Source organism: Polyodon spathula, chromosome 5, assembly GCF_017654505.1.
Source record: "Polyodon spathula isolate WHYD16114869_AA chromosome 5, ASM1765450v1, whole genome shotgun sequence".
NCBI lineage: Eukaryota > Metazoa > Chordata > Actinopteri > Acipenseriformes > Polyodontidae > Polyodon > Polyodon spathula.
The window spans coordinates 55,082,887-55,154,975 of NC_054538.1; the positions used below are offsets into that span (position 1 = coordinate 55,082,887).

The 72,089-nt window shown below is 36.6% G+C and overlaps 1 protein-coding gene across 1 annotated transcript; it reads right to left on the reverse strand.

Moving 5' to 3' along the window:
* Window positions 1-5,036: 5,036 nt before the first annotated feature.
* LOC121316060 (deubiquitinase DESI2-like) lies at window positions 5,037-52,865 on the reverse strand. The gene is made up of 5 exons (XM_041250785.1): window positions 52,471-52,865; window positions 34,068-34,140; window positions 27,803-27,896; window positions 13,992-14,133; window positions 5,037-8,529 (listed from the first exon to the last, which is right to left on the reverse strand). Exons 1-5 carry the CDS (start codon window positions 52,633-52,635, stop codon window positions 8,275-8,277), a joined length of 729 nt encoding a protein of 242 aa, XP_041106719.1. The 5' UTR covers window positions 52,636-52,865; the 3' UTR covers window positions 5,037-8,274.
* Window positions 52,866-72,089: the final 19,224 nt, after the last annotated feature.

Here is a 72,089-nt window from a genome sequence, read left to right on the forward strand (position 1 = left end):
ATACTTTTGTAAATATTGTAATTTGTTTGTTTGTCCCAGATAAAAAAAAAAAAAAAAAAAACATATAATACATTTACTTTCAACATGCTGTATTTTTTAAATTGCATACACAGGTTGGACAAAAACACCAACCCTATCACTTTCAGTAGGGTATTTTCCCACCTTGGTTAGAAGCCCCACATTTCTTCAGGGTAGAAATCCAGTCTGTAGCCAAGATGATCTACAGTCATCACTTTACAGAAGAATCAACTGAGTGCCTACAATCAACCCTCTTTGTATCTGCTGTCATATCAATTAAGACTAAAACTGATGCTTAATATATTATGCAAAACAAATTAAACATTAAAGGGTAAGTAACTTCAAATTCAATGTTCTTATTTTTTAACTGCTAGCTCAGCTTTTTATGAGGTTTGCAATTATTTTAAGTGGTTTGAATCACTTTTCTTCAAATTGCTTTTTTTTTTTTCATTTTCTGTTATGGTGCTTTGAATGGTCAGGACTTGCTCATTAGTTCTAGTTGCCTACCATAGATATATGTAACCTAAGCATATCACGAACAAAGGGGCAGATTACCACCACCATCCAGGAGTTTGCCACTTTGGAAACAATGTCCTTTAGATTGGCTGGAGCGTTCTAATATAAAGCACTTAGATCTGGCCTATATCACATATGCCATCAACTAGTTAAAGAGAAGTTACCTGACTTAGTTTAAACACCTAAATATAGACCTTTAATTTTTTTTTTTTTTTTTAATGAAAAACCACCAATAATGTAATTTAAAGATTCTTATTCAAAGTGTATGATTGCATGTATTTATTTTTGTTTAACCCATGTTCATTTCTCTAACGCGTGTCCAGTTTTTGACACGTCAGGATCAGTGTAGGTAACAGCAGTGTGCAGTTATTCACCAAGGCAATGTTTTATTTAATGCATGTGATTAAATGCTTTTTTGGTAGAAAAGAAAGTTTTGACCCAAGAGACATTTTTATAAACGTGTTTTATGTACACATTTTACAATGTCTTATATACAGTGACACTTATAATAATAATTTGAAAAATGTACCAACATGTAGGCTACTGCAGTTAAGTATTGAAACTATCACTCTAAGGCACACGATAATAGAGAATGCCAGTCTGAGTGGATCACAGCCTGCATATGTAGCTGCTGAAACAATAAGATTAAAAAGAAACAGGATTGACTTCTTGTGTACCTTGGGGTGTTCGTTAATACATAAGATATGAGGTTTTACTGTGCACTCTTACATTACTTATTGCAGTGCAGTTATTTTAACAGTTCGCCACACAAAGTTGATGGAGATGTTGACATTGTGAAAAGAGGGCAGCAATATTTTAGACCTTAAGGAGAACAGTTTTAATGTGTTTAATGCAGTTTAATCTTCCTACATTCGTAAAATTCTGACATAAGTAAAAAAAAAAAAAAAAAAAAAAAAAAGTATCAAACTGTGCTGTCACCTCTGGTTTAGAACCAATGTCCACTTTATAACAGGACCAGCAGCTAGGGTGTCCCAGTGATAGAGCAGGCATTGGAAAGTACCTTATAACAACACACAGGAAATCAGACAAAACTCTTAGAAATGAACAAATCCCAGAATCCCACCACATTTAACTACCATTATGTTCAGCTAGAAAAACAAAAAACAACAATTTAAACACATTAATTCTCAAAGTTTTATGAATTCCAAAAGGTTACAAATGGTCAGGCACCTGGTTCAATTCAAAATAATACCCCTGCAATAATATGTATTTTGTCTTACAAACATGTTAGCTACGGACGTTTCCAGAACAAATATGGTATGCAGTCCTTCCAGGTTTTCAGCTGCAATAACATCTTCACAAATTCACCTACTGCTGAATTATAAAATCAGATCTATGAAACTCTGCATAAAACATTAAGAACACTTCTCTCAAACCACTGTAGGTTTTTTCTCCTTGTATGTTTTCTTCTAATGTACTTGATTTATTAAAACTTGATACATTTTTGTTATTCGGTTTTCAGTATGGAAATATAGTTTTTAGGTATAGCAAGACCAATTTAGCCTGAATTTGAATTAGCAGAATTGGTAAACTGAGATGGTATATCTAATTTCAAAGACAGTGAACCATGTCTTTGTGGGCAATGCAATAATCTAGATGGGCTGAGTCACAAGCAAGGTAACATAACTTGTAACCACAGTCACACAAGAAGTCAGGTGGTTTATTCCTTGGTTTCAAACCAAGGATCTCTTGGATACAGCGATGACCATCAGGCAACATATTCCTACACGAACATTACAACCTGCTCATTAATTATTTTAAAGCAGGCATAAAAAGAAGTGAAAGACTGTGTCAATGAAAAAGCAGGGTTTCATCACTTAACTAATCTGATCCTTTTGACTGGACAAGGACATTGCACCTTTTGTTATACAGAAGAGGATACAATGCTTAGGCAATATAACCAATCAACTGAGACATATTATATATTCTAGGTTACCATGGTACCAGACCCCTAAAGTGGAAAAAATAAATCCTGGCATCAGTTCAGGTGTTTACAGGAAATTGGTAGGCCATGTAAAAAAATAGATATCGCCTATTCTGCACATGCGCAAATTTTTTAAATTAAAGGGACGGTTCGTTGGAAATTCAATTGAGATTACAGGACCAAAAAGTGAATTGTTATTTTTGAAATACAAAAACAAAGTTTTTTTTTTTTTTTTTTTTTTTTTTTTTTGTTTAAAATGTGACGTATGTCATCTTATCTATCAAGGTGTAAACGCATGTTTAATTTATTTACCATCTTCACGAGATCGATTGTACCGTTTTTTCCCCCATTCTTTATCAAATGTCTCTTAATATTTAATTCGATGTGTTTTAACAAAAAAAAAAAAAAATAAAAAATACATTTTAAAAACATTTTTAGTTATAGTTATAATTTATATTTGTGTGTGGCTGAAATCAGTCCTTGACAAAATGTTGTTCCAATCATACTTTAAAATATGCAAGTACTCAAGTGTTCATAGGTTCCCTTAAACTTAAGCTCCTTTCACACTGGACTCTTACATGGGACCAGATCCGGGTCACAATCCCACGTAGTGTGAAACCACGTACCTGGGTTGAACCCGGGTTAACCACCTCATGATGTGGGATGACACACTTTGACCCGGGTTGAACGAGACAAATGCTTGATGGCCGTTCGTGAGCCAATGCAATAACAAATAGCTACGCCTTCGTGAAGGTTTCACTTCCACAAGGAACATTTCTGTTTAGCCATATTTGTGTTGATTGAGACACACCATGAGCCAGATTGCAGCAGGGATGAGAAACATTTGCTCTAATCAACATCTGGGCCGACAGTTCAATGCAGAGAAGCTTGGCTGGTTGTTTTCAGGGCACTGATACGCTCATTGTTTACTTGCGTCTGTCACCCAGGTCAACCCTGCTTTATCAAAAGCAGTGTGAAATCGCGTACCCGACCCGTATGACACCGGGTCCTGACCCGGGAAGGTTCTTACCCAGGTAGAGCATGCCAGTGTGAAAGGGGCTTCAAAGTTACCACAGTGAAGTTGCACAGGGATTTTGCAGGTTTTCCAGTCATTAATACAGTTTCAATATTGACAGACTATATTATTACTTATAGATAGTTTCCACTAATCTGTATTGAGTTCCTGTTCAATTTTTTAAAAAAAGAACACATTTCAACAAATTGCACACAAATATATTGCATGATAAATGCATTATAAGTCTCATATACAAAATAACGCATTTATTAATTTTATTTTAATATTTGCACCATGAAAAATGATAATATACAGTTTCTGGCATTTAGAAATGTAACTTTACCATTCCACCCTTTGTAAACAGGGTAGTGAGGTAAAGTTAACCAATACAATTAAATGATAATAATAGATAACAAAAATACAGTCAATTATATTAATTTAACGGTATGTCATAATGAAGTGCTATTAAAACAATGCAATTTAAGTAGCAAAGTATTTGTTCCAAAATTGTAGCTATTAAAGATTCTTACATTTTAAAAGTTTAAAACAGTGCTATAATTTATAATTGTATGGTAATCAACTTAAAATAAACTGAGATATAAAGGGTGTTCAATGGTTAAAGTTCAGATAGAATATGCCAACTGGCTTTAATTTCAGAAACTGGCGCATGCGTAGTAAAGGCGATATCTTTTTTTTTTTTTGGGGGGTTTTTTTTTTTTTTTTTTTTTACCAATTTCCTTTGACAACATTCATATGTATGTACATGGCTAGTATCATTTTTTGTCAGACTCCTCCTGCTTACATCATCACTGCCTGCGCACTTAATGTCAACAGCCACCAAATTTATAACTAACAAGAAGCACTGTAGTATTTTACATTCAATAAAATAATAGTGAGATAATCTGAACAGCTACCTGAAAGACTTTGAACAAATTTCTCACCGAAGCATAGCAGCATAATCTGTGCTAACATAACTGAGTGCAGCATTTTCTACAGCAGCGCACCAGTTTACCCAAACAAAACTAGAATGTAATAATAATAATATGGGTCAGAATATATTACCACATAAAATATGTCTCTCATTAGTTTTGAGCAAGCAATACTGTGTGGTAATATATTCTGACCCATATATTATTTTCTATATACTGTACCGATATTGTAACTTTGACTGACACTTGCAGCCAGGGAATATTAGACCATCACAAGACTTACAATGTCTTGTGCAAATATTAACCATGCTCTAGCATTCAGGTGTCTAATGAAAGTAGCACTTTCAGAGTAATGTTCTCTTACTGCTGCAATAAAATAGTTTATTTGATCCTTTCAATTAACTATTACATCATAACACTTAATAAATGCAATCATGTGACCAGCGACCATGCACACACATACAATACTAACATATCTGTGAAGACTACTAGTCAGCACTCGGATATACTATACCAGATACACGTCAATCACTTTTTGCCATCCTTGTATTAAGAATAAAATCAATTCCCATTAAACATATGTACTATATTAATGCACTTACCTGTCAACACTTTTCTGATATAAAGCCCATCTCTTCAATGTTAAAATGTATTTGATTATCCGTCACAGCCCACTTTTTTTCTTTTTCGCATGCGCAAATCAGTTCACGCACATGGTTGTGTATCAGGACAGTGTGTCAGCTCCATGCTCCAGGGCTGTAGAGATACTCCGCTGGTTACACAGAGCTTCAGCGAGTTTTACCTGACGAAAATGCAGCAACAAATAAGCAAACGGGAAGAGCGATTCCAGAATGGCAATGTGAAACAGTCAATCATTAAACAGTATTAGATACTCCAACGTATTAAAAATGTTTATAATCTGTGATCTTGCTTTCATGCATTTTCATTTACAAGTGTCAAATTAGAGCCTTATTGAGCAGCACATGCAATTTTGAATACCGTTTCAAGTCTGGATAATGTGTGTTTTTTTTTTCTAAATCTTTTCATTAACTGCATTGACTTACGATATATGCAAATCTGTGCATGGGTAACATTTTGATTTAATTTTGCTATTGGGTCGTAACGTGGAATTTTACAAACTGCTACAAATTAATATGTACCAGATTTAAAAGAATGTACTCTACACTTTGAAACACAGTCCTTTCAGCTAACGGAGAAGGGTTGGAACAGGACAAAATGAAATAATCAGATCACTCGTTTAACCGTCTCTCAAGTCAAAATTGTATTGGGTCGGATATGTGAATGCTGATTGTAAAAAGCAAGGGCGTGGGAGTCAAAATCTTATCAAACTTGAATACAGCTGGTTAGCCACATTAAGTGTCAGACACCCACAGCAGCAATTGGTTGTTTCAGTTCCCACCATGTGAGCACTGTCTTGACAAGTTTGTTGGTAAAAGCCATTTCTTATATTGCTAAGTAAGTTAGTCTCTTTTTGAAATATCAGGTTTAAAAAAACCAGAAAAATATATTTAGTACCACAACTAAAACAAGGGTCCACTGCAGACCTCTGCTCAGTTTGAAATAAGCACCACTCCCACAATTGACAGAGATAGATGCAGGTTAGCAATGGTGGTACCAGACCATGTCCAGTCAAGGCTCATTAATGCCATCACTATGCTCATGCTGCGTCTTTTGTCACTGAGGTACTCTTTTTTTTAAATTTGAGGAGATACCTGCTGGGAGAAACAGGTTTTGAGAAGCTGCAGTCTCACAACCACTGCCTCCTCCTGATTCCTGACTTGTGTGGGTTCTCCAGGTTATCTGAGCTCAACAAGAATTCCCTCTGAAAGTTAGCTGCCATATCAAATCGCTTTTTGTTGAAACTCTGAATACAGTCTGGCCCACTCGTAGAAGTTCTACAGACAAGTTCATGGGAAATGTTTTCGCCATCAGTCATGTGTTGTCATGCCCAGTGCCTCCATATTAAAAAAACAGACATACTTAACTATACAAATCACCTTCCTGTTCAACTACCAGAGTGTTTTCAAATAAAGTCAGTAACATGCGCATTCCCTCCCCACTGGACAGTAAATAAAGAATCATGAAGAAAAAAAGCAAAAAAAAAAAAAACACAACACAACACCATGACCTATGCCCACAGTGTACACTTATATATCGAAGAATGACATTATCCACTAAAGTGAAAGAGGTATCTGGTAACCAGAACTCGGGAGGTATGCATAGTCTATTAAGAATCTGAATTCAAATATTAACACATTTCAGATCACATTGTGTAACCCACATTTGAACATTTCAGACTGTGAAAATGTCTATTGTCTAACATAAAAATAACTAAACAATAATAGCAAGACAATACAGAAAAAAATAAATAAAATAAAAAAATACTTGTGTACAATAACTGAACAGAGTACTAGGCCACAGCAGCTGTCAGGCCAAATTCTAGGTCTACTACTGCACCCCTTTTATGAGATTGTTCTCAACATACCTCAAGCACAAAGCTTGCTGGGATTTTATTATTGAATTAAACGGCTTAATTAGGTTGGAAAAATTGCTGCAGGTTCCAACATACCCACGCAGTGCTTTTGTTGAGCTGACAATGAAAACTCGTGTGAACACAAGAAACACGATTTCTATTCAGTATTAACATTGTTAATCCCCCTCCCCCAACTGCCAGTCAGGTCAAGACTGCATCCTGTTTGTGGCCAAACTATGCTATAGGGGCTCTAGCTAGGTAATCTGGAAGCAGAGATGGTATGGGGCTAAAAAACACAAATGCCCAAGCTGTTATCATCTAGCAAATAAGATAATGTATGAATACACTTGGTGAAAACAACAATATAAAGCTATTTCCCAAAGGCAGCCAAACAGCTAAAGCCTCTCTTTTGAACATATTTGCAGCAGCCTTGGGTTTTCTTCCCCCCACCACTAACTGCATATTGAGCTGTAGATTGGCATACAGAAAAAGAAATGATAAATTGGAAATAGGACGTTTACTTTAAATGTCAGTAAGATTAATAATACTGAAAATCACAGTCCCACATCATACTATCAGAAATTTTCCTGCATTTACATTAGGTGACATTCAAATGTGAAGAATATTGTATGAATTCTAGAACAGGCAAGTATGCCAGATAAAAAATGACATGAGTATTCAAAATGTTTAAGCATTGTATTGTCCATTAGACTGGTGCAACTGATGTAACTAAAAAAACACCTGGAATTTTTTTTTAAAAAGACTGAAACTTCCCAGAATTATTGCAAATGAAGCTTAAAAAGTTTTAAAATGATGGAGCAAAAAAGGAGGCTTAGGGACACTGCTGTGTTATTCACTTGCTTTTTGTTTTGGGAGGACCCAGTGGCAGGAGTTGATGGTCTGGACATTATTCTTCATTTAAAACCTATGTCTATATCCATCTCTGCTTTCACATTTTGTTTGGTATCACAACAAACATATTGCTTCATCCTAGACCCAGAAATTTGAGCAACAAGGGGAGGGAGGAGTGTCGCCAGCACAATAAAAAAAAAAAAAAAAAAAAAAAACACACAGTATACATAATCTCAACAGGCGATGAAACTCTGCCCCCGCCCAACTAAATAAAGACAGAACACTGATTATCAATGGACTACAAGTTTACAGTCCTGAGCAAGTAACTGGAACTAAAAAAAAAAAAAAAAACTGTTTTTGTTGTTTCCCTTTCTACTAAAAAGGAATGTATTTTCTCCCTTCCCATACAACCTGTACCCTCTAAAATGATATAGACCAACAAATTTAATTTTGAGTAAGAGTCAGTTATATTCTACATTTCAGTCACTGTTGCTATTCTCTGGGATTATCGCTTCGCATGGTGGCCCGGCCTGGGTATTGCATTAGTGGTGGTGGAAGAGGAGGAAGGTGAAGGTGATGAGGCAGAGGCGGCAGCGTCTTCTGCTTCTTCCAGCTCGCCCTGTAGCTCCTGGCTGACGCTGGACTGCAGTGCGGCCGGTGTGAGCCACTCCTTAGGAAGGCAGCTCTGAAGGAAAGGAATGCAGGAACTGAAGTAGGCCAGCCGGTTCACCCAGCGAGGGGTCTCTCTCCCACACAGAATCTGAAAATCCACAGCAATAAAAAGGTTTAGTTGGAAGTGTACTTGAATGTTAAATGCTTTAGACCAGTAAAGTTTTAGCAGCAGAAATAATGCAGTTTAAAAAAAGGATAAAACAAAGTGGAGACACTAGTCTCCACTCCCAAAATGGCCTGCAACAGGAACAGCGTTTTGTCACTGGCTTCTCAGATGCATGTGTGCATTTGCCCCCAACACACCTCCCTGCTGAGAGTCAGGACCAAACAGGTCTGTGCAACTGAGACAACAAAGATTCTTTGCGAAAACTTATTGCTGTAACCAAACTTAGGAAAGCAAGAGAGAGACAGAGAGAGAGACCTCCTGTTACAGACCATGCACGACACCACTGTGATCACAGTAAACTTATTTTTAGCTGCTTTTGTTTTAGTTTTATTTCGATTATTTTGTACACTTGTTGTGTATGCCCTCATGGTATATCATCGCTGATAGCATCACAAGGTTCTTCTGTTTTTTACAACATTTATAACTATCAAGAAACGAGTGGATATAAGCAGATTCTATTTCATGAACTATGACGTATTTTTTAGCAGAATATATAATATACTTACTTAAATAAATAAATAAATAGTGTGTTAAAAAAAAAGTTGGTATGGTTGCTGAAGTACTTTATAATGTTCCCAGATTGTTCTGGAAAAAAATGACACTATCTAAGATGCTACTGTAAAAAAAAAGATTTTTAGTGAATTTGTATAGGAAGAGAGTCAAAAGCCTGGTCCGGATGGAGAATCCCACTGAAAAACGTCTGGTCCTGAAAGGGTTAATACACAACTCAATAAACCAAATATTTTTTTTATCCCTGGGCCTGTAGAAATTGAACCAAAATCCAAACCTTATCATGCTTGTTAAATTAGGAAATTCATCAACTGAACATGGTGCATACTGCCATTTCAAACTGCAGTACAGCCTCATGGCCCACAAGAGGGTGAAGATTAATTGGTGGAGGAGTAGCACTGTCTGAAGGCCTGGTTCAACAACTTACTGAGAAATAGAGGCCAGGCTGACATTCGATTTCAACTGTCCACTTTCACGACATTATGCAGTTCTGAGTTGACATTTTCAGCATTTATTTTCCTTTCATTGTTTCAGTGAAGGACGGCCGCTCAATGTACCCAGAACAAAAATATAAACGCAACATGCAACAATTTCAAAGACTTTACGGAGTTACGGTTCATATAAGGAAATCAATCAATTGAAATAAATTAATTAGGCCCTAATCTATGGATTTCACATGACTGGGAATACGCATATGAATCTGTCAGTATCTGGTGTGACCACCATTTGCCTCATGCAGCGCGACACATCTCCTTCGCATAGAGTTGATCAGGCTGTTGATTGTGGCCTGTGGAATGTTGTCCCACTCCTCTTCAATGGCTGTGCGAAGTTGCTGGATATTGGCGGGAATTGGAACACACTGTCATACATGTCGATCCAGAGCATCCCAAATATGCTCAATGGGTGACATGTCTGGTGAGTATGCAGGCCATGGAAGAACTGGGTCATTTTCAGCTTCCAGGAATTGCGTACAGATCCTTGCGACATGGGGCTGTGCATTATCATGCCGAAACATGAGGTGATGGCGGCGGATGAATGGCACGACAATGGACCTCAGGATCTCGTCACGGTATCTCTGTGCATTCAAATTGCCATCGATAAAATGCAATTGTGCTTGTTGTCCGTAGCTTATGCCTGCCCATACCATAACCCCACCGCCAACATGGGGCACTCTGTGCACAATGTTGACATCAGCAAACCACTCGCTCACACAACGCCATATATGCTGTCCGCCACCTGCCCGGTACAGTTGAAACCGGGATTCATCCGTGACGAGCACACTTCTCCAGGGTGCCAGTGCACATCGAAAGTGAGCATTTGCCCACTGAAGTCAGTTATGACGTCGAACTGCAGTCAGGTCAAGACCCTGGTGAGGATGACAAGCACGCAGATAAGCTTCCCTGAGAATGCTTCGGTTGTGCACACCCACAGTTTCATCAGCTGTCCGAGTGGCTGGTCTCAGATGATCCCGCAGGTGAAGAAGCTGGATGTGGAAGTCCTGGGCTGGTGAAGTTACATATGGTCTGCGGTTGTGAGGCCAGTTGGACGTACTGCCAAATTTTCTAAAACGACATTGGAGGCGGCTTATGGTAGAGAAATGAACATTCAATTCTCTGGCAACAGCTCTGGTGGACATTCCTGTAGTCAGCATGCCAATTGTATGCTTCCTCAAAACTTGAGACATCTGTGGCATTGTGTTTTGTGACAGAACTGCACATTTTAGAGTGGCCTTTTATTGTCCCCACCAAGAGGTGCACCTGTGTAATGATCATGCTGTTTTATCAGCTTCTCGATATGCCTCACCTGTCAGGTGGATGGATTATCTTGGCTCACTAACAGGGATGTAAACAAATTTGTGCACAAAATGTGAGAGAAATAAGCTTTTTGTGCTTAATGAAAATTTCTGGGATCTTTTATTTCAGCTCATGAAACATAGGACCAACACTTTACATGTTGCATTTATATTTTTGTTCAGTATAATTTACTGTGGTTCAAATTCATGTCCAGTGAGTTCACACAAAGACTAGCTCAGTTTATCTGTACAGGGTTAGAAAGCTCCAAGTCTCCTACAATTTGGGAGGATGCTTAGAAAAAAGTTATAGGCATCATGTGCTCAACCAATTAGAGGTTCAAACAATAAACTAATGAAGTCACTAGTCAGAACTATTTGGTTAACAGGCTGATTTGATAAACCTGTACCCAGCTGGTTTATCTATGGTTATACCAGGTTTAGCAAACTGGCAATCTCGCACACCGCCAGTGAGCCCTAACCACTAAGCAGAGCCGAACATTCGGCATTCGTGGGTCTCTAGAGCTTTTAACCTCTCATCTCACCAAACTGAACAGAATCCATAACAGCAGTGCATCACAGAACCCCCAAAACAACTAGTAAATGATGCAATGCAGTCCTTTGTACTATATAATCCTTTCAAATCCAGTTGTGACATATTCTGGTATAGACTCACCAAATTAACCCCTTTGTTTCTTATAAAACATATACAAATTAGCTCATAATGCACCTATTCATATCAGTATGACATTTACATTTGTATTATTTTTTTATAAATGCAGATAATGTTAGGTTATTATCATAACCCTGGTTCTCTGAAATAGAAATGTAACCATTACCAAATGGGTATTTCTCTCCTAAAGACCCAGAACCTGAATAATATATCAAAGCTGCTCCTGTGACGCAGTCATGCAGCCCCCGAGGGCATACAAGGCCTCCACACACAGATCTTGTTATCATTTTTTCTTCTAGCCTGCTGCAACTATGGACGCAGCGACTGTGAAGATTAATGGTTACAATTCTCATTCAGGGAACCAGGGTTAGGATAATAACCTAACGTTCCATATCAAGTACGAAATGTAACCATTACCTAATGGGCATGAATACCAATGCCGTTGCAAGGCACTATTGCAGAATGACTGGAATGCTACAAGGCTAAGCCAAAGACTGCCTTGTGCGTTATCATTAGGAACCCCAGTAACAAGTAGCTAGTGCTAAAAAACTGAGGAAGAACTCACCTCTGTGTTTATCTTGTGAGGTTCAACCCTGAAGCTGCCCTCAACACTCTCGCTCCAAAGCCAGGGTTTTGTGGATCTATGACATTCAGTCTATAAAACCTGGTAAAAGTATGGGGAGTAACCCACACCATTGCATTGAAAATGTCCTTGACAGATGCATCCTGGAGTAAACTCCACAAAGTTTCCATGCCCTTGTTGGAATGGGAAGTGAGCTTTTCTGGAGGGGGCAAGTTGGCTCGCTCATAGGCAGTGCTGACTGTGTCTGTTATCCATTCAGATACCATCTGCTCAGACAGGCATTACCATGGGACTTCAACCCATAACAGACAAAAAACAGTTCAGACTGCTTCCAACTCTGTGTCTTGTCAACATAATATGCTAGTGCCCAAACAGGGCAAAGTGTATAGAGCTGTCACTCCCTGTCAGACTGGAAAGGAGGTGGAGAGAAAGCCTCCAATTCCACAGACTGGTTGACGTCGAATGCCGAGAAAAAATTGCCCTGCCAGGAAGTGAACTCCTGGGTTGACCAAATCAATTTTGACATGGCAAGCTGAGATAGCTGCAAGATAGACCATTAAATGTAAGTAGAGGGAGATTTTCACTTGTCAAACAGGTCCTGGAAAAATTGCTGTATAAAACTACCATGGGACAGGTCGTGCGGTCAAAACCTCGAGGCAGGCACCATGTCTGAAAGACGCCCCACTTGTATCCGTTCTGGGAATGTGTGGACACTGCTCTGCAGGGTGTCAAACACCCTATTTGGTAGACCCAGACGTCTTAAACGCAGCCGTTCAGGGACCAGACCCAGAGCTGTAAGCTTGATGGGTTGGGGTGCCACAATGTCCCCCACACCTGACTGAGCAGATTGTGCCATTTTGGCAAGCTCCATGGCTGGCCACTCAGTAGCTGTTAATGTTATTTAAATGTATTTTATTTGTGCAGTTGTTTTGGGTTGGTAGGGAAGGATTAATTGGCACCCCTGCCAAAGAAACACATGTAGAATGTGCCTGAGCTAGACTGAATGATTGACAAGCAAATCGAGCTCAGGCACAGCTGTATAAAAGGAGGCAGCAAACTCTTAGTCAGGAAAGTGATGGTGAGAAGTAATGTTGGTGAAGGTGAGGGTTTTGTGTGCTGTGGTGAAAATATATGAAGAAATATCATTGGGGTTTAGGGGAGTTTGTGTAGCCGTGTGTATGTGAAACTAACAGCTCTATCTAAAACTGTGCACGGTATTCTAAAAGTATATATTATTTTTGTTTAAACTGTTTGTTTGGCCTGTGTGTCTGTGTTTTGCCCATGTTATTTCTGTTTACTTTTGATTAAAACTCAAAATGGCCCTTCTGATTGAATCAACAGTTTTTATTTTATTTAAATAATTTTGCTCTCAGGTCTCAATATCACAGCACTCTGGGATTCTTAATTACCGGTAACTTAACTGGGAATGTTTTTTACAATTTGAGTAAAAAGCTTTGGGTAAAAATAAACTGGGTACTCTCATAATAGAGGAGGAAAGACCTTGCTTTAAAATACACCTGCAGCCTTAATTTGTTTAAATGTCTGATGAAAACACAATTGGACATTGTTTCAGCTAGTCAATACTGTTGTTTACAACTGCAAATGATGTTCTGAAATTGTCTTGTGGATGAAGTGATGGATGATCAATGTGAAATTAAACATCTGAATGAGCAGATACCTCCTGATTGCTACCCAGGTCACCCTTGTAAAGGAGCATCTAAGACACTTGTCCATTAAAGGTACTATATAAATAAAATTGGTATGGGATGGTACCTCCAATAGCAATCAGTGCTATACAGAAGGCACAAGCTGTGCTGAAACATTCTTACCTCAGACAGTGTTGACGAGAAGTGATTGCAGTTTTTGTGCATGAGGTGGTAGGCATTTCCCTTGTATTCCTTCCCGAGTTCTTCTACAATTCGTACAACATCCTCTTCTGTGAAGTCTGTGCTTCCCAGAACTATGGCTTCTCTGTAGATAGAAAGGTGCTGATCAGATACAGATTCTCAGTTCCTAAAAACAGTGCCACGTTCTTCTTGTTAAGAATCATCATGCAAGAACCAACCACAGTAAGGGTTGGAAATGGCTTCAATAGCCTCATCATGGGCAGCCATCATTTCTATACGTTCCGGATTGTTGTAAGTGTAAAAAGTTACAGGTACATTATTAAAACAGTTGTAGCAACACCTGGGGACATGTAATGCTATATTTTTGAAACCATGCTACTTACTCTTTAAAATGAACATTTGCTTTCAAGAAATTAAGAAGAACGAAAAACAAAACAAAAATAAAAATGTGCATGTGCCATTAACAAAACGCCCTGCAACCTTCAATAAAGAAAATAAATATCATGAAGGGCTGCAACTCAGCAAAAGGGTAAAAAACAAAAGCACAAGTGAAAAGGTTAACGTACCAAGTTCAAAAGTTTTCTTTATGAACACCAATAAAGCTTCTGAAAATGTGGCAAAAAGCTATGGTAGTAGCTATAACAAAGCCGGGTAAAGATTCATCTTTGGTGGTCAACTTTTGACCTATAGTGTGCCTCACTCTTGAGCTGTAGCTAAAAACTCCTGGAAAGGATGATCCTGTAAAGAATAAAGCCCTCAATTTAACACGTTTATGAGTAATGATCTGGCAGGTTTCCATCCAAACCGAAGCACCTGCACCTGCAAGTCTTGGCACTCACTACATACAGTATATAGAGAAAGACTATAATCTTGTTTTCACTTATATCATGCTCAACATCTTCCTAAACAGTCAAATGTTGGTACATGACCTGAAGCCAACTTACCTGGGAGTTTCCCTAGGTCACACACTTACCAACACCATCTAATTAAAGTAGCCCAGAAGACAAAAAGCACAAACTCCTAAATTGGTGGGGTCAACCTGGGAAGCAACTGTGCAAACTGTGCGTAATTCCAGAGCTGTATTAAACTATGAGGACAACTACAGTCGTTTATCACCAAACTCCTCAATAATGAGATCCTAGTCATTATTTTATTGCTATACATCTCAAAAGACTCTGCAAATGTGGAAGCAGCTACCTCCTTTGTTATGTGACCATGTTATCTCTGTGGTCCAGGGGCTATCTGTATCACCCCTTTTTTACTGCTTCATTCAGCTATCGGTCTCACTCAGTCATTGAAAGGTTTTCTCGGCTTTTTCTGGAGAAAAAACGACTAGAGACCTGTGCTTGACGTGATAGGACCGCAAAGGGTTAATTGTTCACCAAGATCCAGCAGATGCCACAGCTGCTGATTTTCAGGGATATTTGGGTTGCGCAACATCTTAAAAGTAAAAAACCTGCATGGACTATTCTGCACTTTTTCCATCCTGCCCACATGCTGGACTCCCAGGAGGTCTATCCACACTGAACACTGCAGATCCATCGACTAGCTCAATCTGTTTAACCACTCATCTTGTAACTGTAGCCTTATCTTCTTTGTCCAACCCACAGAGATGCAAATTGACACACACACACACACACAACTTGGTGTTTACCAAATGTGACTGACTGAGGCAGCAGCACCAGCTCCAGGGTCTAGTCAATGGGGTTCTCTCAGAGCATGTCGAGAATAGGCGCTCAACAGGACCACTATATTACTCGTAACAGAAAACATTAAAAGCACTGGTATTGCACATACTTCATGGCAATTCACACCATGGAAAAGATTTGACGGCTCTTTCAGTCAGCTGTCAAAGAAAAAAATGCTTTGTTAGAGAAGGATGCTTCTGGTTTATGTTACAAAATGCTTGGATAATGCCATGTGTTGCTAAGACACAGTAATGGATTGCAGTTTATTTATAGCTTTCTGTTTGAAGAGCTCTACTATAAATGCATTTACAATCCAATATTAAAAAACAGGATCCCAATTCAAATAACGTTTGAGCCAAATTAAAGTTGTTATAACCGTCCTACTTAAACTCATTCAGAACACAATGCCATTATTCATCACTTTAGTACGTAGGTTTCTGTGCAATTTAAAACAAAAAGTTTCATTATATAGAACAGGGGTTCCCAAACTTTATTTTTTGTTACCCGAGGCCCACCTGTTCAACTGCATTAGGCACTGCGCCCCACTATTAGCACTCTTTGGGAAATTAAAATTAAAAACATTTTAAACCTGTAACATTATAAATAAACCTAATTTAAACTGTACTTTATTCATTTGAATAAATATTGTGAAAGAAGGAAATCACACAGAATATGCACTGAGTGAAAATAATAATTTTGAAAAGCTTTAATTTTAGTAAATAAAATAAACAGCAAAAACCAAGAGAGATGTTTTTATCAAACCTTTAAAATTAGGTATCTTTGTATAATTGAAAATTTTACAAATGCAGTTATTTTTCTTGGTCAAACAAGAAAGTGCACATGTCTCTTATTATTTTGATTCATAAATACCTGAAGAGGAATCACTTTTGAATAAAACCAGTACAACGTGCATAAAAACCTAACTCTTAAATCCTAAATTCTGAACACTAACTAAAACGTCCAGTCATTACCTCTCACACTGAACTGTCATGCACAAAAAAATGAATGTGCAACAATACAGAAGGAAACTAGAGTATTGCATAAGTTACTTTTTCGCCACTATCCATCTGCAGCGAAATTTGAATCGGTCAAAACGTTGTTTTTATTATTATTTTCCAACAAAACCGATTCTAGCGTTATTTTAAGATGGCTGTGAACGAGCCAGTAATTAATAAAATAGCAGTGTTTCCAAACATTTTAACAAATCAATTACCGGTATGTTAGAAGATTTATTAGTTTGATTAATAAATTGATTTAGTTAATATTGAAACATACAAAGTACTCAATATTTTAAATGTTAATAGCTAATTAGTCACAAACGTATTCATCATGGCATCAATTGAATTGGGGGTGATGCTGGGACGCCAGAATCACTGTTGAGCCCTCTTGAGGTGTTGTGGACTAGTCGACGAAACACTGAGGATTGAAGACCCCAGAGAAGTACCCTACTTAGCTCAATCCAGACGGCTGTCATGCTGATGCACTGGGGAGACCGCACTGGGTTGATCCCCGGAGCCAGCATCGCCTGTGTTGTGTGTGCTGATGAGCTGGGGAGGCAAAATGAGCTGATCCCTGGAGAAAGCATTACACTTCAGCAATCAACACCAGACAGAAGAATATCTACATCATCAGATGGAAAGATACGCAAATGGATGGAGATGCAGATGGATCACATTAGTTTACTGTAAAGCTACGTCTTAGTTGGTGCTTATCTTGGCGAGAGCCGAGTTCAAATCAACATGAAGTTTAACATCTACTCTCATGTAATGGAAATCACTACTACCAGTGCAACACTTGTGGAGCAAAATAGGTTTTATGAGTGTCACTCGTCAAATATTTTGGTGGCAAATATTTATGGCTTTACAGTATTTTGTTTAAATGTAGCTCATATAGAATAAGTAAATAACTAAATAGCAAATAAATAACACAAAATGCTTTTGAAGTTCGTACCGCATGTTTATTTAATTTTTTAAAGTTTATTTTATGTTTTGTAATTCATTTTGTGTCACAGAATCGCTGTTCAGCAGTTTTTTCATTCAGCCATTTTTACTTTGAAGTTTACGAGTGGAGGGCGTTTTCTTTGTCATTCCGACTGAACTGACAGTGGATCAGTGAACAATCACTGATGACACAGACTACTGCCCGGTGGTGTAAAGATCAGGTCACAATTCCCAAGCACTGACTCATTTCATTCATATATGTTTATGTGTGAAAAAAAAAACCCGATTATATATATAATAAAAAATAATATATATTATATACTATAATATATATAATATATATATATATTATAATATATATATATATATATATATATATATATATATATATATATATATATATATATATATATATATATAGATATATATATCTATAATATATATATATATAGTATATATATATATATATATATATATATATTGGGGCTTGGGCGTTTATTTACAAAGTGCAGATATTACAATAAACTTTTTTTTTTTTGCTTTGGTATCATCTATTTGATGTGTTAACTTTCAATATGCATTCTTTTCAACTGTTTCCTGTGTTAATTTGAAATGATGGACAACCTTTTACTAAAAACAAAAGCATATAAAAGCTTTTTGTTTTCAGTTGATTCAGGAGTACATGGGTTGGATATGAGACTTTCAGTGACTCAGCAGTTTTCATCAAGGTTTCTGATCTTAATACAAATGCAAAAAATAGGTCACACTGGAGCAAGGTTCTCTCATGGTCTGCCATCCATTATTTTCCTTTCATTCCTCTTCGACAATGCTGTTTCCTTCTCTATCAGCATCTAATACACAGGAACAATGGCAGCTCAGTACACTTCGAAATCCTTGAAGACCAGCTCTTGTACGGTTTTGCAGAGCGGACGTCCCTATCTTCTACGCATCACAACAAACTTACAATGACACCAGAAGAGAACATTTGATGAGGAATCATTGCTATGCTTTTGGTCTGGCATAGCTGGTGTTGAAATATTTTACCGTCTGTGTTCAGTTGCAAAACATTATTCCAGATGAAAAACTGGATGCTCTGTTAATGGGCAAAACACATCTTTGCATCGCAAGGGTGTCTCATATTAGTGCTTGACAAGCCATGCGCCAGAATGTACAGTATAATTTCCCCTTTGGGGGTTCAGCAATGAAACTGAAGAGATCCTGCACCCTCGAGGCTTCCATCGCTTTAGTTGATGTTTATTTTTTTCATTATGATTGAGTTCTTACTGAGGTACAGTACATTTCTCTTAAACTCTGAATAACATAAGTGGCTAATTAATAAACAATAGTAAAGTAATACATAGATTGAACTGCTTAAATGTTCTTTTAAATCAACATTTTAGTGCCTGAACTCTGTCCAAACTCATATCTAGTGGCTGTCGGACTAAACAGCAGCTGCGCAGGTGCTAATCTCAAGCTTTGCATTTGGAAAGAAAAAATGTGCATCTGTTGATGTTGTAGAGCTAAAGGCCTTCTCACGGCTCTTCTCAAACCCATTAATAGTTCTTAGAACATCAATACCACTGCCATACACGCCACCCTTGACAAGCTCAGCCTTTGAGCTAGTACGAAGTTCTATTAAAACCAAACTGAGCACAACAAAACAGTCCACTTTTGATTTCAAAAGCCTTAGTAAAACAACTATTTTTAGGGCAATTACTCCAGGCATTGAACTGGTTCTGACAAACAACTAAAAATACTGGTAGTTTATAAACTTGCAGTTAGTAGACTGGGCTAAACATAACAAATTTCAGAAGAATTAGAAAGCTACAATTGTGAGATATAATGAGCTGTAAAAATTGAGTCTCCTTGCTATGGAAGAGCCTTGAACAGATTTCAGCACCTTTTCAAGAGGTGACAAGTAATACTGGCAAGCACCGCAGTTGGTCACTGGCAGCAACAACTGCCCTAAGAATGGCTAGTTTATCAATGCCTTGACACAACTCAAACTACTTGTTACTTAAACAACAATTTCAATTATCCAGTAAGGCCTCAAGCCTATGTTGCAAATCCCTGACTCATCTTTCAAACTTAAAAGCAATTCCCCCTTCCGAAAACGCCTGTTTGAACTCATTTTGTCTTAACGTTGCAGGAAAAGAGCTACAGTTCCCTCGTGGAGCATTTGCAGGAACCTATTCATGTGGCATGATTGAATTTACAAGACAACTGTGCTCAAGTGGGCAATTTCATTGGCAAATTTCAGCCTCCAGGGAAATAAAATTATTCTTCTCATATTTCAAATTATTGCATTGGGCTTGTGGTTTCCATGTGACTTCTGTCAAACAAATGAAAACATAATTCTTGCCACAAAGCTTCTACTTACATACAGCACAACAGTGCAATGGATCACAGCAACACTTGCTGGTTGGAAGTGCTATGCAATTCCACACTATTGTAAAAGATTTTTATTGTCCAATTTTGATAGTGACTTTAAATGAGGAAGCGGTTACATAAACTTTTTTATTTTATCTGTACTGATGTTCTCCCCAATTAATGTCCAATTACACTCCCTCACCATCGTTATTACCAAAAACAGCTCAGGAGAAGTGGAAGTCAATTAGTGCCCTCTGCTCAAGACCATGCATATTGCCTATTTACACCCACACTCTTGAGAGCAGGTATCAGTGAGTAACCAGATTCTGAAGACCAATAAGCAGGTGTCTTCACTTGAGCTCACCAAGCAATTGGCCATTAAGAGTCCACTGTAGCACGAGGAGGAGAAATTCAAGTTTTTTTTTTTTTTTTCATGACTCATCATACAGGACAGCCTGGAATAAACCTTTTATAACATTGAGCAGAGTTAAATTTTCCAAATCCATATGGCAAACAAGCTTTGTACATTTAACTATTTATAAAGCATAAATAACACAGCTCTTCCTGTACGGCTGGGACAATGCATCGAATCGTTGGAATAACCATCAATGGATAAAATAATAAAATCGATGATTTGGGGGGGGGAGGGGGGGGGGCAAAAACAAAAAACAAACACACACATTAATAGGACAGTTTTTTTTATTAGGACTGGCAAAATGTAAATCTACACTCTTATTCCTTGCCTTTCGTTAGGTTCCTTTAAATAATAATAACAAAAAAAACCTCCTGCCCACTACGCAGCACATACGTTTTCAGAGTAAGCGTGACAAACAAACAAACAAACAAAAAAGCTTTGCAGAAGAGACTAGAGATAGGCTGCATTTCAGGATCAGATTTTGCTAGTTAAATTGTCGATTTAATTTAATTTTAAATAGTTTTTTTTTTTTTTTTTACAAAATAAAAAAATGTAAAAGGTAAAATGTGCTATTTGTGGAGTTTTATTGAATTTCTGTGGCAATACCACCAACTTGTGGGATCATTTATCATTTTACAAAACACCACAGCGGGAACACAAGTAGAAAACTAAAAGGAAGCCACACCTTCAGTGACAGCTTATTTTGGAAAGAAAGTTGATCCAAAAAGCGTCAGAGCAAAAGAAATAACAGGCCTGACAGCAGATGTTGTCACTCATGATATCAGACCTGTTAGTATAATAGAGGGAGCTGCGTTTAAAAATCTGACTGTGAATCTTGCTCCGGGCTATGAAATGCCCATCGAATGACAATCTCCAAATTCATTACTCTGGACCACGAATGTGCAAAAGAAAAGCTCTGACAGGATTTAAGTCAGGAGTGTTATTCAATGTCCATCAACGCCGATGTATGGACAACCGTGGCACAAAAAGCATTTTAAACAGTCACCTGCCATTACATTAAGCAAAACTGAGAACGAGTCAAAAGTATTGCAATACGAAAATTACACGAGAGACACACAGCTGTGAATTTAGCAGAAGTGATCAATCGGATAAACACAGAGTTTAAAGTGTCTACAAAAGTAATAGCTTGTGTTCATGACAACGTGTGCAGAGCAATATCTTTGCTTTCTGCAAGCGAGCGTGCTGTGTTACTTTTTGGTAGCACGGCAAGTGTGAGCTGTGTAGGGCACAGTATAAATCTCTGCATTCAGAAAAGCTTGGAGGATGTACGACAAGTCCATACATTAGTGGCAGCAGCAAGGAGATTGGCTGCACATTTTAAAAAGAGTGAGATGGCAACAAGTCCTTTAAATAGGAAACAAACAGAAATGTTGAACACAGAAAAAGCACCACTCAAGTTAATACAGGATGCACAAACTAGGTGGAACAAAGTTTATTATATGTTTGAACACCTTCTTGAATTAAAATGGCCAGTTATTGATTAGGTGGAAAAATAACCAGACACACTTTCCCAATCTAGCAGCCTTGGTAAAGAGCATGTTAAGTATCCCTGCAACATCGCTGCTGAGTGAGTGTGTGTTCAGCAAAGCAGGGATGGTTGTAAACAAACTCCCTTTTTTGAAACCGGCGAATGTGGATGCCGCAATATTTGTGAATAAAAACAGAAGGTAAGCTCTGGAGAGAGCACAGACTTTGTTAATCTGGACTTGTAAAGAGTTATTCTTGTGTTCCTCTTTGGAGTTTTTTTTTTCTTTCTCCAATGCAGTTGCTGTAAAGGCATCTTAAGGTATGACAGTAATATTTGTAATGTTTTATTAACTTTTTGTGGGGAACCTTGTTGACAGTGTGACTAGACATAAATAATTAGAAAAAGTGTTGTTTTAAGTTCAAGTGGAGAAACATTTATTTTGTGATTCGATCTGATGAAAATACACCACCCACTCGATATGTCGGGTATCAGATGGCTCTGGCACATCCCTTTTGTGCTAGAAGTCATTAGATCCTTTAGCATGGACAGCCTTTTGCAAGGGTGTGCGGTTCTTTGATGGAGCCAGATTCAGTTAAAATGTGTTTGCCCACTGACGATGGGAATGAGAATGTAGTTTAAGTTTTTGCAGGTATCAGGCTTTTAAAAGGCTGTCACCCACACCTGTAAGCAGAAACTGACTCAAGACTGTCACAGCTACTGGAAGCGGGCTGATCTTTGGGAAACAAACTGAACATTTGTGGAACTGCAAAATACATTGTGATGACTGTAATGTGTTTTAGAAAATGTTTTTTAGCAGATCTGCACAGGCCTGTCGTGGCGTTCGCAGATCCAGCCCAAGCTGCTGGGAACGTGCTGAGTGCTGAGTTAATAGACATGAATTGGATGATTTAAATTAGCCTGTATTGACTGAAATAATATGATATACTCTGTCAGTAATCATAGTAATACTGCATGTACTCTGTTTCAAATAGACCTGTATACTTGGTAGAAAATATTAAGTAGCTGTTATGTACAGTCTGTGTAAAAGCATGCAGAGAAAGGGCGGGCTGACCAGCTTTTGGCAGACCCTTATCAGAAGTGGGCAACTCTTTCATTTTTCTGGAGAAAGCTGCTGAGCTGAGTAAAAAAGGAAAAACATACTTTGAAATAAATCTATACATGTTATGTTAAAGTGTAGGTGTTTAAGCTAGAAAAATAATTAAAATCTTGTAATGGAAAAACTAAAAAGACTTAAAAATGAGTGTACAGGGTAACCGGTTAAAACAGCAGACTCAGTTAGGTCTCTTATTTATAGAAAGGAGTGTGTTCGATTTAAAGTCTCTGATTTAAAAGCAAATATTCTACAGTGATGAAAACAGAATTGAATCAACCATTTAAAGTCTTAGAACTGCTGCCATATTTCTGGGAGCTAAACACATGTATAGTTTAAATGACTGGCAGTCATGTATCTTATTTGAAAAAAAGTATTAAGACTTGTTCTAAAAGGAGCCCCTCAGTTAGAAGTAAATATTTTATTTAGATTACAATAATACAGCTATTAGAATGTTGTATTTAAAAGCAGCAAGACAATAAAATAAAAACAGTACAAACTGTAACTCCAACAGTAAACTCACTAAAGGAATACAAACTAATGTTGTAACCTTGATTCTCACCTGCTTGTGGTACAGGCAGTGTTGAAAATGATCCTCTCTATAATGAGCAATCTCGTTACTATTAACGAAAGGAAATACCTTTCGGATAACAGAAGATAGGAGTTTATCTTACAAATAATCATTTTTTATATATAACAGAACTTAATTAGAACCTGGCAGGAAGAGAATGGAAAGCATAGGACATGTTAATATGTTAAGTTAGATATTGGTTTGAAATAATGAGTATTGGAAAATGCTTACAATAGTGTTTCATATTAATCAACCCTAAAATTGGTAAAAAGCAGAGGTTGTCTTAAAACCTGCTTTAACTGGATTTTGTATGAACAGACTTCAGTCACTATAACACTATATCATTCTAATATGTTAAAAAATTAGCCTGTATTTAGATATAAATAACTGGACCTTCTGTTCAGAACTTAAAATATTTATCAATGGAGTAAAATAATATTACCATTTCTAGGAGCAACTGTTACACTGAAATAACTTAATTAGAATACATCTTATAATGCCATTTAAAGTTAAACTGTTGAAAGAACATGGTAAAAGTTTATTATAACAGAAGCATGGCATTGACAATATTGGAAATATATTGTTAGGGCACATTTGAAATAATCAATTAAAATATTAGTTCAATTTCTCCTACTAAATAAAAAGTGTATTTTAGACATTACAGTATCAATTAAATCAAAGAATATAGATGTTTAGTTTATATAAAGATCTTACTGCAGTAATAAACAGAGGTAATTTGCAGAAAAAGCTGTAGAGTTTGAACGTGAAATAAATAATTTGGGGTCTGTGGTTTTTCTGTAGATGTTTGTCTCAGACACACATTATAATTCTGGAAGGGCATTAGACCTTCAAAAGATAAGGCTTGGTCTTTGGCAATTGGGGATTCGGTGTTGGCTCTTGAAAGAGGGATTTGCCAACCTTCAATGAAAACCAACGGAAGGTGCTTTAAGAAAGACAGGCGTATGTATCTCATTATATTACGAAAATAATAAGAGCTTAGTTATAAAAATTAGGACGTACACTTTTTTGTATTATCTGAAAAGATAACGGTCCAGGCATCTCTTGAATCGGCCAAAAAATGACTTAATGCTGTGAATTTGTAAAAGTGCTTACAGGGGAGTTTCATATTAATTAAAACACTAGCCTTGGCAAGTAAACAAGGTGTGTGAAAACCTGCTTGTGCAGGTGAATTTTCAGAAACCGAGAGAATGGTCAAGCTTATTCCAAGCATGGTACAAGTTAATATAAGGCATTTAATATGTTTCACTACAGCTTAAATTTAAATGGAAATAACTGAACTGACCACTGTATGCTTATTCAAAGGCTTGTGGTAAACCCTTAGTGTTTTCGTTCCATATTTTGTTAACTTATCTGTATATGAAAGTAAACCAAACTGAAAAGGTAATGAGATATGTTAGAAGGAATATAGTAGGCTCAGGTTAATATAAAATCACACAGAAAGTTGATGTTAAATATATAAAACAACATCTCTTTTTATACACATATAAACTTGTATAGTACTGCATTATATTGTAGCTGGGATCCTGTGAACTTTGTTTCACCTGACCTTTTGGAGAAAGGAGGAGTTAGGAAAGAGAAAAAAGAGAGCGATTAAATCATGTTTCAATATTTTTGGAAGGAAGTTATCTACACTTGGTTTTAAAAGGAGTTGACCAGATCCTTCTAGAAAATATCATGAACTCAAAGATGGGAACTGTCAAGGCAGATTGATGATCAGAAATAATCGGGACTCCTGATGTATTCAGTGGCGAGAAAATCCTATAAAAACCAAGGTAAAACCCCAGTCAAGTATCACGCATCACGCATCGATTGCAACCGACTACAGTTGGCCGACGGAAAGCTTCTGTCAAGGGATAAAAGTTCCTATAGGATCATGATCTATGAATCCTATACTGACACTTCCATATCTGGAATATAAATATATTAGAATTTTATGTTTTAAGAATTAATTCTTTTAAAGTTAAATGACAAAAAAAAATATATATATATATATATATATATATATATATATATATATATATATATATATATATATATATATATATAATAAAATGTTCTAGAATTTAGCGGTGGGCGTTTTTAGCTTTTTGCATTTTATAGCCCAAGAGCTATATTAACCACATTCGTATTACTATATTGAAGTACTAATGCTGTTAAACCTGTACAGCACTGGAACGCCCAGACTGCTTTTTACTTGGGATTTATGGTGGTCTGCGCAACCAATATTTAAAGCATTTAAAGCCCCCGAGTTACATTTTTCTATCTATGGGAGCACCAGTTTGCCGCAGAAATATATTGTCAGATAAAATGGCAGAATACCATGCCATACACAACAAAACGCAAAAAAATAAAATAAAATGAACATTCACTAGGCTTCTGGATGATAGGCTATCAATTAAAATTACAATGACATTTCTTTCTGTATGTTGATGTCAGTAAATAGGACCTGTCTTTCTACAACACGTTAACGCTCCTATTAGGTTTCGGGTCTATTTGACCCGGCTCTAGTTTACAATTAGTTTAAATGCTCTTTTTCTTTTCATTTTCTGTATAATATTTTATGACTTTTCCTAAGTTGGGGTCATGAACTTATACACAGAAAACAGAACCTTTGAGATGTTTTTTTTTTTTTTTGTATACAAGTAAGATGTTTCGGGTCACAGTGACCGGTGGCATTTATCTATGTAGATTTGTATGCAAGAATAAAACAAACTTCTTTAATTTGTTATTTTACTATTATTATATTTGTATTATTATCATCTCTGGAAGTGGCTGCACCTCTGGAGATATTTATAAAAAAAAAAAAAAAACTATATATATATATATATATATATATATATATATATATATATATATATATATATATATATATATATATATATATATATATATATATATACACACACAGTAAAATCTACAAGCCTAATTTTCTCTGTCAGCATTGCAACAACATCTCACTGGTAAAGACATTCCAAAATGAGGAGCTCCCAGGTTGGCAATCAAATAAGTTTTATGACAGCTCCTGTACTAAAAGAGAATAAAAGAGTAAAATCTTTGCAAATAAAAACATTTAATCAACTTAAGGCTGTTTAAATTAGTTTGAAATTGCATCAGGTCTATATGACCCATAACAACAATTCTGACTATAACATGAGGGTTAAACCCTAGGCTTGCTTTTTCCACACCTCTGCCTTAAAAAAAAAAAAGCAGAGATAAAATGCAGTGACGACAATTGTTTGCATAATTTCAATAAATTTTAATGTATAAGGTTTACCATAATATTTACAGTAAATGTGTTATTTTGCAGTGTTTTTTAAAAGTTAGCAAAATGACAATACGTAAATATAAAGTGTCAGATTCATAAATGCTAAATCACTGAAATGGATTATTTTTCATTACATAATGTCGGTTGCAAGTTTTGTTTTTTTTCAGTACGAACTGGATAAACTAGACGCGAATAATAACACACACATATATAACAGTTTAGAGCTTTTTGTAATTTGTATTTTATTATATTACATTACATATTCTTTCTAGAGCTGGCAGGCAAACTTTACTGGGCTCCTACTGTAGAGAAAAGCTCTCTAGAAATCTACCCAGAGTGCTTTTCGAGCAACAGAAGGAATGTAGTGAAAAGAACTATAAGGAAGGTAGTGAAAAATAATAAAAAACACATTTAATCAAAAGGGCAAAAGTTGGAATATAGACAATTTGTCCAACAGTAAAGAGTATAATCTGTACTCCAGATTGAAGCTTTTGTCCCGGGCGTCGGACGATATTAATTCCACACTGCATTTATTCAAGGCCAGTTACTGCATTATATTCAGAAAATTTAAAGCAAAAATGCAGGCCAAGACTAGGAGATATGTTTTACGATTTTAAAATAACAGGATCACTTTTAAAATGTAAACTTTGAACCTTGGAATTTAATACAACGTTCTTCGTGGTGCAGTTTGAGCAACCATCAACTCCGGAATGCAGCTCCTGACAGTGGCGTTTTTTTATCAGTCATACTACCTAACCACGTACACTGGACCTTTTAACGGATGATAGTTATTATATAATAATAATAATAATAATAATAATAATAATAATAATAAAAAAAAAAACTGTTATATATGGCAGGTGATATCAACCAAATCACAACATGTTAAAGTCACTACAGTAGCTCACACTTGAAATACTCACTTGAATTTGAATGCCTCTCCTAGCTCTGTTGCTTCTCCTGGCGTGATTTCAAAAATCCCTGGAAAAGGATAGGGGTGGCCACCATAGGCAAATTCTGGAGAGATAATACAAATATAAGTTTTGGAAAGTTTTTTTTTTTATTATATTTGTGTAGGCCTTGAATTTGGTAGTGTTTTTAGGAGTGCATAAAACACCACAAGGAAGCAGAGGAGTTCTTCATTTAAAAACTATGAAATTGATCAGCTGCATTAAAATAAAAACGAATCATGTAGAAACAGTTCTTTATTACAGGAGTCGGGTTGCATGTTCTTATATGCTACAGCATAGCGCTGACCTCATGATAGGCATTCTAGCAATGCAACATGCTGTAGGCTACAGTACAGCATGACTATAATAAATATTCATTGGGTTTAATCAAAGCTTGTAAAAATACAAACACTACAGTTGTTGTCACCATTTAATGAATAGTTTACCTGCACAGCATTACTATACGGACTCAAGAAAAAAACAAAACACACACACACATTTAAAAACAGTAAATTCAGCTCTTTGCAGGACATAATTCAGTTGCGCATACAAAACACTATGCGTTTGGGAATTCAATTTCACATATTACATGCTGTCATTTTGGTAGCCTCCAGTATTCCCCCCCCCCCCCCCCCCCCCCCCCCCCCCCCCCCCCCCCCCATATACACTGTTGTTCGGTTTGTTTTTTTTTAAATCGTTTTTATTATTATTTGGCAACATCGTTATTTTTGGTTATTAAAAATAAACACCACTCAAACACATCATTTTTCAGTTTCTACAATACAATGAATATACATTTCATTAATACATATACAAACGATAACTTACACCTGGCTTCCATAGTCACGCCAACTCGAGTGCACTCAAATGCTCCCGTGTTAGCCTGACTTTTCCAAAACTTGAGTTGAGGCGCAATGCAAGTTAGTTAAAAAAAAAAATAGCATTTCCAGGGTTTCCTGAATTTCTCGAGTTATTACGTGAGCTGGACAAGGCTCACTCATGTTATCACGAGAGTTGGCCAGATAGTAACCAGGAAACCAGATTACTTTATCATCGTTATTGACATTGAAACATCGTTATCATCAAACACAGCAGTGGATGCTTTTGCAGAAAATTCACTGCAGTCTTGTGATATTGGATGGTGTCCTAAATAATAGCGGAATGTTTTGTGATCGTTTCTGCTTTTGTTATTGTGGTCCTTGATTTTTCTGAATTCTGATTTTAATTTTTACATTTTTTCCCTACATTGGATCGCATTCCTACTCACACCCGTAGAAAGTAGAAATTTACTTATTTTGAAACACTTTTTGATTTTGAAAAGATCCTTGAAGCTGACTTTGAATGACCTGATCCCCCAAACAGCAATCAGTGATAATGTTTCTTCATGTTTCTACGCTGCATAATGTGCTGCAATGTTAAATGTTTTTTTTTTCTTTAAAAATTACAGGGATGCTATTTGTTTTTTCTAACCGTAATTTGCAACTGACACTGGCTTTCATAGAGATTGTTGCTAAAACCTGGGATTCCATGACTAGTGATGTATTTTCTGCTCCGCCCGAATTAATTCAGGCCAGCCTGCATAATGAAACTGTACCAAAGAACTTGGGTATGTGCCTGAATTGGAGGCCAACTTGAGTTTTACAAAAACAAGGAAACAAGGCAGCATTGGGAGGGGCGGCAATTGGGAGGGAGGGACGTGTACTTGAATTGGCTGGACTATGGAGACGAGGTATTACTGTGTTGTTGACGATGTCAACACTAGGATTCCGGCAATGTAGAACATTGGATGCATTCTGAATCCAAGAACTGTGAGAAGTAACAGATTTCATTTTATCTATCACATTGCAGTTCATGTGTCGTTTTCTGCCCACCTCATCGTATCATTATTGAGTACTATAGGAATTAATCTCTGCATGCAAGAAGTTATTTACATTTTTTCCTAAGATTAAAGATTCATGGTATTCCGATTAAGGTTTGATATTTAAGTAGCTATAATAACAACAATAAAAAGTCGTTGTACACAAGAAACTTTAATATGCATTAGTAGGATCATAACTGTACAGCAGTTTTATATTTACAATATTTTCAGTTCATCATTGAATAATAACTGGCGTCACCATGTTGCTGGTTTGTTTGGGGTTGTGGTCGTTTAAACCAGTTGCTGAGCAAATTATGCACTGACACAATAACACATATTACGAGTGCACAAAATTGATGATTGGTCAGTTGCAATGTCTTTTCTTTAAGTAAAACGACTACGGAATGATTTACATTACCTGTATTTAAAATATGTTTAATGGATTTAAATTTTTTTTTAACCAAATCTTCTAAATTGGTCTTCGGGGATGTTTTTTTGGTTAGCCATTAAAACCGAGAACTTAAAGCCCAACATATACAGTATGACTTCCATATTCCACACCCCGATTACATAGCAAGATCTGTGCCACTGCCATATTAAGACTATATAAAACTGTTGTGCTTTCAATTATTATTGGACTTCAGTGCATTATTAAGTTCAACAGTTTTTATTTCTCCACCTTTCATGCATATTTTATTAGCACATACAAAATTAACAGGACTGTATAATCCTTTGGTATAAAGTAGAGAATCATAGTTAGAAGTGTACAAGTACTGTACCGGTAGTATAAATACATATGCCCATTATTATAATAAGGATGCTGCAGATCATTTGAGACTCTTCTGGGCTGATCATTTCCTGTACTCTTAAAAAAGGGCGAGGGTGTTGTGTGGTATTAATACTTGTAATATTGCTATATTGATTTTAGTACAATAACTATAACTCCTCCTGTTTGAACAAGCGTGAACAATCAATGGACGTAAGAGGACTCCAATCCATGTTAGTGGTCACATTTGATATTTTCCAAGGCAATTTCCTCAAGCTTTTTGAGGTAATGAGAACAAATCTCATTAAAAAGGAATACTGTACAGTGGCCTTGTTTACAGCAACCCTTCTGAAAAGAATGTGTCAAGCTTCCTTAGTTACTGTGGGTTACTCTGGAGTAGCCACGCTCTGATGGGCCTACAGTATTATGCTTTTCAAAAATTTAAGGCTGAGACAATGCCTCTTTTTTACCTTGATGTGTGAAGGGAAAATAATACAAATTTAAAAAGATAATTATACACGTTTATTGAATTGCCATAGTGCATAGAAATTATAGGATTAATTTTTAAATGGTGTATGATGAAACATGAAATGAATGCATTGTCTTGAATTAAAATAATAAATTAGCTAAATAAATGAAAAGGATATATTAAAATTAACTTAATATTGGTATTTTAATTTACTTACATTAACTGGTACAGTTAAGTATTTTCTTTTGAGATACTAGCATTGATTTCAATATTAATATGTGTTCAACTTGATTTTCCCTAGATAATCAATATTAAGTTTCTAAAAGAGACGATGTATTAATGCATCAAAGTCACCAAAACTAACTGAAGTAATACATTTAGAGCTACTGATAATATATAACATAAGGGTGACTAAATTATTGAAAACTATTACATCAATTAAATGACATTAGATTATGCATAACTCCTCTAAATGTTTTTTTATTTATTTTTGTCTTGATTCCCGGTTTACCACCATAATGTTCGTGTGCTTTTTACAAAAAATTGACTGATTAATAATTTGTTTAGGTTCCAAGTAAGTGGATGCCTTTATTGTTATTTAAACCTTATAATATATATATATATATATATATATATATATATATATATATATATATATATATCCCTTGGTATTCATTTCTTAGATTTGTTTTTTGTTAAGAAACAGTCTAGCATGTCTTAAGGATTGCAGTGTATCTAGATCACACTCCCTTCCTCAACAATGCTGGATACATTAGGAATTTTATAAGAAATCTCCCTCCTAGCGAACAAGAAAGTAAAAAAAAAAAAAAAAAAAAGTCCCTTGTTTATTTACCTATGAAACATGAATATTGGAAATATGTTGAAAATAAAATGCTGCATTACAGACAACATGGGATACACTAAAGGTAAATAATGTGTTTCTTGTAAACACTGCAAGGGGTTCTGTAACACTTTGACGAAAGTACACTTTAAAGTGATTACTCAAGGGGCCATCTTAATAGTTAGATTCATAGACAGGTAAGCTTCATTTTAAAAAAAGGGACATACAGTACTGTAGACAAGAAAAATAATGGCAGTTGCTTCATATATTCACAGCAAGAGTTGGGCATTGGAATACACACCTACAGGTTACTTGATACCCAGCTTGTGGTCTATTATAGGGTCACAGCATTTTTATTTGTTTAACCACTTCAACACCATGATGTACGCACATACGTCAAATGAAAACCCACTTGCAGTACCATGCCGTACATGCGTACGTCAAGTTTCCCATTCTATTCTATGACTGGTTTCTCAGACTAGCGTTTCATGTTTCATTCTCCATAGGCAGTGCTTGTACTATGGAATGTGCAATGAAATTCGGGGGAGGGTCAGGTGACATTTGTATCAAAAGTCTTTCCATACGAGCAATGGGAGTGAAGTTGGTTCGGAGGATTTCGATACCAGCGACAGTGATGTTGACTTATCACTCAGCGATGACGAGGAAGAGGATGTGGAGCCAAGAACAGCACAAACAAAAGAGCAGCAGCTACTTTACTTGTAAGCCAGCTGCAAATGGGAAGCTGTTTGGTTTGAAACGGCAGTGCTGTGACGAAATACTAGCAAAATACAGTACTGGGTACAAGGCAATAAAGCAGGTGCCTGCAGCAGCCAGATCCATCACAATGCCTGCGCAAAGTAGCTGTGTACACGCATTTGTCACTATCTCATCAACACAAGTGAAGCAGAGACCGTAAAAAAAGGTGCAGGGTCTGCTATGAAAATGAAAACAAAAGAAAGAGCACAAGAAAAATGTGCAGTGGTTGCGAAGGCAGCCCCAGGTTCTGTTGTATTGAACATTTCAATAAATGGCACAGAGCAAGTCGATAATGGCAAATGTTTTGATGTTGTTTGACTTTTATTTGATAATTACTCTTTACCGATTATTATTGTTATTATCATTTTTGTTTTCATTGTGTGTGTGTGTGTGTCTCTCTCTCTCTCTCTCTCTCTCTCTCTCTCTCTCTCTCTCTCTCTCTCTCTCTCTCTCTCTCTCTCTCTCTCTCTCTCTCTCTATATATATATATATATATATATATAGATTAGATGAGAGAGAGAGAGAGAGAGAGAGAGAGAGAGAGAGAGAGAGAGAGAGAGAGAGAGAGAGAGAGAGGAGAGAGAGAGCGAGCAAGCATGGCTATGTAGTACACAGAAGCATAAATGGTTAATGAGTAAGACAGTTTAGGTCATTTATTTGTGTTTTATTCATCATACGTTAACATTTTATAGCAATTACAGGTTTGAGAACATTACTATTATTATTTTCAAAATCTGGTACCTGGGAAGGGGTTTCATTTTTACATGTGGAGTTGAAGTGGTTAAGAGTGCTGGCTGACCTGGCCTTAAGAATTTCAGATCCTGTTTATCAATAATACACAGTGCTGTATAACAACCTCAACACTCCATGTTCCCTGTCCTTAATTATTAAAGGCAACCAACTGAACCCTGACAAGGTCTTTAATGACTTAATAAAAAAATAAATAAATGAAAAAATAAAAAAAACAAACAAACCAGGAGTTGCCTACTGCTACTGTATACAAAGCCACAAAATGTACAGCTTTACAGTCGGGGGAAGAGTCAAGACTAACTGTTTTCTCATGGCAGTAGGGGTGGCTTTAGCATGGTGAAGTGAACTAACCCCTGAGAATTTTCCACATTTGTCTGCAGGCGTGTAAAGGTCAGTTTAGTGCTACCTATAGATCCCCAGGTAAGGTCACCAACTCAGTGCGCTACAGTGCCTTTTACTAGATAAGCCACATAAAACTATGTGGAGGTGATCCTGGGAATTCTGTCCAAACTCCCAGGTATAAAAACAGCAATATCAGCGAGCATCAAGCTATACCAGGAAAGGGCCAGAAAACACAAATGTGCATTATAAATATTTCAGAGCTATGCCGTACAACAAATCAATGTGTAACTCAACACTGAGGGATCCAAACAAATCAGGCGTGCCAAACTTGCTCCACTACCCAACCCCCCCACAATGCATGTTTGCATCCTCCTCACAGTATCTCAAAACAAAATGATGGTCCCTAGCTTGTGGATCAAACACAAAACTAAAATGATGTTTGACAAGCAATCTTACCTCTGCCGTATACTTCAATTCCTGAGTGAAAGACGCCAATTCCCAGCGATGTGGTGAACTCATTTATCCAATACTAAAATAGAAAAACAAACAAGAAAAATATTAAATGAAACCTTTCAAAGCTGGCCTGTTACATAATGTTAACTTTGTTTCACCTGGTTTCAACAATCTTGAGTTGAAGAATTACTTCAATGTTTGTAATCATTTTCAAATTCTGTCTATAATATATATATATATATATATATATATATATATATATATATATATATATATATATATATATATATATATATATATATATATATATACACATACACACATACACATACACATACACACACACACACACACACACACACACACACACACACAGTGCCTTGCAAAAGTATTCAGACCCCTGACCAATTCTCTCATATTACCAAATTACAAATGGTACATTGAAATTTCGTTCTGTTTGATATTTTATTTTAAAACACTGAAACTCAGAATCAATTATTGTAAGGTGACATTGTTTTTATGTTGGGAAATATTTAAGAAAAATAAAAAACTGAAATATCTTCCTTGCATAAGTATTCAACCCCTGTGCTGTGGAAGCTCCCAGTTTGCACCGATGAAAGAAATTGCCCTAACGAGGGCACAATTACCTTACCATTGGCCTCCACCTGTGACCATTAAAGTTGCTGTCACATTTTTTGGATAAAAACTCCACTGTTGAAGGATCATTGGTAAGGCTGTGAATCTGAAGGAAAATGAAGACCAAAGAGCATTCTACAGAAGTTAGAGATGAAGTAATAACAAATGCATAGATTTGGGAAAGGGTACAAAATTATATTCAAGTGTTTGGATATCCCAGTGAGCACAGTTGGATCAATAATCAGGAAGTGGAAGCTGCATCACACCACCCAGGCACTGCCAAGGAAAGGCCGTCCCTCAAAACTCAGCACTCAAACAAGAAGGAGACTTGTGAGAGAAGCCACAGAGGCCAACAATCACTTTGAAGGAGTTCAGTGGCTGGGAGTGGTGTAATGGTGCACCAGTCAACCATATCAAGAGCTCTGCATAACACTGGCCTGTATGGGAGGGTGGCAAGAAAGAAGCCGTTACTCAAAAAGTACCATCTGAAAGCACATCTGGAGTTTGCCAGAAAGCATGAGAGTGACCCAGCTGCGATGTGGGAAAAGGTTGTGTGGTCAGACAAAGATAGAGCTTTTTGGCCAAAACTCAAACCACTATGTGTGGCGCAAACCTAACACTGCCCATGCCTCAAGACACACCATCCCTACAGTGAAGTATGGTGGTGGCAGCATCATGTTGTGGGGATGCTTCTCATCAGCAGGTACTGGGCATCTTGTTACAATTGAAGGAAGAATGGATGGAGCAATATACAGGAAAATACTGCAAGAGAATCTGCTTCAGTTCGCTAAAAAACTGAAGCTTGGGAGGAAATTCACCTTTCAGTAGGACAATGATCCCAAGCACAAGGCCAAAGCAACATTGGAGTGGCTCAAGAACAAACAGGTGAATGTCCTACAGTGGCACAGTCAAAGTCCTGATCTCAATCCCACTGAGAATTTGAGGCAATATTTGAAAATTGCGGTCCACAAGCGTCGACCAACCAACCTGAACAACCTGGAGCAAATCTGCCAAGAAGAATGGGCCAAAAACACTCCGACACTGTGTGCAAAGCTGGTACATACTTACCCCACAAGACTTAAAGCAGTTATTGCAGCAAAAGGTGGCTCTACCAAATATTAATGTGTGGGGGTTGAATACTTATGCAAGCAAGATTTCAGTTTTTTATTTTTCTTAAAAAAATTTCCCAACATAAAACCAATGTCACCTTACAATAATGGATTTTGAGTTTAAGTGTTTTAAAAAAAAATATTGAACAGAATGAAATTCCAATGTACCATTTGTAATTCAGTAATATGAGAGAATTGGTCAGGGGTCTGAATACTTTTGCAAGGCACTATATATACATATATATATATATATATATATATATATATATATATATATATATATATATATATATATATATATATGTGTTTGTGTTGTGGGTTCCAAGGGTGTAAAGCAATAGAATGTCAATTGATACCACATACAGGTTATGCTTATCATGTTTAGATAGTCTATAAAAAAATAAAAAATAAACATCAAAATAAGTACAATCTTTTGGATGTGTTCATTGAAGTGCATAAACCCATTTAATATTTTAGTATATAATAAACAGCTATTCCCCATAAAATGTTTGTGTTCAATGTGTATTTCTTAGTATCAGATAATGGGTGCTATGTCGCAAAAGGTTATGATTCTGCAGTCTGAAGCAGAAGTCATGAGCAGGAAAAAAAGATATATGCCTTACAACATCTGACAGCGTCAAAGAAAAAAAAGTGACAAATTCCCTGAAAATAAAGAATTGCTAAAATATGATTTGCAGGGGAACCATAATGGCTGGAATGTAACACAGTATTTAAAACATGTTTAATTCATAGAATGTTGCATGTAAAAATGTATTCATGTGTTTTACTCCAATGATTATGCCCGCAGGTCCTGTTTAGCAGTTTAAAAAAGAACCTAGAACTATTCCATATGCAAGCAAAATCTTACACTAGGTAGTCCCGGAACAGCCTCCATAAATCCCTACGCACCGCTTATTGCTATTAAACCTGTAAATCCAGAAATATGGTTTTATAAAAAGAAATAGACAATAAAAAGACACAAGGAAGAATAAACAAACATGGTGCAATGCCTTTGGCTTCTATCACCACCCAACAATGGCAGGTTCAAAGACAGAAGCCAAATGACATGCTGCCATGGCGACTGAGATGCCTCTTCATCTCCAAGAGGATGGATCCTTAAATAGGCTAAACTACTGTCTGGTCCTTTTTCTGCAGTAGCAATATGTTGTTGTTTCCCAATTGGCTATTCCAGCTTAAGTGGACCAAGGGTGGTGTGTAACATTCATTACTGTAATTATATTTGCTGAAAAGACTTTGAAACAAGTCTTACAAATGATACGATAATGTGTCCAGGCTCAGTTTGTTCTTTGCTTTAGTAGCTTTACAAAATGTCTTATATTGCAATATAGAAAAATATGCACAGTTAAAATCAGTAAAGAACAAAACGATGGTTGACACAGCTAAAAGGAGGAATTTAAGCTGCTAACAGCAAGATTCAACTGAAGTCACAGAAAATGACTGGTATGTACTGAAATACTAAAACAAAACAGTGCTTCATTTATTATCAAAATAACAAACTGCTTCAACAAAAAAAAAAAAAAAAAAAGAGAAAAACTGGGGGAAAGTAAAGGATGAATCTGCAAGGATATTCAGGCATTTTTGGGAGACAACAATAATTAACTTTTGACATTGGCAGTCAAAGGGCCTTTGGGGGACCCCCTGCATGTGCATCAAGGTAAGTTACTACATTTATGTATCCCAAAATGCTTTGTGGTATGTTTGGAGCAATACTCAGAAAATTAGCCTGAAGGACTTGCTATCAGTGTACACTCCGCAATGCGTATTCAATTACCTGTATTCATTTGTATGCTTAAAAACAAAAAAATATATAATAATCTGTCTAAACTAGTGGGGAAAACAATGAAAGTTAAAATTAGGCAAATGCAAAAGTGAAATGCAAGTTAAAAGTAGGTTCGGTGGTGAACAATTCACGTAATTAAGGGGACCAGAATTAGGCTCAGGCAAGATATGAAGGTAAAAAACCAAGACTGTATTGTAATTAACAGCTTCCCCTGAGTTTAATTATGAAACAGAATGAGCTCAATTTGTTTAAAGGGATGTCACCTGATAAATAAAACCCGAAAACTTCACACCCTACTTGTGTGCGCTTGTGTTACTTTTTCCAAAATGCTTGTTTTATTTCTTTTTAGCAATATACACCTCTGTTAATATGAAGCATAACACATTATTTTAAAACAAAATACAGTGCATGGTGGGATACTAGCGTGTTAATTTCCACTGTTCATTGCGCTGCTAGGAACTGTAACCAAACTATTTTAATAGTGTGTGTACGCATTAAACATGAAACAGTACTTCAGTGTGGACGCTTTGAGCTGGATTAATTAAAACATTTAAGTACTGTTCTCGAGATCGGTTATGTAGTGTGGACAGGGCCTTAGTCTCTTGGAAATCTCTTTTAAATCATCATCATCATCATCATCATCTGTGCCTTCCTGTAGGACATGTCAATTTTGTGTGCCCTTCGGTATGACACACAGAAAAGGAATTTATCACAAAAAAAAAGTTCAAAACTGCTTACATCTTACACTGAATACAAATAAATGTCAATAGATTCAAGGTCACGAGAGGATATATGGCTTTATAAATGCTTGTTTGGAATCAGAAATAGAAAAAGTCTTATGTTGTGACAAATATTAGAGCGTCGTTCCATAAGACCTAGTCGTCACACCATAGGAAATACTACTTTTCCTATATGGGTTTTTAGACTCATAAGAGGCTTGTTTGATTTATAAAGGCAGTATAAATAATTTACCAAGAATTGGCGTACTATTTTAAGTGATAAATGTATCATATTTTCAAATATAGCTAATGCTTTGCTGGAAAATGTTTTATCACAACCGATAATGATGTACAGGTTTTTCATTAACATCTCTTAATCTTTACTTAATCTGTTTGCTTCCAGGTGCCCACTAGCAAAGAGAGAACAGCAAAATACTGAGCAAAGATCAAGAATGATGCACTAAGAGAGGCTTTGCTGGCACGAAGAGGTATATTATGGAGGGTTCATCGTAGACAGCCAGAGCCAAAGGAGTATTTTTATTTCTGCATCATAGACATAATGAAACTCTCCTTTTTCCCACTACTGGTACCTCCTTTGCATAGCCATGTATGGCTTATTTATCCATGTGATTTACAACAACAAGATTTCAGAAGGATGTTAGTAAGATAGAAATGATTGATGACTATCCCTTCAGTACCAACATTACTGTCTTATTTCTTCAGTTACCATGCAAAGGCAGCTAGGGAAGAAGTACAGGTATTCTCCATCAAGGATCTCACTGAAGCTAGACAGAAAAATATGAGGGATAGTTGGAGGAAATCAAAAAGATCAGAAAATAAAGATGTTGTCAGTCATATCTCAGAGCCAGAACCTTAACCTTCATCACATTTTGTGAAGCTGTCACATGATGACTGAAAAATTGTAAATCAGCTAGCATATTAATGGAGGGATACTTTTGAACCCGTCCCCCTGCAGCACATCTGCTGTATAATTCCGTTCTCCCCTAAAATACATCTTTTACTTGTGCATCTTTCCCTGTGGCATGTTTCTGATTTAAAATAAAATTTAAAAAAACACCCACACACAGACAGACAAAATTCCTTCATAATGATTAGACTACATTTAATGAAACAAATCTTTTCAGCTATAAAAGTAGGTCATATTTGTTTTCCATACTTAATCTTATTTACTGTACTTAGATACTTTACCGACTTGTTAATGTTACTGAAAATGGCTGTGAAGTGCCTAAAAGGGGGCTGGCTGTTGCCGTCCACATTTACTTTTATATTAAACATGGGTTGCTTTTGAAAAACAAATTTAAAAAAGGTATATATTTTTTCAAAATGTTTCCCCATTGTCTATCTTGTATTTCCTCATTTTTCGCATGGCAAATCATTATCTTATCATTCAAACTGTAGCATCCCATGGTGTGAAATCACAGTCCTACGGTGTGATGTTTAAAAAAACACTCACTCGTAATGAAAAGTTTACAAACAAAGAATTAAGAACAATCTTTTGCAGCAAAACTTTTACTTTTGTGGATGGAAGAAAAAAAAAAGTAAATATTATTTTTCTGCAATTTTTTTGCAAAACTCCAAAAATGCTAATTCAAAAAGAATTTATACCCTGACAAGGAAAATTTAATTAATAGCTAGTAAAGGCAATAATAACCTTGCTTCATTTTGCTTCAATAGGATTAAATACTTGACTCTCGCTCATTTGTATTCTTCAACAAAAATCTCTATGGGCCGGATCTTCGATCTTCACGCAATGTTATATATGTTTTGGAAACAAAAAAAGAGGCTTATTGCTTGTATATTTTTGCCGCAAATTGACTATGGTGATGCAGTATATAGGTTTGCATCACCATCAACTTTAGGTAAACTCGCTATATCATGCAGCATTGAGGTACAATACAAATACAAGATTTAATACTCATCATTGTATATTATACGATTTGGTAGGCTGGACTTCTTTGGCTTTACGCAGGTTGAAGCACTGGTATATTCTGGTATATAAGGCTATTCAATGTAAATTACCCTCTTATTTAAATGAATACCTTATTGCTTCCCATAGTAACCATAGCCTCAGATCTAATTATTTTTTGCATTTTAAAATCCCAAATGTGCGTACTGAGGCTGGTAAAGGATCCTTTGCTTATTATGCCCCATGGTCCTGGAATGAGTTCCAGCCCAAACTAAAGCTGCAGACCCAGATATCTTTATTGCAATTTAAGAGTAAACTGCATGATTTCGTGACTGAGAGTTGTAATTGTTTTAAATAGTTGACTACTTTTTGTGTATTTTGATTTAAATGTGACTTGCCTGTGTCTTAATTGTATTTTATTGTGTATTGTTCTTGTTGTCCAATTGACTTGCTGCTACCTGCTTGGCTAGGTCTCACTCGTAAAAGAGGTTTCAATCTCAATGTGACTACAAGGATAATAAATAAATTATATATCTCCAAGTACTGACTGTTGATCTACTAAAAAACTTTTTTTTTTTTTTTTTTTTTAAATAGGAAGATATTGCATAGTCAGCAACCAGTTTGGGGTCATACAAGTACGAATATATTTGTGCAGTTTTTGCAAAGGCTTTGTTGGGCACACAAGCCATCGTCTTATATATTACAGATTATAAAACGACTTGTGTGTCTAGAAAAAAAAAAACTGGTTTTCTGAATAAGGTGTCTAGAAGGGCTAGTATTCCGATAGTATCCTAATACTAAGTGGGTATTTGGTATCACGTTTTCAGAATACTGGTATCCAGAATACGGATGGATTCATTCAGAATACCCTGTTTACATGGCATGGAATAGCTATTCAAATTTCCCACTATTCCGAATACAACTCGAATCCTGATAGAACAGGACAACTGGAACAGGTACCCGGATAGCAATATGGGTGCAGTCAATTGCACCTACCACACATGACAGGTGCACGACCTCATAAAAACCCTGTATTATCTCCTCACTGTTTGCTCTGGTACTGGGGAATTTAATACATTCCTCAGCACGTCGCAGCAACGCGATTATGAACCGGTCGAGGTGGCGGACACGGCTGACTGGGTGATCCCCACTGTATCACCTGCTACCTTCTGGAAGTTCCCGGTAGCCAGGATACACATACAGACAGACAATACCAATTGCTCAGACAAGGCATGACTGGACAGGTTTGTTCTGGCCAGGTCATCATGCAGCATGTGGCATAAATGAGTCGAGACCATACCTGGACACGATTTGCTCATTGCTGAGCTCCTCATATGTGTGCTGAGGCCGGTGCACCCTTTCAGCATATCTTCGCCTATATCAGGGTTGCTGTTGCTGGGTGTGCCTTGCATCATTCACATCCACACGTCGACGGACACGCTGCATGCTACCCACGTTTCCCATTGTTGCCTGTTTGTAGTCAGTGCTGGAATGGTAGTGTGCGCGGAGTTAATGCAGTCTTTTTACAATCCTTATTCTGCGCGTCACAAACCTGGTTTTGTGCTTGGCGCATACCTTCAAATATACCAGGATCACGCATATTGTCGGCCACTCCCCCCATATTGCGCGATGCATGCATTTTATTTCTGCACAGAGCAGAATGGATTGTGACGTGCAAAAGGACGTTTCGAATATGGCAACTTGGCACAATTTCAGCACAACGGCCATTTGCGACATGCATACCCCTCTGCGCGGTGCGCAAACCTTTCGAATACCGGGCCCTATTTCTTTAAAAACATGGTTGTAAAACAAACTATATATGTTGTTGTGTGTTTGTAGAATGAAAACACAGGAAGCCAGGAGTTGTGTTTTAGGCACAAATGGTACTTTAATTTTAACCCTTTAATATCTGTCGTCATCTACATTTTTCTGCTTCATAACATACAATTGTTGGAAAACATGGATCGAGAATTGATTAGGGGTTTGCTACGCATGTGGACTAGCAGAGCTATACTGGTGTTCTTTTCTGAAAAGAGACTAATATTGCAGATAGCAGACTGTTTGGTTCAAATTGCATGTACTGCTAACCACTGATAGAGAAGATGCGTCTACAAACTACCCAACAATGACTGCAAGCTAATGAGATAACAATGCTGTGGACTAGAAGGGAACAGGTTCTGAGGACTTCAGAGAGATCGAAAGAGATAATGCCACTGGCATCAAAGGGGGTCGCAAGGAGATAACAAAAGGCAGATGTATGGACCTTTTGTCTCCAGGAGTGTGAAGAATGCACCGAGTTCAGAGGTTGTCACACTAGACTGCACACACAGACACACACACATTAACACTCACACAATAAATTAAATTACCTTGACCATTGGTTAATGTCAGAGAAAGGGGAGGTGGACCATCTATACAGAAGGGTATTTAATGTCATGCAAACATTGTAATGTTGAGTATTCTGTTTGTCCTGTACCTGGGACCAGACTCCCTGCATATTTCAATAAACCAGGCAACTGATTGAAGAAAATGACTCTGTGCATTTTCTTGAATCTACTTAATCACCATCTATTTTTTGTAAGTTACTTCAACAATATCGGTCCTAGTACACACCCTCTGAACTCGGCAATACAGTTAGGTCAACAGCATATGATAGTCCCTCACAAATAAAACAGACATGCAAGGAAACAAGACAGGTTGTCCAAGTTCGAAATGTCGATGTATCCAGTTTAAAACAAAACGCACACACACATTTATGTGTATTTATAAATCATCATCCTAAAATAACATTAATGTGTTCTCTATACACATTACATAATGTACAAATATAAAGCTGCAATAGGCTTATACAGTACGGTATTAGGCTATAAATCAAATTAAAAGTGCACTTTATTTTTTATTTTAGTTTATTGGATACTAGTAATTAATCAAATACATTGTGCTGATACACTGTACACATTGTTTTATGACACGTAGATAATAAAATATGACTTAATATTTCAGCATATTTTTTTAGCCTATTTCATCTACAATTAGCCCAAAACAGATCAGATTTTAAAATCCTTCTACAAGGCTCGCAATGGGCTGGCTCCGCTTTATTTGTCAGGTCTATTAATCTTTTACACGCCCACTCGCAACCTCAGCTCCACCGATCTTAGACTGTGGTGTGTCCCTTCTGCTTACCTGCGCTTCCATTGCTATGCCCCAAAACTGTGGAACTCTATTCTGTTAAAGATCAGGGATTCAGCAACTTTGAGTGTTTTTAAATCTAGTTTAAAAACTTACTTTAGAAAGGCATTTTTATGATTCCTTTTCCTTGTTTCTACATGTTATTGTTTTTGTTGAATTTCTTTGTTCTGTGAAGAGCTCTGAGACAATTGCTTTTAAGGGCGCTATATAAAATAAATATTATTATTATTATTATTGCTTATAAATACAAACTATTGACAAAGTATTATAATAAATCATGGTCAAATTTTGTCTTTAACAAACACTTTGACTATATATACTATATATATATATATATATATATATATATATATATATATATATATATATATATATTATATATATAATACATATACAGCCATACTTACGGTTGTTCATTTGCCCCTTTAAAAGGTTTATGCTCTTACGCGCATGTTTAATAATACAAAATAAACAAAACTAAACTAAACAACCAGCTTCTTCAGAGCGTTAACTACACATTGGCAGGTTTCCTGATTAGCTCGTAGGACAGCTAATAACAAAACAAACACAGTTTTAAACACAAACTTGAAACAGGACACAGTTCCTGTTTCCTTACTTTTACAATGCACAGTCGGGCACTTCACACAGTAGTTGCGCAGAAGAGAGCAACTTTCCTTAAATGCTGTGCACCTGGCTCTAATTTATAAGAGCCAGGTGCAGATGATAATTAACAATTAAATAAATTCCCTTACTCACATTTGCACGTGCATTTGGCAGAGAGGATTTTAACCACCTCAATAAAATATATATATAGTGCTGTGAAAATTGTACATTTTTCACATTGAATTTGGTCAGATCTTTTTGTGGGTTGTACAAGTATATATAGGGAGTCTGAGAGAAATAAATGACACCAAAGTTTGATGCTTCTTTCATTTGTTTGGTGTGCAAGTTAATCAAACATGCAATCTTCAGGAGTGACAAAAGTTATTGCCCCCCCTAGTTAACTAAACATAATTAATGGGACAGTTAGGGTCAGCTGTTTGAATACTTTGGTTAACAATCAGGCCTGATTTTGGCCAGCCCTGCCCAGTATAAATCTGACTAACTTTGGCCCTTACCTTCAGAGTGAAGTTGTCAGCACACAGGTTCTAGAGGCAAATCATGCCACAATCAAAATAAATTCTTGAAGACCTCCGGAAAAAAGTTGTTGATGCCTATCACTCTGGAAAAGGGTTACAAAGCCATTTTTAAGGCTCTGGGGCTCCACTAAACCACAGTCAAAGCCATATTGTCCAAATGGGGAAAGTTTGGGACAGTACTGAATCTTCCCAGGAGTGGACGTCCTGCCAAAATCTCTCCAATAGCAAGCGTAAAATCGTCCAGGAAGTCACAAAGAACCCTAGAACAACATCCAGGGATCTGCAGGCCTCTCTCACCTCGGCTAAGGTCAGTGTTCATGACTCCACCATCAGAAAGACACTGGGCAAAAATGGGATTCATGGCAGAGTAGCAAGGTGGAAACCACTGCTCACTAAGAAGAACATGAATGCTCGTCTCAAGTTTGCCAAAAAGCACCTGAATGATCCTCAAGAGTTCTGGAACAATGTTCTATGGACAAATGAGTCAAAAGTGGAACTTTTTGGCCAACATGGACCCCGTTATGTCTGGTGAAAACCAAACACTGCATTCAACAGAAAGAAGCTCATACCAACTGCCAAGCATGGTGGTGATAGTGTCATGATTTGGGGATGCATGGCTGCATCGGGACCTGGAAGACTTGCCATCATTGAAGGAACCATGAATTGCTGCTAAAGGTGGCGTAACCAGTTATTGAGTCTAAGGGGGCGATTACTTTTTCTCACGGGAGCATTGGGTGTTGCATAACTTTCTTTAATAAATAAGTGAAATAAGTATCAATGTTGTGTTACTTGTTCACTTAGAGTGTGTGTGTGTGTGTGTGTGTGTGTGTGTGTGTGTGTGTGTGTATATATATATATATATATATATATATATATATATATATATATATATATATATATATATATATATATAAACAGAAGTTTTATTTTTGGGTGTTTGTTTGTTTATATTTAACTGCAATAACTTCACTTGCTGATTCAAACAGAGGCACGTATCTCAAAATCAGATTGTTCTGACAGGTGTTACGCAGATTTCTGTAACATTACCCCATGTAATTCTGTATCACCACATTATTCCATGCTTGTGCAGATGCAATTTTTAAAAGATCGCTGGATATGCATGCATGACATTTCTGTGGCCGAGCCCCGTTGTGTTCAAGCACTGCCATGGAGTTCTGCTGCAGCTTGCAACAAATATTGCAAACAAGACAAAACAAATTGTGTGGCAAAATAAAACTGCACATTTAACACCAATGATTTTCTACAGTAAGTTCAGCCTTCTGTGTTGCTCAATATACAAAACCCTTTTCTAGAGCAGCAATATCCTTTTTGTAGCGAGGTGATCAGAACTGAACACAATATTCAAGATGAGGTCTTACTACTGCATTGTACAGTTTTAACATTACTTCCCTTGATTTAAATTCAACACTTTTCACAATATATCCAAGCATCTTGTTGGTCTTTTTTACAGTTTCCCCACATTGTCTAGATGAAGACATTTCTGAGTCAACAAAAACTCCTAGGTCTTTTTCATCGATTCCTTCTTCAATTTCAGTATCTGCCATATGACATTTATAATGCACATTTTTATACACTACCTTAAGCCTGTATCTACACACACAAAAACAACTGGCTTGTTATTGGTGTTACCCTCCAAGTTTAAAACCTGCTGACCCAGGATAAGCGGGAATCTAATGTGCCATTTACATTAACACACCCGTACCCCATGCCCTCACGGTACGGGTGTATTTACACTAGCAAATACCCGAGCCAAGCCAGAACCGAAATGTGAAACTCCAGCCTCGCAACATATCTGAATCTGGCTTGGACCGGAGCAGGCTGTGGGCAGGGTTATTGCATTTCATCATCACGCTCAAGCAGCTGAGAATCTGAAGATTATTAAGGAGAATAACATTTTTACTCTATGATTAAATATAACCTATGATTACCTAGTTGAAATGTAAAAAATAAAGTGTTGAAATGTACTCAGTCACTTCTTTATGAGTGTAATTTAGTGATCTCATACTTAACTGTAAAGTATCAGTTGTAGCCACAACTCTCAGGAAGTATGATCAGAAAGAATAAGTGATAAGTACTATGTCTGGTTTTCATTTTAGACCAAATTGTTTGAAGGATGCGTAATATGAAGTAGTTCATCATCAGATAAACATCTGTAAAAAAATAAAAATAAAATTTATTTCGGGTCAAAGCATTCTTAGTCATGTAACACAATTTAGTACACACTTTGGTAATGCTGCGCTTTAAAATCACAGTATACACAGTAATTGAAATGAAAACCAAAAATGCTGAAATGCTGCACCTCAAATGAAAAGGTATCCCTATTGGCCTGCTGTGTGAAGTCTGACTTGCCATGTATAATGCACATAAATCAGACAGGCTATTTTGGCAATTATGTTCCGAATTACATTTTCTCTATTTGATTTCAAAATTACAAAAATTATTATTAAATCACTAATTGATTGTTTATGGTTTAATTAAAGCTAAATTCCAAAAGTTATATTCTATTTTTTTGTGTGTTTTGTGGGACAGTGAGGCAACTTTTAAGAAGGGAAAGTAGATTTTTCTAGTCTTTTGTCTCATGGACAAGAAGTTTGTTTTGAAAAACTGCATACCCCTATATTATATATTTTTTAAATCACAAAAAACACAGGTGCAAGAGGTGCAAGCTCCAGAATGTTGGTGACAGTGCTGCCAGATCTGAAAAATGAAAATACTGTATTGGATTAAAGAACACACAAATGTATTTTCGTCCTTAATATATGATCATACTGTTGTTTACGGATGCTAAAATAATATTGTGTAAAGTAATGCATGTATTAATCCCATTTGTCTGATGTCATTTGTATAGAGTGGTCTTGTGGCAGAGCACAGCTCTGCTCTTTACAAATTGGCAGGGATGGGGTTAAATTCCCCTACCTGCCTGGGTTTATTGTTTTCAGGTGGCTGGGGTTGATTAGATGATTAGTTTAATTAACGATCAATCAGCACCCAGCCACCTGACATAAAAGGAGGACTCTGCTTCCCATTAAAGAGGAGGGAGTTGAGGAAGCAGGCTGGTGGTTTGTTGTGGTATTTTTGAAAGTTTGAAAGTTTTGAATCCAGTGAAGGCATTGCCCAGCCTGGAAACCTTTATTTTTGTGAATTTTGTTTTTTGTTTTATTTGTATTTAAAGATTTTTTGTTTTGCCCTTGTGCACCTGTATTTTTGTTTATTTATAACAAAATGTATTTATTTATTTATTTATTTTAACTGCAGACTGTTTCTGGGCCTCTATCCACTCGCCAGCCTGCCACAGGTCTATTTTGAAATCCATACGCTTCAACATGTTTGCAGTAATAGTATACGTTTGGGAGACAATAAAAAAAAGATTTGAGCCAAAGAGAATTTGCTGCCCCTCTTGACGTTGAAATATTGTCTGCCATTATTTCGGACGTTCCCCGTGTACAATCGCACTGTGTTGCTGAGGAAAATTAGAATTTAAACTGTTAATGGACATAGCAGCGCGGCATTATACAGATTACACAGTGACCAAATACATTTGGAACAGCAAGATGGGATGGTTTGTTTTATTTCTCGTGTAGTGCTGATGTATCCTTTAAATGGTAGTTCTGATGTTCGATACAGGTAGTCGTCCGTCGTTGCCCCCGCCCCAAATTACAGTAGCTAGATATACAGGGAAAAAGAAAGATGTGGTCATTTAAATCTCCCTAGTACTAGCCGATTGTATTAAACATGTTAAAAAAAGAGATTAAGTTTGATGTTAAATTACGTTGCTGCCGTTATAAGAAATGTAACAAAAGCAGGACATCACTTCCCACTTTTCTAGAGCTTAGTGTCTTCTGGAACAGAGCAGATCATGCATAGTTTGTGCCTAGATACATTCTTGCTTACCCATAAAAAAACAAAAAAAAAACCTTGTGTGCTTTTCAACATATAAGAATTGATCAGTGTAGATAAAAGAAAGACATCAGCCTAGGCTGAAGATGCAATTGAACCTTTATGTCAATGTATTGATTTCTTTTTACAACTGTGTGTTCATAAATTGTCTTCACGTCTTTTAGATGCACGTGATGTACTGAATTTTATTAAAGTACAAACTGAACCTGATCATATCCTCGCTTCACTGGACGTAACTAGTTTGTACACCAACATCCCACACACAGGTGGAACAGAAGCTGTTACTTTTAATCTAAACTCTAGATCTATAGATGGAAACACTCCTCCTTCGAACTTTATTATAGATATACTGGACCTATGTTTAAACTTGAATTACTTTGTCTTCGAAGGTCAATATTTCTTACAAACAAGAGGTACAGCAATGGGAGCAACATCTGCCCAGAGTTATGCTAACTTGTATATGGGATGTTGGGAAGAAAACATTATCATTGCTAAAGATACATTTTATTTGCCGTTTATTTCCCTATGGAAACAATATATTGATGGTATATTACTGGTATGGTCAGGATCCAATTCACAACTTGAGCAATCTAATGTATATTAATGCAGTCGATAGTAATTTACAACTTAAATGTGAATCAGAAAACTACACTTTTTGGATTTATTAATCTATAAGAGTATGAATACATTGCAAACCATACTTTTCAGCAAACCAACAAACCATAATTCTCTATTACTAGCAAATAGTCAACACCATGTCCTTTGATAAGAAATATACCTAGGGGCCAATGTTTATGTATAAAATGAAATTGTAGTACAGAAGATCAATATATTACTAAAATTGGAGGAAAAGACGCAAGGATATGAAGATCGTATCTTGAAAAAAAAAAAACAATGCAGGAAGTTAATTTGACAGACAGGGACTCACTTCTCAAAAAGAAAAAAGCCCAATTTCCATAATATTAATACAATTTGTTTTTCAACTGAATTTAACTATATATCGAATGATATGAAACAAATTATTTTTAAACACTGGCATATTTGGAGTCAATTATTCCCTGAAGAAAACAGTACAAGGAAAGCCTCCCGGGATAACATTTAAATGTGCAGGGAATATAAAGGATGTATTAGTACACTCACTAAGCCCTAAAATAGAACATTCCCAGCAAAAATCCTCTTCATGGTAACTATAACGTGGTCACTGCATACATTGTTCAAAACACTATCAACACAAAATTCATATCCCACCCGATATCAGGTATTAAAAAAAAAAAATAATAATAATAATCATAATCTGGTGTTTCATCAGCAGCAACACCACTGGTGTAGTACACATGCTCACATGTCCCTGTGAGCTTGTGTACATATTGGACATACAAAAAGAACATTAAAAATATGGATTGCAGAACACAAAGCTGCTATAAGAACCTGTAATCAGGATTATGCTATGGCCAAACACTACACTAAAGCTGGGCATGGATGTTCTCCACACTCACCTGTAATTTGTGGATACTTGCTTTACAAAATTTGTTTAACATTGCCTTTTTCTTTCCAATGTACAACAGTCATACACAGTACATACAGATGTGGTTAACTTTGTTATCTCTTAATCGTGTAAATCATGTATGTAATCTGTGAAAATGATATATGATGTTACATTTTAAATTAATGAACCAGATGTATATAAATTTAAAAAAAGACAAGTCTATACCTATAAATCTAAGGCTCTAACCTATAGCAATATATATGATATTTTAGGTAACGAACGTATTGTTATTTATTTGCACTTTGACTGTTTATTAAGTGTGTTTATTGATTGTAACCAGACTGATATTAAAATAAGATATTTGTGAAAGAATTGGGAATCTAATACATTGAATGTGCGTGACAATTGTATAAATTACTTCAAGTAAGATGTAAAATACTAATGATGTAATTCTGTTGTATTACATATTTTAATTGATCATTGAATATTGATTTGAGTAACCTTACTAAGACCATGTGTTTTAATTACCAATGATTAACCATCGTTATCAGGTGAGGTATATATAATACGCCCGAGATGCACCTTTTTAATATTTGCTCTGATGAAGACATGTTTTTGTCGACACACGTTGGCAAACACCGTTTTGATGAGTTAAATGCAAGAATAAAAAGTTTGTTTTATTAAATATCTGCTACAGATCTGTGTTTTTTTTGATGGGAGTTGCCGTCTTTTTTCCTCACTACGGTTTCACCGCTGGAAGATATTTATTTGATATGGACAAAGCACCCCTATTCTGAAGGAAATTGAAAAATATTTTTTTAGCGCTAGCGTGTGTGTGTATTCGTTCAAAACGGCGACACAATTGACCAATATAATAATCAATAGCCTAGCCTACTACTGTATAAGCAGTGTCTTTGATATTGAAATCTATGTGAATGAAAAGTCCACCCCATTTTTTTTAAAAAAGGGGGATTAAAATGATGCGTTTTGGTGTAATTGTAGGTGGTTTAAGCATGTGCTAGACTAGTAGTGGTTTGCTTGTAGTCTGTCAAAGTACTCCTTAGTGCAATGAAGGAGCTTTGTTTCAGCACTGCTCACAGTAAGGCAAGATCAACAAGAAGAAAAATGTACTTCTAGAGCATCAAGGCCCCAGTCAGACCTGTCACCTGGACACAGATGTCAATTCCCAGACTCTCCAGGCCAAACCAGGGCAGGTGGCAACCCTACGTGGGACTCAAAACTTTATTTAGGCATTCTACGATTTGACTGGAAGATAACACAGGTTTACTGGAGTTCACAGTTCAAAAATTAAAATCAGCTTGGTACAATAACCCTTTCACTCACTATTTTCAACAGGCTGAACAATGTCTCTGTATCAACAAGCTCACACCTGTTTTGAGAAAATAAGACTTATTACAAGTATCCATGCGGGAGAGGGGTACTTTTAACTTAGCCCTTTATTCCATCCCTTATTAGCTCTCCAAAACCAAGGCACTATAAATAGGCTAAGAAAACTTCTAAATAGTATGTTTCAATACATCTGGGGCCCACCAAGGTACACGTTTGACCAACCAAAACCCAGCAAAGCACCAGCTCTGACCAGCATACCCCAGATCTAGTCAATGGCATTCCCCTCAAGCACTGGACCACAGTGGGTAATCTCCATCACGAAACATTTTTTTATCACAATATTGTTCTGTTGTGACCTTCATGGATTTTTAAACATGTCTTAACACGCTAGAAATAAGCAGTTTAAAACAAAGGTTGTCGATTGACCGAACGGGGTGCATCACTGTACAAAACAACACGTTTTATCAGGTTTCGTAAAATCTAAAAATGGAATTCGATTGACTGTCCTTGCCAGGTGTTTTCTAACCAAAAGTTGAAGTAGGGCTTACATTATTTGCTATTGTACTGCCTCCTGTCCCTATCTGTATTGTAATTAGTCGATGTCTGTACCCTCGCTGTTGACATTAGTCGAAAAATAGTACACGTACAACCTTGGTACAGCTGGCTGCATTCTCTTGGTTTATTTTTTCGGCATCAGACTTGCACAATACCTTACGTGCAAGTTGTCCCATTAGAGTTATGCACGCTACAGTAACTATATTAGACAATCATTGTGGCTACTGGTTACAAATTTGCCAGGTTGTCACACAGCTGTTTACTGCTTTTCTGACTTCTTATTAATTTTCTTATTGTCCCATGATATCAAATAATTTTAAAGGCGCACATTGTGTAAAAACTTATCCAGTCGAGAAATATATTCAACAGATGTTCCAAATGTCCACAGTTTAACCTACTCTACCCCTCCCCCCGCCGCCAAAAAAGATGTAGCTTAATACAGTAATTATGTACATAACGTATGTTCAATTAATCTCAGCATAATAATATGGGTGCATTTGTTATAATCTGCTGCATAGTCCATTAAAGTTATTTATTGCCCTCATTTTTTTTGTTATTGTACAGATCGTGTACTTACCATATCATAAACGTTCAAAATAACCGTCTCGTTTGCCATCATATGGACGCTGTAGATACTCCTGTTGGAATTCCAGATTCTGAAAATAATCAGACTTTTTATTTCCACCTTACTCTTCACTCTGTCCTTTCCGTCCCAATAAACAGTTGTTCGTCGGACCAACATTCAGGTCCAAACAATAAAATCGCCAACTAAAACTAAAGAAAAAATAAACCAACGTAGAAATGCATACACGTGAAAAAGATTGAGATTTCCGGATACAAAGAGGGGTTTTCCGTTCGGCACTGCCATTCAGCATCCAATCAGGAACGAAGAAAAGTGTTCCAGGACCCAGAAAATCCAAAAAGGAAAAGGGAAGCTACTGTTATCTGATCTGTCCCACTGTGGTGAAGCGGCTTTTTTAGTCTCAGGAAACTAAGAGATCGGTAATCATTTTTTTTTGCCTGCTGGCAGCTGCTTGGTATCGACTGCTATTATTGGTAATCATCTGCTCGGGCCTGACATTTAGACCTCTGCAGAGATCTGTGACCATGAGGCAGAAGAAGCGAAATCAAACAGTGAAACCATTGTTTTATTTGTAGTGACAGCCAAGAAGATGATGATGATGTGGTCTTATTCAGAGTACTGTTGGGACACGCTGTTTATTGAACACTTAAGTCGAGTAATGCTAAACCTTTTCTGTATTCAAATAGTAAATAAGAGTACGCTTGATTGGTTGTGTTTTGGATTGTGCTACGTTCATTCACAATATGTGGTACTGTATTTATGAAGATTACACTAAAAGTATGAGAGAATGCGCTTATGTAAACGTTTCCCATTGTAAAAGCATGTAATAAAGCATTGTGAAAACAAGGTTTCATAGATAGGGCTTGAACTTTTTGGTTTTTATTTTCCAAACCTCTAACCCACCCCACACCCCTTAACTGTTTATTGATACTGTAGTTGCTGAACTGTCTCTGCATCCAAATAAAGAAAAAATCTATTCATTACAAACTAGGATTAAGATTTCTTCTTTGCTACAAATCAAGGAGATTTAAAACAATGGACTTGCTATCGGTGTACACTTCATACTGGGTATTCTATGCTGAAAATTTGTCAGGGCAACTGTTGATAGACTGAAAAAGTGCATGTTTGTCAGAAGGATTAAAAGATTAATAAATCTGAGTGTCATCCGCGTAGAAATGAAAACCCATGTTATGTTTCCGGATTACCTGCCCAAGACAGAGCATGTAAATACTGAAAAGGGGATCTAGGACTGAACCCTGAGGTACTCTAGAGGTCATGAAGAATATTCAACCATTGTAACAAACTGGCACCTACAGGAAAGGTAAGATGTGCCAGAGATAACAACGTCGGATTCGAAGTAGTCAATCAATCTCCACTTTAGCCATGAATGGCAGGTTGGAGATGAGCCTATAGTTATCAAGGATCTCAGGGTCCAGCTGGGGCTTTTTTAGCAAAGGAGTGATGGCAGCTATCTTGAAAGCCTGTGGAATACAGCCAGAGACAAACAACTGTTTAAAATCTCAGAGATTACTGGCCCCATGACTGGCAAGTGCACAGTGTAGTTTAATAGGCCATGGATCAAGCACACAGGCGGTTGGCATCATGGCAAGAATGAGTTTGTCAACTGAGAGAGGAGAAACAGGCTGAAAAGATGTCAATTTAACAATGTCCAGACTTACAATGTCCATACAGTTGGGACAATTGCTGACAACAGGGCTATATATATATATATATATAAACAATAATTACAAAACAACCATTAAAACACTTTCCTGGTCTTGTATGGTGTGAAAGTGCACTGGGGTGCACTGATTTATTTTTTACAATGGTAATCAGGACCTCAGGGTTACCAACACAGGTAAACAGTTCTAGTTCACATGCAAGTGCTGAAAATAATATTCAGTAACAAAAGGCAAAAGCAAAAGAGAAAATAAAACACAGTAATAAAATTACAAACAATGGTGCTGGTGCTGGTGCTGATCTTGGCAGTGTTCCATAGTCGCCGCTATTCAATGCGACTCCGGTCTTATTTGTGTGTGGCTGTTCCCTCGCTATAACTCTCAGGGTTGCCCAGACTTCCACAACTGCTTCTAAACGTCCCTCTCAGGTACATATAAATTTATAAAATGATTTGGCACTGGCTGTCTTCAACAGCCACGCTCGCTTGCTCCTTTTCCTTGCTCTAGACACTGGCAGTCTATTATGAGATGTAACCCAGTTTTTGAAACGTCCTGCTATCGTTATTCTTGGATGTTCAGGGCTGAGGAAACAGCAAAGAGTTATTTTTATAGGTCGAGCAACTCCCTAATGGCCACATCCCTACCACTCAGAGAGAGGGAGAGACAACACACCCTCACTTAACCTCTCTGTGTCACTGCCATGATCGATAGGTAGATCTTAGGGGGCTCTCTACCTCCCCCTACAGGATCATGCATGCGTCAGACAGCCAGCACAAACCTCTCCCTGTTACATCTGGTCAGATTTGTATGGTGATATCTTGTTTTTTATGAAGATGAAAGAAAACCTAAAGCAAACAACAAATTAAAGAAAGCACTAACATGGGGGCTCTCTACCTCCCCCTACAGGATCATGCATGCGTCAGACAGCCAGAATAAACCTCGCCCTGTTATATATGGTCAGATTTGTATGGTGATATCTTGTTTTTAATGAAGATGAAAGTAAACCTAAAGCAAACAACAAATTAAAGAAAGCACTAACATGCTTTTTTTAAAAAAAAATGTATTAAATGGTATGTGGTAAATGTCACCATTAGTTATATAACCATTTATGAACATTGGAGCTTTTACACACTATAGGGTCTTAAATGACTTTTTTGGATTATCGGGCACATTCAGAAAGAACCCGTGAGTCTTAGAGCTAGGATGCTTTCTCAATATGAGCAACATTTAACTTGGCACACAACTGTTTTAGTCCCTTTTGCGGTCTTGTCATTTTACTCTCTCTCCTAATGTATCAGTGAGGTCCTGTTACACACAGTGTATTATTAAACAAAAATGCTAGAATAGTGTGCATGCAAACTAAAATAAATATTTGCCTATCTGGCCAAATGGATTCCCACTGCAAACTTGTTGAGAAGTTGCCTCATTAGATGCTTTCACTGAATTATTCCTCTATGCCACTTAATGCTTGCTTTTCTTCTGTTCTTTTTTGTTTCATTCTGATGTGATGTTTATGGTACTGTATTCTTAAAACTAATACATTTTCACAAAATATGAAGTTACAATAGAATGATTTAATCTAGTTCATAATGTAACAATAAACTTTCATCTAAAAAAATCACCTAATAACTATGAACAGTAACTGTAATAATTGCCCTCAATATTATCCTAAAAGTTAACTGCTGCTTGCCTTTTTCATCTGGGTTTGGATTAATCACAGACATAGTATTGAAAATCTTCAGCTATCGGAAGTAGCTGCAGATAAGTATGTAGAGTACACCAAATGTAAAGATGGGAATGGTGGCTCTAATGGCATAAACCCGATTTTACAAAAGCTACTTTTTACAGATTCCTGACAGATTATTTGAACACCTGTGTACATCTTGCACATATAGCGTATGTTTAACTTTGGGTTGGTCGTCCATCACCTCCCTTTAGTACCTGAAGACACCTGGGCATGGAATCACACCTTTTGTCCAATGACCAGGAGAATAAAGCATGTATTCGTAGGAAGAAACAACTACCCAGCATAAAGTCTGATATATTCATGTTTTTTTCATTCAAAAGTATTTTTGAATTTTCACCAACAAATGACTATCAATAAAGCAGAGAGTCCTCAAGTAATTTTAAGGTGAATCAGTCAAAAACCTTTTCATTATGCAATGAGGTTTAAAATGAAAGGAAAGGATCCTTTTTTGAGTGTTGCCCCACCTGTGCTAGTTTACTCATGTTTACTGTGAAACCAATTGCTTTACTGATCAGTAATAAATTAATTATATTTATTCTTTTGCATGAAACAAACATTCATATATTGGACTTGCAGGGAAGGACAGTCTACTGAGCTGACATATCCTTTACATCTTGAAGATTCAAAGGGTTTTATGCGAACCTTTTCCAGGAGAATGGTGCAACCTGTCACAAACGCCATGCATGAAAGCATACATAATAGAGATCACTGACTGCCTGGCTCCAGAGAAACCAGACTGAATTAAGACAAAATCTACAGAAAGTATGGAACCTGCTTTTATTGAAGTTTAATTTTACTTATGTCAGGAAGGTAATGTAAATAATATCACTAACCCCTTGTAAGGGGATGTTATTGGGTGCATTTTTCACTGATGTTGTAACTGTACATTTGTTAGCATTAATCTAAAATGCTGTAAACAATTTTCTGGAGGCATTTCAATTTCAGATATGTTTTGGATTTTGTTTGCAGAAATCAAAAATGTAGTTTGACCACCTGTAACAAAGTGCCCGCCCCTGTGTATATTATCTGTTATGTGTTGCGTGTGGTGTGTTTAAATGTTGGTGTATAGACATTGGTACACTGGATATAAACGGGTCTGTGTAACACGAGTGTTTAAAAATGTATATGTGTATTTAGGCACGAGGATTGCACAGCACTTCACGTGCAAGTAAAATGTAGTAATATGTGAGCACGGGGAATTGCACTTTATTAATTCACGTGCTGGGATTCAAGTGAATAATTAATTGGTAATTGAATCCCAGCACAATAGTATATATAGATGCACGTTGGCACATACTGGGGTTGGGTGTTCGGTGAGCGGAGAACGGGATTGGAGACGGAGGAAATTAGTAGTAGTCTGTTTTCGTTTGTCTATTTATTTTGGCGTAGAGTGCCGTGTCCTGTGTTTTTCGTGTTTGTGTAAACCTTTTATTTTGTAATAAACCGGCGCCAACAGGCGTCTTCATCATTTCATTTCATCCGTCCTGTGTTTTGTATATTTCATTACCTTTCCTGGTTCTGACGCCGCCCACTTCGGCCGTCCCTGTGACACCACCTCATTTAAAATAATGATGGACTCAAGTGGTTTGAAACACTAGATGCAAAGAAAAGAAAGTTTGACTCAAACCAACTGAAAACAAAAGTACCAGGTAGGCCATATATTTTACTTGCAACCCCGGTAGATTTATTTCTGTAATAGTATGTGCAGTATATATAATGTACTGTATGGTATCATAACATGTCAATGTGGCACCATGATCTGTTAATTGCGTACTAAGTACGCTGTGAAAAAAAAGTGCTCTATAATAATTTTATCTTAAACAAATATCTTTTCTATGTTTTTTTTGTTTTTTTTTACTTTTGGTTAAGTTTAGCTTTTAAGAAGTAGGCATATGAGCTGACCAATTCTAGAATCATATAGTATTTTGGGAAGAAAGGGGAAGGATCAAAGCATGCGGCAGTTTGGCTCTGAGTTAACTCACTTAATATCTGCTCATGTTTTGAATGTCCCTAAAGTGCTAAGTAATTTGGCTGCTATGGCAACTTTAGTAAATCCAGAATATATCAAATGACCTTGTCAGAACTCTCTCTCTATATATAAAAGACCAACAAAATGCTCGGATATATAGTAAAAAGTGTTGAATTTAAATCAAGGGAAGTAATGCTAAAACTCTACAATGCACTAGTAAGACCTCATCTAGAATATTGTGTGAAGTTTTGGTTACCTCGCTACAAAAAGGATATTGCTGCTCTAGAAAGAGTGCAAAGCAGAGTGACCAGAATTATTCCAGGTTTAAAAGGCATGTCATATGCAGACAGGCTAAAAAAAATGTATTCAGTCTTGAACAAAGAAGGTAAAAAAGGTATTGACAATGTCGACCCAATGGACTTTTGCAACCTGAAAAAAGAAACAAGGACCACGGGTCACAAATGGAGATTAGATAAGAGCATTCAGAACAGAAAATAGGAGGCACTTTTTTACACAGAGAATTGTGGGAGTCTGGAACCAACTCTCCAGTAATGTTGTTGAAGCTGACACCCTGGGATCCTTCAAGAAGTTGCTTGATGAGATTTTAGGATCAATAAGCTACTAACGACAAAACGAGCAAGATGGGCCAAATGGCCTCCTCTTGTTTGTAAATGCCTCCTCTTGTTCTTATGTTCTTATGTCTATACAGAAAACACTGTTCTCAGTTCACAGAAACTACAAAGATAAATCCATTGTTAGAAACTGTAATCAATACTTAGAACGTTGCTGTTAGAATATGAAAAAACAGCTCTTATTTGTTCAACTTTTTGATCTGGGGGTATATAGAAGATAGAAATGTAGGAATTACATTTTTCACAAATAAAGACAGGTTTTTTAGTTTTTTTTTTTTTCAAGGATCATTTCAATTTTGTTTTTGCCAGCCAGCCGTGTAATGGATTTGACCATTAGCATTCCACCAACGTTGACATCATCATTAGAGTGTGAAATGTCACTGACCACTAAACTGAGTTGCTCTTTCATTAGGGGTCCTGGTCAGTGGTATTTTAATCAGTGCAATCAGTTTTAAATTAAGCATCAGTACCATTTAACTTTAATGTTCATCTCTTGCAATTATACAAGTTCAAACGTATTAACCCTGCATCTATTTCTTGTTCTTTTTTTTTTTCAAAGTGGGATCTTTCTGCAGAGACAAACCTGTGGCAGTGAGTGGCTGCAGTGACCTTCTTTTCTTCCTTTATGTTTCTATCCAAGTTCAGCAGAGAGCTACTGAAGCAGCAACTACATCACCTGGAACACTTAACCTATGGAAAAAATACTTTAGGAAATATGCCCAAGTGTAGCACAAGCTCCGTTAGTTAACACGCAGATACACTAATCACTGCATTAGGTTTACCGCATTGCAAATACTCAAACATAGGACTTGAAATAAGAGACATAATATCTGTTTTTTTTTTTTTTTTTTTAATTTAGTCGTCGCCAATTATTATTATTTATTATTATTTTATTATTTTCTCCCCATTGTTGCCATCCCTGTGCTGACTCGAGAGGGGCAAAGACGAACACACACTGTCCTCCGAGACGTGTGCCATCAGCCGACCGAATCTTTACACACTGCAGACCCACTATGCAGCCATCCAGAGCTACAGCTTCAGATGACAACGCAGCTTGCAGGCAAGCTCGCAGGCACCCGGTAAGACCACAGGGGTCGCTGGTGCGCGGTGAGCCGGGGACACCCTGGCCGACTTGACCCGCCCTCCCTCCCTCCTTAGATTCACATAGCAGCAGCTTTCTAAAACCTGTGTGAGGCACTGCGCTTTTTAAATTTTATTTGAAACTACTTACTTTTTTAATTTAATAAAATGTCTGAAAAAGGATATTCACATAACTATGAAATCTGTCTTTTTGGTTATATATACATGGGAGAATAACCGGAAGTTAGGATCCAGAATCTTCATATTGAAGACATAGATGCCACTCTGCTTCTGTGACAAGGTAATGACATTTCTGCCACTACTGTTCAGAATTTCATCGGGCTTTCCCAGGTCCTTCAAGATTCCAGATGTCACTTCAAAACAAGTTTTATAATTTTAAAAACACAAACAATAATCCTCTCCTACTGATCTTGTGTCATGAAAATCATCAATTTATCCATCACTTTTAGTGGTTTGGCTTGGGTGTCGGATTAAGGTGGTAGACTCTTAAGGTGTGAGACACCTTAACTCAAGTTAACCGTGATTGTTTTTTTTCCCCAGTTTCTTACAAATATTTTGGGATGGGTAGCTAGTAGAGCCAAACCTGAAGCCTACATTTTAAATGCCAGAATAGGATAATTCTCAATTCACCTCAAAACCCTTGTTTTCCATATGGCACTGACTGTAAAAGTGTTTATCCTTACATTTGGTCCCCAAACTTCATCTATCAATTTCTTTGACAAATTGTTGCTCATTGTAGTCATGGACTTCCAAGTTTGTGCTTCATGCAAACAGTAAACTTGTGGAAAAATCACAAGCACACAGTGGGCCTGAACTATTAATAAAGCAGCAAACAAGCCAATTTGCAATTGTTGTATAAAATATAATTGATGAATAGAAAGTACATCCTTGAAATGTAACTGCTTTCTAAGAGTCATTGCGATGTTGGCATGTAGTATACAGTATACTGTTGGACCCAGCTATAAAACATCCTGCCATTCACACTCATTAAAAATTTCCAGATGACTTAACCATAAAACTATTCAGAAAACGTTCTTAAGATGGTGTAATTTTTAAGGCAGTAGAAGTAGTGATGTGTTTTATGTACAGAATTATCTTTTCATATGTGTCATTCTAGTTTTATGTCCAAGTCTGTCTAAAACATGATCAAAGGAGGAAATGGGGGAAAAGAACAGTGAGGTAATCACTGCCACTGAACCCTGGAGGAAAATCTCCATCTGGCCAGTACGTGTTGCTAAAGCACAGTGATGTGAACTATCCCAAGCTGAATTACCCCCTTTGCATTGTGGGTCTCTAGCCACAATGGCAAATTCAGCAAGACCAGGATTCGAGACAGGGAGGCCCTGATTGTAAGACTGTAAGCCCACTTTTCAGATGAATTCCTTAATGAAACCCTGTGAGTCAAATATAATGAATTACCGGTAAGTTGCCTTACAGTATGAATTAAGATGTTGTTTCATGAATGGCAGCCAGTAGTTCTCCAGATATTTTAAATGGATTTGGGTTTTTTTCACTCAAAATGTAACAATGTAAACAACTGCATTGTTTAATTTTCTAATATCACCCTAATACTACCTCTCATTTAATCATGACAATCAGGAACAGCAGATACCTAAATATCATTAAGAATGTCTTCAGTCATCAAAAAATCAGCCTTGGTATAATCAATACTTAATTACTGGTAACTCATGGCCATTAAATAAATAGACTACAAATAACCATTAACCTAATCTAACTCAAATTGTGACACTTTTATCGCAAGCATTCTATGTTTATGTCTTAGGAGAACGCATTTTTATTTGATATCTTGTGGCCTGCACACTGCAAGTTCATCACTGTCAACAACATTTGTCATGAAACTGGCGAGATTTAACCCGTCACCTGGTATCTCAGTCTTTTAAGGTTTTTATAGAAGAAGCTCTGAACAGTCAGAAGCATCTTCACATTGATATGCATTTGGGACAACTATGAAAAAGGTAATGCGACCTGCTAAATCCTTTTGCATACCTAGCCGTACTATACACTTTGTTTGCGATTACACATCGCTTGTACACTTACATTCAATGAATCAATTTTTTAATTGTTTGACCATAATACTTTTCCAATGCTACCCTCTCTCCAATCGATAAAGGTCTTTTGTTGCATTTGTCAACTATCAAGTTTGCTAAAGCATTTAAAAGACAGTGAAGTTTAAATTAAAAGCCTATTAAACTGTCTCATTTATCTATTTTCTCTTGAGCTCAGGCTAAATGTTACTGGAATTCTAGTTACAACATGAGCAGAGTTATTATTATGATGATGATGATGATAATTCATTTTTGTGATGCTAATACGATTTTATTTTTTTATATATATATATATATATATATATATATATATATATATATATATATATATATATATATATATATATATATATATATAATATGGAATTGGAATTTATTAATTAATTTTCCAGATGCCATAAGGGAGTGTCATAGGTGGGAAAGATTACAAAACAACTAGCAGTGAACTTGGGAAAAAACATAGCAAGCGAACAGCTAAACTGGTTTTCAGAAGACTAAACTCAGGAAGAGGAGGATGAACAAGAAGCTGTTAGTCAAATAAACAGAATAGTGAAGCTTGTGTCAGCACAATCTGCTGGGAAAACATACCTCCTTAAAAAATACACACAACATTACACATCATTGTGTAGAGCCAGCATTATTATTTAACTGGTTGCAAACTGGGAAAACAAAAATAAATAGCTGTTCTGAACTGTGAACTTTGTGTCTGTCATTGTTAGAGCACCTGCACCTGCATACATGTAAGGGGAACAAGTCATGCCGTTACTTAGCATGGAAAGGGGGAGTGAGTGAATGAGTGGGGAGAATGTGTGTTGCTGTTTACGGGTGTTGAAGAGCATGGCTGTGACTGGTTGATGAGCTGGACAATGTCTGGAAGTGACAGGAGGTTATATAATAAGGGAGTGCATGACACTGCAGACAGTCCAAGACTAAACTTGAATGAGAAACTGTGGGTGCGACTGAGTTTGTCTTGTTACTTGTTAAAAACTGTAACTTTACTGCTATTCTACTTGCAAATGTTGTGAAATGGAAATACAAATTTAGTGGCATCAAAGCTAGGGATTTTGCATTGCAAGCTGCATTGGAAGCATGTCTTGGGTTTGATTCTCACACAGGGTTTATATTGCAAACTTAAAAAAATATATATTTTATTTATGTGTAACAAACACATTTTTTATGTGAAAATTTCTGTTGATATGAATGACACTTTCATTGAACATACATACTTTTACACACAACTTTAGTGTGTGTGTGTGTATATATATATATATATATATATATATATATATATATATATATATATATATATATATATATAGTGCCCTCCATAAGTATTGGGACAGTGAAGTCAAAATTGCTATTTTTGCTGTACACTCAAGCAATGAAAATATGATTAAAAGATGAATATGAGGCAAAAGTACAGAATGTCACTATTCAGGGCAAGCCCTAGACCGAAGCCTGGTGGCAGCTCGCAGACACCTATGAGTGTGGCAAGCTAGGGTACTTGATGCTGATAAGGCAGCACTATTAGACGTGCCGATATCCCCTAGGTATACATTTGGTTCATCTGTGGAGGAGATCCTACAGCGCTCTCTCTAGCGGTGCATAACACTTTGCTTCTCTTAACTTTTGGGTTTTCAAAACTTTTTTTGAAACTGTACTCCTTCTGTCGGGAGGTTTCAGCTAAAGTACCCTTTACAATTTTCGCTCAATGAATGGTACCACAGTTGCAATAAAAGGCAGAATAATCTGATTAACGCACACATCTTCCCTGAGTGGCGAACGGAGCAGTGGACTTACTTTCAGAGTGGTGACTCCATCTGTAGGTCGTGGCGCGCATGGGGGAACAGTTAGGACAGGTGCAAGTTGATCTCTTCCCCTCGGCAGAGATGACACATTGCCCCCTGTGGTATTCCCTCCACCGCTTCGGCAGTCACTAGGCATCGACACCTTAGCCCACAAATGGCCCAGAATGCTCCTCTATGTGTTCCCACCAATACCATTGCTCCCAGCCTTTTTGGAGAAGGTCCAGTTAGAGAAAGCGACAGTTCTCCTAGTGGCCCCTCGGTGGCCCAGGAGAACATGGTTCTCGACTCTATGCCAGCTCTTACGAGGCCAGCCCTGGGAGATCCAGATTCGTCTGAATCTCCTCAGTCAGGCAAGAGGCACTCCCTGGCATCCAGACCCTGCCAGATCCAATTAGGGTCTGCCCCCTGAAAGTCTTACGAAGGCCCCGTTTGAGCCTATTCACTCAACAGAGTTGAAACATCTGTCTATGAAGTCAGCCTTCCTTTTGGCTATCACCTCCGCTAAGCGAGTCAGTGAGTTACAGGTGCTGTCGGTGCACAGCTCCTGCATGTGTGTTTGGGAAGATGGTAGCAGGGTATCACTGCATACAAACCCTGCTTTCCTCCCCAAGGTGATTACAGCCTCCCACATGAATCAGTCTGTGGGATTGGAGTCCTTCCATCCACCTCTGTTTGCTACAGATGAGGATATGAGATTGAATTACCTCTGCCCAGTGCAGACATTGAGATGTTACGTAGAAAGAACAAGAGATATGCGTCATACTGACCAGCTCTTTGTCTGTAATGGTGTATGGACCCTAACACAGCGCCTCTCAAAGCACTAACTGTTGCATTGGATTGCTGACATTGTCGCTGAGGATTATGACACTGCGGGCTTACCCCCACCTGGGAGAGTAGCTGCGCACTCTACTAGAGGGTTGGCAACATCTTGGACCCTCTTCAGAGGAGCCTCGCTGTCTGATTTTTTTGTACGGTGGCTAGCTGGACTACGCCACATACCTTTCCAGGTTCTACCGCCTCAATTTGGTTAATCCTTCCATGCCTTCAATAGGCACAAGGGTTTAACGCTCGCACATACATTATCGCATACATAATGTTGTTATGTATCTTCAAATTGAAAGGGAACGTTCCCTGAAAGAGAAGACGACCACAACCGCGAGGTCACATCAGTCACCCTCACGGAGTCAATGGAAAAAGAGAAATGGCTTCCACAGGATGATGGTTTTAATCCTGCGGTGAGCGGGACCGAGTGTGTTATCCCAGGAAAGGGCCTATCGGCAGCTCTGATATATAAAGAGCTCAGTAATACCTACCCAATTGGCAGGCATATCCCATACATAATGTTGTTGGTGGTCGTCTTCTTTAAGGGAACCAGGGTTACGGTAAGTAACCTAACGTTTTGTAACTAACCGCGCATCGATGCTACCTTTGAACAATAACTTGCCTGGTTAATACTATTTTCTGATGAATAATAAATACCTCTATATTTATTACAGTTTTGTCAGCCTGAAACCAACTACAAAGTATTACTTAGGGTGAATGTTACCCTGGTAACTCTATAGGCTACATGTACTCTAAACTATGATTCATAATAATAATAATAATAATAATAATAATAATAATAATAATAATATCAACTTAAACTATCAATGTTATTTAGGATTCAGACTTTTTTTTTTTAAACATCAGAATAATATCCTACTCAGTTAATTGTTGGAATTAATGTAGCATCAAGTCTGTTCTGCTGCACAGAACTTGCTATCCTTTTGTTGTCTTTGGATATTTAAACAAAGAAATCCAAAACTTGCTCTTTTGAGACTTATTTACTGCATTTTGGTTGCATGTACACAGAACTGGGAAAATGACTGTCAGTGTTCTTGTGTCATTAGTAAGCGCGTCTGACAAAACATTATATTCTGTGCTGGAAGAAATTCAAGCATAAATATTGGTTTACTTTATTGGCTAAAATAACAAAAACTGGCGATAGTTGATTAGCCGATTATCGGTGCAAGGCACAGCACCCCTAAAAAAAATCATGTCAACTGAAAAGACTGCGTTGAAAAAAATAAGACTTTCAAAGCAATAAAAAGAAGAGTGTATTGGTAACCATTTAACTAAATGTTTATATATATATATATATATATATATATATATATATTTATATATAATATATATATATATTAATTAAAGGGTTTATGAATGGGCCTACTTCATTTTTTTTTACTGATACCAAAAATGTATGAAACAATGATCAAAATGTACCTGCTGCTTTAATTTAAACAAACTTTATCAAGTAACTGCAGACACTTAAACGTACTATGATGAATTTGGAGAAATAGTGTTGTGACCTAGAAAAAAAGTGTAGGCATTTTCAGTAGAGTGAAGTAATAACAAGATACATCTTTGGTATAAATATGATGACTCTGTATTGGTTTTTTCAAGTGAAGTCTTACTCACAAGCCAAAAATTAAGGACTGGATGGACAGCTCAGACATAACAACATCCCATCAATATAGTCATAAGTTATATGTATACTTAAACGAAGTAGTAGTCCAATCTTGAATTCTCGCAAAGAAGTCTTCTCACCTAAGCCACTTAAGACCTTGCGCCACTTTGGCAGGTGAGGCATGATACAATGCACATGTTAAAGTAAAGTTATTTAATTTACAGTGAAGGTAACTAACAAACTCCAAAAATCCCTGGATCTCGGAAACAAATTTAATAACCACAATCTTGTTTATATGCCACACATTTTACATCATGCTCAGCTAACCCCATAAAACATTTACACATGCTTTTTTTCTCGTAGGTTATGGAATAAAAATTGAGTAAGCAGTTGTGAAATCTGAATGGATTTGGAAACTACAGTAAAGTGATCTTTAGCATCTTAGTTACTTTGTAGTTTGTGGAGAATGTTTGTTGTGAATATTGAAGTGTAAGGAGATTCGTAGTATTTTATATTCACTGGCCAGTGGGGCTTTTTGATAAAGTAGTTAGTGTTTTTTGGACGTGCTTTGCTGCTTTGATTAAAGATTGCCATTGAGCCGAGTTGTGTGTTTTTATGTTGAAACAATATGTTTGATTTTAATACTTGTGTGAATTCTCAAATACTAACTTGCATATATTTGAATTAGATCAAATGTACAGTCAGAAATAGAAACTGGGTTTTGAATGAGGTTGTTAATCTGATGATGACATCACACGTGTCTCAGTAATTTTGGCAGCGCTCCAGTACTAAAATTTGGCACTACACCATTGCTCCTGACCACAGTTGGCAATGGCATAGGAGGCACTGGTGCTGTAAAAACAGAATTTTAATACTTCATTACATTAATATAATTTGCATCAATGACAGTTTTATAAATAAAAACAAATATTCTATTGATTATATCAAATAATTTATGTTCAAAAACAATTGTGAAAAACATCTAAAATATACTTTCAAACACATTATTTTTAGATACTTAACTCCCTCATTCATTTTGACCATTATCAATTATTATTTATTTATTTATTTATTTATTTATTTTAAAAATAAAATGAATATATAAAACCAACCAGTGACAGACTGGTGTGAGCCCTTGGGAAGCAGAGATGGAACTACAAGGCCTCAGAGAGTCAATCATGGGAGGCAACAGAGCAGCAGCATAATTGGTATTCTCTTCTTTCTCTTCAGTTTCCTCGACAGTCACTATCATATCATGTGTTGGGTCTACACATGAAACGAAGAAGATTACAAAATTAGAGATATGGCATTATTATATTATAAAACATACAGTCGCCTTTTCATCTAGATACACTGCATTTTCCCAGTCACAGTCAGTACTACATGAAACTCCAGCAGTTATTTCATTTGAAATCAAGTTACTAAATGCCTTTTACCAAATTAATATTCAGACCATGTTATTATTTTAAATTGAGTTTTAAGAAGTTTACCTCTTAGTCTTTTTCTTTCTTCATCTTCAGTTTGAAGGTCTGTCTCTTCTGCGCAGACAGGAGACAGGATTGAGCTTTCTCATAGGAATCTAAATACATGTCAATGCTACTGTATCAGTATAGGAGACACATGTTTTACACAACAACAACTATTAAGGCCTATTAGTCTGGAGTTATTACTTTGTTTAACTTTTTGTTTTTGTGTTTTGTTATACGTAGCTATAAGGGTTTAATTAAAGGTAAGAAAGGCTTACCCATTATAGCTAGGATCTTTATTGGAGGTACACGCCATGACTGATGCTTTTGGAATTTGAACAGCCTTTTGAAGCCGGCCTTGGATGTATAGTGTGGCCAAAAACACAATTATGCTGGGCAACACACTAAGATTTTGGAACTGCTGCCACAACACCCTCTTCTTGTACTTTCTAACCAACTCAATTGCACTACAAATATATTAATTCACCAAAATTATCATAAAATAGCTCGCCGCCAGTCTTTAAACTATAAATACTCCTCCAAACACTGTATGGGCTCAACATACTCCATACAGTGACCACCTATCATAACCCAGGGTTGCGCTACAGTTGACAGTACTGCCAACCAATAACAATAAATCGCTCATCTCAACAGTAGGATTGGGCGAAGAGGAAAGTACACTTTTTTTTTTTTTTTTTTTTTTTTAGCTTACGTGTTCATAGTCCGTTACAACACTGTGCAATTTAAGGCTTAAAGTAACGTGTGAATTTAATTATTCATATTATAATTATTTTTTCAAATGCTATACCCTTAATACTTCACAAAATTTACTGCGAATGTATTATAGCGGCAGAACTTAGGCGGGTTCACAGCGGCGAATAGTGAGGCAGGAGATAGGATTCCGGAAAGGAGTTACAACTGGTACTTTTATTAGCCTCTTTTAGGATGCTCTTTTAGAAAATGGATTGCTCCTTATTATCTCTCTCAATTCTCAACAACCCTCTTTTATTACCCCCACCCGCCACTGATACACTTTACAATACAGCATGACGTTGGCTACACGGCACTCTCTCTGTCCGCCTTTATGACCCCCACGCCGCCTACCTCCCCCCCCCCCCACACACAGCCAGACTTCAACTCTAACATTATGTAGAAGCACAACTATTTACAGCATGTGTAATGCCATAAACAATCGCATCCCTCACCCCAGTGCATAACACCGTCCGCAAAATAGTCTGTTACAGTCCCTTCTTTAGCCGTGGCTGCCCCGCTGCTACAGTATTATTTACGTCTTAAATTTGAAATGTGATATTGCCATTTCCCCACAAATGTAGAAAAAAACTGCATTTTGAAAAGTAAAGTGTATTGTTTTGCCATCTTCCCTCATATCCATCTTCCCAGTTATAACTGATAGAAAAAAGCAATCTGCAAAGCTAAACAGTGTTTCTTGTTATCTTCCTCATGAAAATGTTTCTAATACCCATCTTTCCAGTAACAATAAATAGAACATATATTTCAGTAGCTAGAGTTTTTTACACCTTATGTTTATGTCTTGTTTAAGGACATCTTTCCAATTTAAACTTAAAACCATTATTCAGAATACTGAAAGCAGTGTTTTAAAACTCATATTTTCTATAATCATTTGTCCACATACAGAGTATTTTAAAAGCCACCTTCCACTTAAAGACAGGTTATTAATAACAAGTGGGTTGCTTCACTTAATTTTGTGGTATATATTTTTTTATTATTTGCACTGCCGTCTAGAATTTAGAGGAGTCATTGCAGCCTATTATTCCAATCACACTTTTACAACGACCTAAAAACTGCATCCATGTAATACAGGATGTGCATAAACAAATACATTTAAACAGAACTGTCTTATTGCAATCTTATTGCAAAACAACACTACAAATAATTTTAGTAACATTTATTTTTTTATTGATTTAAATATAAATTACCTATTTTGCATTACAACAAAACACAATCTTTAATTTCAAATAAAGAAAATAATAGTATCTGTTACACATATGCTTGTAGTGTCCTTTGTGCAATTAGACTACAAGAGCTTACTGGCACTTTTTAAAATAAATTATAATTTATTTTATTATTAACGTTTCAAGATAATATAACTTGTTTTAAAGATGATTACCATTCTTTGTTTCTGTAAGGAAGAGAAAAAAGCTAAAACCTATTGTCTCTTGTAGTCATTGAAACTCCTTGGACTCCTTGACATCCAGAATACTCCTTGTGCCAGAGGGGCTGTGCTGCATGGCTCGGCTGCGTCCATCTTAGTTGGAGTAGGACACTTCTTAGCAACAAGTACATGTTCTGCTTTGTTCTGGACACTTAGTGTTTCATTTTATTAAATGTCTTTATTTTTCTTTTAGGCAGAGTCAAAAAAAATCTTTCGATTTTGTGTAGGAGGGTTCATGTTGACAACACTAGGATCTTGGTAAGTTATCAGTTGTCCATTGATCTCTGTCAGGACAGTTTTTAGGGCACATTCATGCTAGATTTCTATTTTTAGATGTGGATACTAATCTGTGTCTTGAGAACCACACGTGTTAACTATGGCAGACTTACGAAACAAGCATAACTCGCAGAAACCATTCCTCTCCACCACCAGATGTGTCATATTTAACTCTGTAACTCTGTAACAAAATTCATATAGGTAGGATCAAAATACACAATTATACTCCTGCTAAAATATCTGAGCTGATTTATATTTCAGAATTGGTTTCTCATCAATGTAATGTTATTGTCACTTCATGGAAGTAATGTAGAAAAGGGATTGCAATAAGACTCCCATTGCTTGGCAGTTTTATCCATTCTTGGTTTTCTTTTGAGTTTAGTTAGCCACAATGTAAAGGTAGCTCAGGTCTGTCTAAGTAAGCTCACACATACCCATGGGATGGATCAAACTGCTAAGCTGTGGGAGTCTTTTTTACATCCCTGAATTTGTTCTCAAAAAACTTGTAGCATGGACAGCTGTAATGACAACTTTCAATTTGAATGTACTGTACAGCCATGGCCAAACATTTTGCATCACCCTATAGAACTAATTTTCATAAAGTTGAATGGAACCTGCTGAATAATGTTATGTTAACATATTGAATTACATAACATTGTGGTTTTCCATATGCTTAACGAAAAACTGACAAAAAATTGACATTTTGAAATCTGTACTACTATTATGGCTTCCAATAGACTTTTGCAATATCATTTTGTAGCTTCTTTGATTGCATGATAAATAAAATATCTAAATTATATATATATATATATATATATATATATATATATATATATATATATATATATATATATATATATATATATATATATTTTTTTTATTATGTCTCAATCCTAAAATTCTAGGTGATGCAAAATGTTTGGCCATAGTTTTACATGTATGCAAAAGTTTCATATTGAATTAACTCCCACTCAATTTTCTTTTTACATACATTTAAAGGTTTTACTGCAGATACAACAATGCTAAGCTTCGAGTGCAGCAAAAACTAATTCAAGGTGGATTAAAAAACAAAGTCATGTATGAAGGTACCAGTCTGGACCCAACAGGAAAACAGTCTTACAAAGTGAGCCATTGCAAGCATGTACTGAATAAAATATGTTCTATTGTAATGTTGTTGTTTATTTCTACTGGTTATGAAGGCCCTCTAGATCATTTAAACATTTAACAACATTGTGTTTTGTTTTTCTTCATACTGTATCACATTTTCAATTGCATCTTGTATTGTGGAGCAGTGTTATTGTTACATGACAGAAAATGTGGGCAGGTTTTCTTTTATTGAAGACATTAGACGAGATGTTTGTAAACATGTCTGAGTAGCCATAAACTCAGAATGTATGGACATTTTAAGTTATGGATTGTCTGTCATTGAAAGTGACTTTAGCCAAGAGATTTGAAGAAGAGGGTATATGGCAGCAAGAGGTAATCACTGTTTACACTGTGTATATCTATATGGAACAGTCATTTTGTGTAAAACATGTAAGGTCAGTATGGTCTAAGATGGGTTTAACATGGGAGCCAGGGTGGTTTGACGTGACCAGTTTTCAAGTTGTTTCACAGACCCTGATTATATAATCTTGGACGGCCAAACCATTCCTTAGGTAAAGTAGTCCAAGATCAATGCCAACCAGGGTATCCCAAACCTGATGTCAATTCTTGTAGACTACATGAAAATAAATCACCCATAATTTAAATCATGGAAAGTATTAAATGTTTTTTGTGCTGTTGTTGTGATATACAGTAATACAATGAAAGCATCATTCAGATTACCTCAATTCCAGTGAATCTTGTGGAGATTAGAAAACTTTAAAACGTTGTACCACTTGATGGCACTATTGTTCTTTTTGAAGATGTGTATGAGATGTCTGTAAGGATTCAAAGTAATATTATATTCAAAGTAATGCAGACTCTGCAGTTCATGTATCACCACTGTCATGTCATTGACACTTTTGCTATGCTTATAACCTGCAGGGGCCATTTCTCAAAAGGTTCGCAAGCACCTTTCCTCTTGCAAACATCTTGCAAATGAGTTGTAACAGAGTTCAGAAAGGCATTACAGTTGCAAATCTGTCTACAAATTTACAATTCATTTTGACCTCTCACAACTCTCAGAATCCTATTGCAAAACACAACCCTCTTACTGGTCAAGTGTGTTAAAGGCTTTTTGAATAT

Excerpts from the sequence above, each read along its gene's own strand:
- LOC121316060 (XM_041250785.1), bottom strand. The coding sequence starts at position 52,635 with ATGTTGGTCCGACGAACAACTGTTTATTGGGACGGAAAGGACAGAGTG. Across the intron at positions 27,897-34,067 it reads AATTGAAGTATACGGCAGAG|AATTTGCCTATGGTGGCCAC; the intron begins GTAAGATTGCTT and ends TTATCTCTCCAG. Across the intron at positions 8,530-13,991 it reads TCTCGTCAACACTGTCTGAG|ATTCTGTGTGGGAGAGAGAC; the intron begins GTAAGAATGTTT and ends GTGGATTTTCAG.